Here is a 71,591-nt window from a genome sequence, read left to right as displayed (position 1 = left end):
TGTTGCTCGATCTTTCCTACGCCCCCCACAGGCCCCACACGCAGCGGTCGCGCGCTGTTCACGCCGGCAGCGACCAGGTGTGGTTGGCGCCGGCGTGAACCGGTCGGATTAGGCAGGCCGCTCGGCCCATCTGGGCCGGAGAATCGGCGCTCGACCGGAGCGGCGATTCTCCGAGCCGCCTGTTGCAAAACGCGACACGTCGCTTTGGGTGGGGTGGGAGAATCGCGTGCGGGTGCCAGGGCGGCGTGGCGTGAATCGCCCGGCACTCCCACGATTCTCCCACCCGGCGTGGGGGTCGGAGAATCACACCCATATTATTCTCAGGGGGCTTGACAGGGTAGATGCTGAGAGATTGTTTCCCCTTTTGGGAGAGTCTAGGGCCAGAGGACATAATCTCAGGGTAAGGGGTCACCCATTTAAGACAGGGATGAGGAGGAATTTCTTCTCTTCAGGGGTAGTGAATCTGTCGAATTCTTTACCGCAGAGAGCAGTAGAGATTGGGCCATTGCGTATGTTCAAGGTTGAAATAGACAGATTTTCTTGTTTAAAGTATCCAATTCTTTTTTTTTCTTCCAATTAAGGGGCAATTTAGCATGGCCAATTCACCTACCCAGCACATCTTTGGGTTGTGGGGGTGAGACCCACGCAAACACGGGGAGAACATGTAACCTCCACACGAACAGTGACCGGGGCCTGGACCGAACCAGGGTCCTCAGCACTGTGAGGCAGCAGTGCTAACCACTGCACCGCCGTGCCGCCCGAAATAGACAGATTTTTAATCAGTACAGGAATCAAGGGTTATGAGGTTAAGCGGGAAAGTGGAGTTGAGGACCAGTCATGATCTCATCGAATGTTGGAGCAGACTTGATGGGCTGAATGGTCTACTTCTGCTTCTAGTTCTTATGGTCCCGCCCTTTGGACCTTGGATAATAGTGTAAAATATGCAATATCAGTTCGTCTACTCATACACTTCTGATTTCTGTTTCTCTCAACTCATCTCATCAATCGTACCTTCATACTGTCCTTAATACATTTTATTGCTCTAACAGGCATTTGCAGCGAAGCTGAAACCTTGACATTTACTGCACAGCAACAAGAGGCTTGCATTACATAAACAGTCCCCATTCTCCACTGCTGAAGGCAAATTGAAAATCTACTTGCATTCATCTCTCTAATCTATAGACACAAAAAAGCCGAGTGTATTTTTACCACAACTTAGCTTCACATGATCCTATGTGAGTCACTAAGCCTACATTTTTAATCTTAAATCGGTTCTACTTTGTACTGTAATGAGGTTTTAGTGCTGTGAGCAACTCCAAGATGGTCAAACAGCAGTTGGATGAGATTTGGGTGATTTTCTGTTTAACACGTCAGCTGTTATGCAGAATTGTGCAAACGCGGGCTTTAGGCACAAGAGAATCAGGCTTACATGTAACAACTCTAGAGCCAACCAACTTACTGACAATTATTTCTAGACTCACATATAATTGAGCAAAGTGTCAAAGCATTTTTCATGTCTGCAGAACATTAGTCATATAGCACAGAAAAGACCCTTTGGCCCACCATTCAGGGGCTGGTTTAGCACAGGCTAAATCGCTGGCTTTTATAGCAGACCAAGCAGGCCAGCAGCACGGTTCAATTCCCGTTCCAGCCGCCCCGAACAGGTGCCGGAATGTGGCGACTAGGGGCTTTTCACAGTAACTTCATTTGAAGCCTACTTCTGACAATAAGCGATTTTCATTTCATTTTCATGTCTGCGCCAATTAAAAAGAACCACCTAATCCCATTTTCCAGCACATGGCCCATAGCCTTAGGATCGCAAGTGCACATCGAAATACTTATTCAATGTTATGAGGGTCTCTGCCTCCACCGTCCTTTCAGGCAGCGAGTTCCAAACTCCCACCACCCTCTGGGTAAAAAGGTTTTCCCTCACATCCCATCGAAACCTCCTGCCCTTTACTTTAAATCTGTGCCCCGTGGTCATTGATCCCTCCACCAAGGGGAAAGGTTTCTTCCTGTCAACTCTATCTATGCCTCTCATAATTTTATACAACTAACATTATGTTGGGTTGACCTATAGTTATATTATCCTGAGCTCTGAGTTAGAAGGGTATGGATTCATAGACCCATTCCAGATACTGGGAGCAGATGTAATCCAGTCTGGTACTATAGTGCGAAACCAAAGCGGCACTTCACTTTTGGAGGTTCTGCTCTTAGATGAGGCACTTAACTTCCTCTGCAGGGGCACATGAAAGATTATTTAGTCTCTCTGGAGAAGAGCAGATGAGTTCACCTGGTATCCTCAACAATATTCTTCCCTCAACTTGTAGTATCAAGACGAGGTTTACTGGTCCTTCACGTCAATAGGGCAGCACAGTGGCACAGTGGTTAGCACCGCTGCCTCACAGGGCCAGGGACCCACATTCAATTCCGGCTTTGGGTGACTGAAAAATGAAATGAAATGAAAATCGCTTATTGTCACGAGTAGGCTTCAATGAAGTTACTGTGAAAAGCCTCTAGTCGCCACATTCCGGCGCATGTACGGGGAGGCTGGTACGGGGATTGAACCGTGCTGCTGGCCTGCCTGGGTCTGCTTTAAAAGCCAGCGATTTAGCCCAGTGTGCTAAACCAGCCCCATGTGTCTCCATGGGGTTCCATGAGTTGCTCCAGTTTCCTCCCACGGTCCAAAAATGTGGAAGTTAGGGAAATTGGCTATGCTAAATTGTTCCTTAGTTTTGCAATATGACAAGATAAAAAGGGTTATATTGCACCTTTCATAAGCTAAGACCGTCCTAAAATACAGCCAATAGAATACTTTTGAACAGTAGTCAGGGTTCCAATGTAGGAAACACAGCAGCCAATGTCCAGAGGGCAAGATCCTATGAAATGCAATTAGATAATGATCAGATAATGTTTTTGTGATGTATGTTGAGGGATAAATATTGGTCAAGAGGTCAAAATTATTTTGTTGCTCTACCTCAAAATAGAACATAGAACATAGAAAATACAGCACAGAACAGGCCCTTCAGCTCACGATGCTGGGCCGAACTTTTGTCCTAGATTAAGAACAAATTAATCTACACCCCATCATTCTACCGTAATCCATGTACCCATCCAATAGCCGCTTGAAGGTCTCTAATGTTTCCGACTCAACTACTTCCACAGGAAGTGCATTTCATGCCCCCACTACTCTCTGGGTAAAGAATCTACCTCTGACATCCCCCCTATATCTTCCACCATTCACCTTAAATTTATGTCCCCTTGTAATGGTTTGTTCTACCCGGCGAAAAAGTCTCTGACTGTCTACTCTATCTATTCCCCTGATAAAAATTAAAAACCTCTATGAAGTCTCCCCTCATTCTTCTCCGTTCTAATGAGAAAAGGCCTCGCACCCTCAACCTTTCCCCATAAGACCTACTCTCCATTCCAGGCAACATCCTGGTAAATTTCCTTTGCACCTTTTCCAAAGCTTCCACATCCTTCCTAAAATGAGGCTACCAGAACTGCGCACAAATAGTGACAAGGAAACTTTTATATCAACCTTTTTACATCTAGGCAGAGCCACGGTTTACGGTCTCAACTAAAGGGCCATACCTTTGACAGTGCGGCACTCCCTCCACGCTGCACTGAAAGTCAGTCTCGATGTTGTTCCTAAGCCGCTAGGATGGAACCGGAACTCACAACTTGACGGAGAATTTTAAGATTATGAATGGATTTGATAGGATTTGTCAAGGAGACTAAAACTGGATGACAGAAATGTAAGATAGTTCCCTCATAAATCCTATCCAGAATCACAGAGAAACGTCTTTACCCACAGTGTATGGAACTTGCTACCATAAGGAATAGTTGAAACAAATATCAGTTAAGCGGAAGCTAGATAAGTGAATGAGAAAGAAAAGGATAGAAAGTTATGTTGACGGGATTGGATGAAGAAGGGATGGAGGTACCCTTGTGTGAAGCATAGATCTGATGGACTGAATGGCCAGCCTGTGTGTTGAATATTCTATGTATGTGTGGGTGGCTTCTGAGGCATGTGACCAACTGAGTCTCACCCAACACCTGTGTGTAACATGATTGCAGCATTGCAAAGTTTCCTCCTGCAACAACTGAGATTTTGTTGGCTCACGAACTGCAGACTCAGCTTTTCAAATCATAGAAAGATACTGGAGGTGGAGATGGGACAGACTGCTGGAACATTCCAGTTTGAGAGAATCAAGAGCCCTGAAATCATTGCATGGCTGCCACCACAGGAAACTGCTCCATTGATTGACACATAGATGAATGCAACACTGACAGGGCTGACACTTTAATTTACTGGTTCTTTCTTTCGCCAACCTTAATAGCATTTGACAGCTGACCCTCTCCTCCTGTACCACAAGCTGACACTTTCAGCAACAACACCAATCGCTCCAGTTCTCTCGACTTCAGCAAATGCCTGCCAGAGAACCTTTTGCAGCAAGATCATTTCTAACCTCACTCACCCCACATCAAGCTAATGCACTGGGAATGGGTGGGGAGGGAGCCATTGGAAACTGACAGGACGGCGATGGTAGGTCAGCTGGATACTGCCATAAAGAATAGGAGAGCCTGAATTTTGGATGTAGCATTTGGTAGTCAAAACTACACCGAGTAGCAAATAACTGCAAAGGAGGACATCACTTCCAGATATTTCAAGTGTTGTGTGCAGGTTTTCAACACGGGATCTTGCAAAGCATTTACAGCACAGAAACAGGCCTTTCAGCCCAAATGACCAAAACCAGTGTCTGTGCCCCACATGAGCCTTCTCCATCTTCTTCTAACTTCATCAGTATATTCTTCTAACATTTTCTCCTTTTTACACTTATCAGACTTTCTCTTGACTGCATCTATGCTGCTCGCCTCAGCTGCACTGCCTATCTGATGAGAGGCCCACTATGAGCATTGGTACTAAGAATTTATTTTCTTGATTCATTAGCATGATTTCTGCTGATGTACGCAAATATAAAGCATACTTTCTGCTACAATATCCCAGTTTCCCTTTGAGCAACTGGCCTATGTTTTGGCAATCAACTCACTTGGAGGCCTCCTGTCCCACCTTTACTCGAAAATTTGATTGTCATGCAGCAGTTCAGCAATAGTTATTTGACATCTCCCACACAGAAACATTTAAAATACAATACTGTACAGTATGGATAGCCACATAATCAAGGGAAACACTCAGTCAGATTAAAATTACAAACGACAATCTCAGTGCGACAGACCTGAGGTTTTGGCAGTGACAGGTCAATTGGGGTTCTCTAAATTGGATGCCTTCCACATAGCTGCAGCTTACTCTGTTAATGGCTGGTGTCATATCATGCAAATTCTAAGCATTCTGTGAAGCAGACTTGTACAGCAATATTTACATTCAAACAGTATTCTATGATCTTGGGTTGAAATGTCCAAAAGCACTTCGCACAGTAAAGTTACTTTGGAAATATTGTATCCAACCAATGATTAAATGGCTGTTGCAATTTTTAAAGATTGCACTTGGATTTGGGTCTCCGCACACTGATTTAATCGCTGGACTGCCTTCCTCCATTCAACTCCAGATGGCTTAAAAGAGAAAGAAAACTAGTGATTGTTTTTGCGTCTGTACAACTGCGGAATGTGGTCTTGTGGCACGGTGGCTAGGGTCCCTGTCTCTGAGCCAGAAGCTCTGGGTTCCAGTTCCACTAGAGGACTTGATGGTCAAAGAAAGTGCATTCATAACATGGCCAAACAGGTTAAGTATCAACTTGCAAATACACACCTATGGCAGGCAGTAATAGCTGCTCAGCTATTTGATGGAAAGAAAATTTAGAGCCTCCACCATTACTATCCATAACTCAAGGCTACAACAGGCATGTAAAAGTATATGTTGCCACAGCAACTCAGACTCCTTGGCAGCTGGATGTCAGCGTGGATCAGATGGTGACAATAGCACAAGTTTTAATTCCCCATTCTGGCTGGCGTGGATTCGGGACCTGCCTCCTCGTGTAACATATTGGACATCCCAGCGCTATGGATCAAGTATGCCTTCAGGCAGCATATGATCGCAGTTTCTTGCATGCAGATTGGTCTATTTTAACCATGTAATTTTATTGATGACCGGCAGATTTCACTAACAGAACACAGGAGCAGCCATCCCACATTTAACACATAAAGCACTTGGCTCATCAGCACAATGTCAACTACTGCAACATGACAATCAAGTTTTCGAGTAAAGCTGGGACAGGAGGCCTCCAAGTGAGTCAGCCTGGAATGCTTCCTGTATCCGTGCCTTTTCTGGACTGGCCCCAAGATTCTTCTTGTTCCCCATTGGCAGATCCACACCCTCCATCCCACTATCCTCCTCAGCTGGAAGAATCCCTGTCAGAAAACAGCCAGGATACTTACAAATATGTGGGAATTGCCTGTGAAACCTGGACTGATAATAAATGTGAATCCAAACCTGACCTGGCAACATGAATCAAGGACCCCAATGCGCTTGTACGAATATGAGGAATTGGCAATTGTTTAGTGCCATTGCTCTTATCCTACATGGCACTAACCTCCTCATCCCAGGCCCGTGAGCAATTTCATGTAGGTCCACCAGTTTTACTTATTTATTATAGTTAAAACCTTACGTCGAGAAGACACAGCCAGAGTGAGGCACATCCAGAGTGGGAAGTTGGAACTTGGTAATTTGGTGCAGTGAGGTAATTCGGTGCAGAGTGGGAGAAGGTGCTTTTTCTCTACTGTTTTGTTCTCTCTCTTTCTTCTGGCCTGTAACTTTTAATCTGCAGGGAGAGAACCAGATAGCATCTGAGACCCTGGGTGAGTTCTCCCAGTGAACCAGAGAAGACACAGCCAGAGTGAGGCACAACCAAGTTTGGGAATTTGAAGCTAGGTGAGAATTCGAAGCTGGGTGGGGAGGAGGTGCTTTTAACCCTGGTAAGTGGCTGGTAAGTAGTTTTTCTTTTCATTGTCTAATTTATTTCTTTTTCTTTTGTTTTTTGAAATTGTAGTTGTATACGTTTACCTAAGGTTTAAGACATGGCAGGAGATCCCAGACCCGTGTCATGCTCGTGTGCGATGTGGGAGCTCAGGGACAGTCCACTGTCCCTGGCTCTTCCACGTGCAAGAAGTGTGTTCAGTTGCAGCTCCTGTTAGACCGCTTGACAGCTCTGGAGCTGCGGATGGACACACTTTGGAGCATCCGCGATGCTGAGGAGGTCGTGGATAGCACGTTTAGCGAGTTGGTCACACCCCAGGTGAAAGTTACTGAGGGAGATAGAAAATGGGTGACCAAAAGACAGAGCAAGAGTAGGAAGGCAGTGCAGGAGTCCCCTGCGGTCATCTCCCTGCAAAACAGATATAACGCTATGGATACTGTTGAGGGAGATGGCTCACCAGGGGAAGGCAGCAGCAACAAGGTTCATGGCAGGAAGAAAAATGGCAGAGCTACAGTGATAGGGGACTCAATCATAAGGGGAATAGACAGGCGGTTCTGTGGACGCAATCGAGACTCCAGGATGGTTTGTTGCCTCCCTGGTGCAAGGGTCAAGGATGTCTCAGAGCGACTGCAGGACATTCTGGGGGGGGAGCAGCCAGCTGTCGTGGTGCACATAGGCACCAACGATATAGGTAAAAAACGGAATGAGTTCCTGCAAGCTGAATTCAGGGAGTTAGGAGTTAAACTAAAAAGTAGGACCTCAAAGGTTGATAATTTGAGGTTATCCATTTTAGTAGGAATAACAGCAAACGGGATTATTATTTAAATGATAAAATATTAAAGCATGCTGCTGTGCAGAGAGACCTGGGTGTGCTAGTGCATGAGTCACAGAAAGTTGGTTTACAGGTGCAACAGGTGATTAAGGCGGCAAATGGAATTTTGTCCTTCATTGCTAGAGGGATAGAGTTTAAGACTAGGGAGGTTATGTTGCAATTGTATACGGTGTTAGTGAGGCCACACCTGGAGTATTGTGTTCAGTTTTGGTCTCCTTACTTGAGAAAGGACATACTGGCACTGGAGGGTGTGCAGAGGAGATTCACTAGGTTAATCCCAGAGCTGAAGGGGTTGGATTATGAGGAGAGGTTGAGTAGACTGGGACTGTACTCGTTGGAATTTAGAAGGATGAGGGGGGATCTTATAGAAACATTTAAAATTATGAAGGGAATAGATAGGATAGATGCGGGCAGGTTGTTTCCACTGGCGGGTGAAAGCAGAACTAGGGGACATAGCCTCAAAATAAGGGGAAGTAGATTTAGGACTGAGTTTAGGAGGAACTTCTTCACCCAAAGGGTTGTGAATCTATGGAATTCCTTGCCCAGTGAAGCAGTTGAGGCGTCTTCATTACATGTTTTTAAGGTAAAGATAGATAGTTTTTTGAAGAAAAAAGGGATTAAGGGTTATGGTGTTCGGGCCGGAAAGTGGAGCTGAGTCCACAAAAGATCAGCCATGATCTCATTGCATGGCGGAGCAGGCTCGAGGGGCCAGATGGCCTACTCCTGCTCCTAGTTCTTATGTTCTTATGTTGCCCCAAATGAGAGTACGTCTAAGAAAAATGTTCAGCAGAAAAATGGTAATACTCCTTTCTTGCCAGTTTTATTTTACACACTGCCAGAAACAAGTAGCTGAAATGACACCATATTTGTGAATTATTTATTTAACTGTAATAAAAAGAATGCATGAGCCATTTTACATGTGTAAGGCACCAAGCTGTTAAATTTAAGCAGAAGAAAATCATACGGATGAATTTAATCTCCTCAAGGCTCCAAATGTTTTCCTAACATTTTTTAAACCCTGTAGGAAACCAGGTTGCACAGAGGCACCTGCCATCTATTTACTTTTTCTCAGAAGCTCGAAGCACATCAGGGAAAATCTGAGTGAAAAAAAAAAACAAATTGTGTTTAAAGGCTCCAAGTCCTTGTTGTGATCCTTGATATGTGCTGTCAGCAGGTAAAATGGTGTTGGGATATGCTTAGCCAAGCTGAAGGCATGGAAGAGGTAGTACTGTCCCCATTGTAGGAGGATTGAAAGATACGTATTGCAAAGAAATTGTGACCCATTAAAAGTAATGTAAACAGGCATTATGTTAGAAATGACTGTAGATGTTGGCATCACAATTTGTGATTAAAAAATGACAAGATAAACCATAATTGTAAGAGATTGAACATAGAAGATAAATGTAATATTTTCCAAAATTAATTACATTAGGGATACAATTAATTTATATATATATATATATTTAGATATTACTGCAATTAAATGTGTGAAAATATTGGGAAGACGTCCTGCAATTTGGAAGGTTTCAGATAGGGTTGCCAAATGTGATAAATGTTTTCCTGCAGGTTTCATTTCATGACTTGCTGCTATGCTCCGGTCATTCGTCAGCTAACACACATCATTCTATGAAACACTGGGAGGGGAGTCATGGTATCTGTAGGCAGCTTGAAACTCAAAGACAAAGAAGACTGGGAGACCTCAAGTCCAGCAATATTAGTGGACTATTGATAAGCTTAGGCAGGCGGAGGGAGGCCCCTAACAGCAAGGCTTTTGGCCTCTTTTGGTCCACATCCCATCCCACCATGCCTGCCCAGCAGTTTTTGTTTTTCATCAGCTCTGAAATGGCTATTCAGTTCAAGGGTAATTAGGGATGGGAAATAAATGCTAGCGATGCCCGCATCCCATGAAAGAATAAAGAAAACCGAGGCCATGAGTCCATCCACTGCATTCCTGCCATTTAAATTATTTCTTGGTTTCCATTTTTGGCTGATTACAGCAAGCACCTTGGGATGTTTTTCTACAATAAAGATGCTATATAAATTCAAGCTGTTGCCCTTAAGTATTTAGTGCACTAAAAGTATATGTACAATTGAACAGTAATGAAAAACATCTCCATACAAAAGAAATTAAAGATCAAAGAAAAGTACAGTACAGGAACAGGCCCTCCGGCCCTCAAAGCCTGTGCCGATCATGATGTGCTAACTGAAAAAAAAACGTTCTGCCCTTACTTTGGTCCGTATCCTTCTATTTCCTCCCTATTCATGTACCCATCCAGATACCTCTTAAATGTTGATAATGTGCCTGCATCTATCACATCCTCTGGCAGCGCGTTCCAGGCACCCACCACTCTGCATGAAAAACATACCCCACACATCTCCCTTAAACTTTCCACCTCTCACATTGAACCTGTGCCCCCTTGTAATTGTCACTTCCACCCTTGGAAAAAGCCTCTGACTATTCACCCTGTCTATGCCTCTCATAATTTTGGAGACCTGTATCGGGTCTCCCCTCAGCCTCCGTCTTTCTAGTGAACACAATCCTAGTTTATTCATAGCCAACACCCTCGAGACCAGGCAACATCCTGGTGAACCTTCTTTGCACTCTCTCCTAAGCTTCCACGTCCTTCTGATGTGATGACCAGAACTGCACGCAATTCTCCAAATCAGCCTAACCAAGGTTTTATATACCTGCAACATCATTTCCCAACTCCTGTGCTCAATACCCCGGCTGATGAAGGCAAGCATGCCATATGCCTTCTTAATCACCTTGGCCACCTATGTTGCCACTTTTAGGGAACTCTGGACCTTAACTGTAGAGGACTTATAACTGTTCAAAAATTCAGACGTTATGCAGCTGCCAGGATTCACGATAATTTTGTTAATTTATTCCCACGATTAGTACTCATTTATGAGATTTGTAATTAGCTTTGTAGTCAAAATGAAGAAGAGTGACTTGTGATTGGCACAAATAACAGCTAATTTGGAGGAACCAATAATTAACTTCCTATTCCAGTTAGTTTGAATAATTTGGGGGAAAAAATAAATTGAAACATTCTGACTGTCCACCGAGGAAAAGGAATCCATGCTCAATAATCAATTTTGGTTTTGCTTTCAAATTATCAACAAAAACCACAAGTGCTGCCTGAACCACGAGTTAATAATTGAGCAATTTTAAACTAGAAAAGGAGCTATCAATATTCTCAATGTGCAACTTATCGGAGATAAAGCTTTTGAGAATGCAATATTCAGGTTGTTTTGAAAAGAGCACAAAACACTCATAACTATTCATGGGCTCCATTTTTAACTGACACAAACCAATTGACGCAAGCTGGGAAAATCTGCCGACGGCAAATTGTAGTACTCATAAATCTCAACCACTTCAGAAGAAAAGAAAATCCAACTGAAGGTTTAGTCTTTTGAGACAGACCAGGACCACACAAGAACCTCAGTGAAGATATTAAAGAGCAGAAGATTTTTGAATCAGTAAATGTAAGCATAGTAGTGCAAAGCAAAAAAGGCTTGCAATTCAAATGGTTTACCCCCACCACCGCCTTCTTTTAATTATAGTACCCCTTAACTGCTCGTGCAGAATAGGTTATTTTCTTTTAACCTTTAATGGCTTTTCAGTGGTAGATTTTGCAGCTGATTTCCATAACTTTATAAAAATTCATATCCAGGATGTGTGGCTAGGCCATTTATTGCCCAACCCTAGTTGCCTTTGAGAAGGTGGTGGTGTGCTGCCTTCTTGAATTCTGCAGTCCCTCAGGTGTAGATACACCCATAGTGTTAGGAAGAGCGTTCCAGGATTTTGCCCCAGCGATGGTGAAGGAATGTCAAGTCAGGATGGTGAATGACTTGGAGGGGAACATCCAAGTGGTGTTTCCAGGTATCTGCTGCCCTTGTCCTTCTAGATGGTAGTGGTTGTGGGTTTAGAGGGTGCTGCCTAAGGAGCCTTGGTGAGTTCCTGCAGTGCATCTTTTTGCCACTGTTTGTCCCTCGTGGTGGTGGTGGTGGGGAAGTGAATGTTTGTGGAAGGGCTATTAATCAAGCAGGCTGCTTTGTCCTTGATACATACATTCCCTCAATTTGTTATTTCCAATCTGCCATATTCTAATATGACTGGTAGTGTTGGTGGATTCAGTCCAATAATGCTCCAAGACCTTAATGAAAGTAAGAGTGTGGTAGTGGGCGAAATGGACCAGAACCTTGAAGCATTGAGAGGTTGATATCAGTGCAACAGAACTGATGCTTTTATATCTATGATGCTTTCATTAAAATATTCTTGCTGGTCCAAGTTGCTGTAGCTATTTCTGACAGTTGAATGGCATACCTACTGTGCTCAGGGTTGGCAGAAACAGGTCAGTTCGGAAACTTTGCTTGGCTCGATTGTTACCACTCTACTTGGATGAGAGGCTATCTATAACAGATTATTCATGGTATCAAAAATGAATCGAACCATTCCATATTAATTCTGCCACCCGTTGTAATTTGCAGTACAGCTGAGAGAAATAGATTTTAAAAGACTTTCCTTTCATTATATCTTGAAAGGATTTGGATGGTGTATCTGCAGCTGACTTTCTCTGGGTTTGCAGTCAGTCTGGAATCAGCAGAGGTACTGGACTCTGTGGTAGTGTTTCACCATGTAATAACCAAATATCCTCTATCAAAAATCCAGTTTATATTGAAAGTTGTAGATGCAGTGTCTCCTTATTTTGAGATGGAGAAGTTAAGCAAATTATTGTAATCATTTGTACTAAATACGGCTCATTTATTTGTTTAACATTAAGTAATTAACCTATTGGTTGGGAGCCAGAATTTCAATCTGATGGAGTAAACACATTTCCCCCGTCATGAAGTGGGTGGTACATTCCAGTAAGCAAGAATTCTCAATTAAACTTTGAGGTCTCTGTAAATCTACACATATATGTTGGGCAGAGAAATGCATGCTTTGATTTCCATTGATCTCAGGGTATGCTTATTGTCGTGGGCAGTGATATGAATTCCAAACAATAATTTTCTTAAAACTCAATGGGATCTGGAAGCATTGGGTGAACCCTAGAGAAAAGTAACCCAACCTGCAACCTCTAGCCTAAAATCCATTTTTAAATTCATGATTTTCCAAAGATATAAGGCGGGATGCTCCGGTTTGCCGGCGCCCGGGGGTTGCCGGACGGCGTGGGGCTGCCCCACAAATGGGAAATGCCATTGACCGGCCGGCGTAATGGAGAATCCCGCCAGCGGGTCGGGGCCGAAATGTGGCGCGGCGGAGCGGAGAATTCATCCACAATATTTAAGCAATCCGTCGGTCTTAAAAATCAGCTTCGGGTTTGAAACTAGTCTCAAGGCCCAGGATTTTGCTGGTTGGGAACAGACAAATCTAGGTCAGGGATGGGCACTATCGGACTATCAGTTTGAGTGTCAGCTTTGTACAGGCAAACAAGAGAGGGAACAGCATCTTCGAGTTGGGATTCCTTCAACCCTCACACCCTCCAATTGTCTGCCTTCCTTCCCATTGTGTTGATTCCTTACCGGGTCCAATTCAACAGTCAGGAGCAAATCTTCCCCAAATGGCTACATACCAAGTTTGATCATGTGTTTGAACTGATTCCCATGTGCATACTTTCCAACAAGAGGCCACAACATAGTTAATGCACAGTAGGACTCCAAGTTGATTTTCCCCTTCCCAACCAAGGGTACCAAGGCCAATTAAAACATCCCAATGACAATAATGGAGTACAAACCAGGTTTTCAACATAGGACATTCCAATTAGAGTTTTGATCTTAATTGGAAGATAGCAGAAGATTCAGGAAATGTCCAAAATGTGATCTGAGAGACGTGGGAGAAACTTCATCACATAATTTAATTTTCACAATGATTCCATTTTAACAAAATGAACTTTTACGGGTACATTGCCGCAGTATCAAAGATGAAGCGATTAACTTGCTGCAAGTATTTTGGTTTGAGGTAGTCCTTCAGTTCACTCTTAGTTACCCATACATAGTCTCCTTTCCTTCTTGCCTCCAGGTCTCCATTCACCAGCCAGGCTTTAAAGAAAAACACTTTGGCCCCCACGTTGTCGGAAGTCCTCATGGCCTTAGGATACTTGTATTTATAGAAACCAGCTGGAGCATTGCCCAGAAAAGCAGTTTGCAATTCATTTCCTATAAAATTTAAAAGGTGGGGAAAAAATAATTAAAAAGCGACATTCCAAAAAGCGACCATTATTGTGAAAAAGCAAATATAAATATATCAGGAATAAATATAATTAAAGGAGAAAAGACATTTGGGGCGGGATTCTCCCCTACCCGGCGTGACAGGGGGTCCCGGCGTAGGGGAGTGGCACCAACCACTCCGGGGTCGGGCCTCCCCAAAGGTGAGGAATTCTCCGCACCTTTGGGGGCTAGCCCCGCGCCGGAGCGGTTGGCACCAGAAGACTGGCGCAAAGAACCGGCACCAGCGGCAGCGGGGCTGGCCGAAAGGCTTTCGCCGGTCGACGCATGCGCCGGTGGTGACGTCAGCGGCCAACTGCCGCTGACGTCACCACCGGCGCATGCACAATGTGGGTTTCTCTTCCGCTTCCGCCATGGCGGAGGCCGTGGCGGCCGCGGAGGAGAAAGAGTGCACCCAGGGCACTGGCCCGGAGTGTGCGCGGGGGGCCCCGATGGCAGGCCTGGCCACCGTGGGGGCACCCCCCGGGGTGCGATTGCCCCGCGCCCCCCCAGGACCCCGGGGGCCCCGATGCGCCGCCGATCCCGCCGCCACCAGAGGTGGCTCAAACCTCGGCGGCGGGAGAGGCCTCCCAGCGGCGGGTCTTCGGCCCATCGTGGGCCGGAGAATCGCCGCTGGGGCCTTGCCGATCGGAGTGGCGTGATTCCTGCCGCCGCCACTTCCCGGGTGGGGGAGAATCTCTGCCACGGCGGGGGCCGGATGTTCAGCGGCCCCAGGCGATTCTCCGACCCTGCTGGGGGTTGGAGAATTTCGCCCATGATTAGCAAAGGAAACAGAAGCGACATGCCAATCCCTTTTTAAACAAAATAAAAACAGCGAGTTGTTGTGAATACACTGCTCGAGTGGATGGCAGAAGCAGATTCAACAGTAACTTTCAAAAGAAAATCGGATAAATGTTGGAGGAGTAAAAATAAATTACAGGGCTTTGGGGGAGGGATCCGGGAATAGGATTAATTGGATAGCTCTGCTAAAGCGTTGGCCCAGGCACGGTGGACTGCATGGCCTCTTTCTGTGCTGTCTCATACTGTGATTCTAATTGAACAGAATATTTCCGATAAAAAACTACTACAAAAGCTGCTACCAGATAGTGCAGACAGGGCGCGCTCTGCAGTCTGCCTCATGGTTTCTCCTGGTTTCCATTCACTCTGTGGCAGCAACCAGATATCCTCATCTCCCACTTTTTCTTTCACCAGTAATGTCAGCTTCTCGTCCAATCGCCTGTTCAATGTCGACCTATCGTCCTTCTTGTCAGCTTCTAAGAGAGAGTCGCAGAAAATCACATTTTGAATAATTGTCCAGACGACCACCGACGCAGTTTCAGAAACAATTCAGCAACTTCATCTCTGTATTTGTTTTCTAATCGAGGAATGGTGCATTTGCATTAAATAAATCACAAATAGTTTAATTTTCCTCCTGAGAACTGATATTCTTTTATCATTATTGAACTTCCAAGTCCATCATTTAAAACTAAACATCAAGTTTTTCCACTTCAGCGAGGAGGTTTATTTTACCAAACACTGTTGGAAAATGAATGCTTCTCCTCCTCCAATTTTTGCCCATTCTTTCAGAGGGTGCTGGCTGTCGCTGAGGTATTTTCACAAGCACTGGAAACCCTCCATTCCTTTGCCCAAGTGGTTATTCTTTCTGTAAATATCTAACCAATGAGTGTCAAGATAAGTCAATTGTTGAGTACATTGCAGTAAAGTCTAATCTGCCAACATCCACTTGTGTACGACTGTGGATCAGGAGCGGGATCCCACGGAATCACTTTCTCTCTCTTGACTTAGGGACACAGACGTCAAATAGTTAACTTAGCTCAAGGGGCTGACATAACTGGAACTTTTCTGGTCTCTATGGCTCAGTTCCAAACTGAAGTTTTTATGCTCACTGAGCTCTTGGGGAACTCACAATATTCAGTTTTTAAAAGATGCATCAATGAGACACAGCGGAGCCTTGTTTTCCTGTCTGCTGCCCTTCTTCTGCTCCTGGTATGCTGTCGTATGCTCTTCCACCTCCTATCGTTTTGTTCAGAATTCCACCATAAACCTCAAGGTTTGCTTCTTGCATAAATTCCAACAATCAAACTATTGGGAAAGTGCAAGCTAATACACTGAGGACGAAAACTGTGAAAGGATGGGACTCTATTTACAGATGTAACAGACATTTTAGATTTTCAATAATTATTAGAAAGGCTGCTTTTGAAGCTGTACATAAGATCGGAACCCTTTGAGTGTCCCTGCCGTCACTGTTCTCTCTAATAAATGAAACCCTTGCTTCAATGTATTATTCACAACATTTGAATGAAAAAATAAAATTAGAAGCCTTTGTGGCTGTCACAGGCAGTTTTAAAAGCCAAATAGGTCTTTACAATTTGTCCACTGAGTTTACAAATACACAATGATGGACAGTACAATTCTCGCGAACAGATTCCACCACGCTGACAACAGAGGCTGGTTGAAAACAAAACTTCAACCCCGTGTTTCAGAAAGGCCTTTTAAAAAGCTTTTAATACAGGAGGCACGGTGTAGAGTGGTTGGCACTGCTACCTCACAGCGCCAGGGATCAAGGTTCGATTTCGGCCTCGGGTGACTGTCTGTGTGGAGTTTGCATTTTCTCCCAGTGTCTGCGTGGTCTTCCTCCGGGTGCTCCGGTTTCCTCCCACAGTCCAAAGATGTGCAAGTTAGGTGGATTGGCCAATCGAATTGCCCCTTAGTGTCCAAAGGTATGCAGGTTAGGTGGGGTTACGAGGATAGGGCGGGGAGTGGGCCTAGGTAGAGTGCCCTTTTAGAGGGACGGTGCAGATTTGATGGGTCAAATGGCCTCCTTCTGCTCCGTGGGGATTCCGTGATTTCTATGATGTGTAACCGGGCAGCACGGTAGCATTGTGGATAGCACAATTGCTTCACAGCTCCAGGGTCCCAGGTTCGATTCCGGCTTGGGTCACTGTCTGTGCGGAGTCTGCACATCCTCCCCGTGTGTGCGTGGGTTTCCTCTGGGTGCTCCGGTTTCCTCCCACAGTCCAAAGATGTGCAGGTTAGGTGGATTGGCCATGCTAAGTTGCCCTTAGTGATCAAAATTGCCCTTAGTGTTGGGTGGGGTTACTGGGTTATGGGGATGGGGTGGAGGTGTTGACCTTGGGTAGGGTACTCTTTCCAAGAGCCGGTGCAGACTCGATGGGCCGAATGGCCTCCTTCTGCACTGTAAATTCTATGAACTTGACCAGAAACCGAGTGCTGAGACATATACAAATACCGAATGCTGAAAGTTCCTTCAATTCAAAACTGCATTCCAGCAGGAATTTTATGGTGAAATTCAACAATATTGCAGCCTTCTCCCCAAGGCAATAAATGTTAAAGATCAGTGAGACTGCAATTTAAAGTTTGCCATACTCAGCAAGATGCGAATGTACATCAGGAGTCTTATTCAACTGCATTCTCTAATACAAGCAGGCTGCCTGACAATCTTTTACGTTTAATTACGGAAACATGGCAAAGGTTCACGGCCTTGCTGCAGCACACGATACAGCAGCCAAGTAGCACCGCGGGCCACATTAATTTATTCCAGGAAAATCACAAGGGTTAAAATTGCAATGGAGACAAGCGAGTTTGGTGCTACAAAACGGCCCATCAAAATGGCAATTCCTGGAGATGAAATCAATTTGTGATGACAAATGAATACACAGATTATTCTAATTAACTAATTAATTAAGAAATGTCTAAACGTCCAAACCCTTCCAACATGTGAATGTTGAAAAGTCCAAGAATAAATTCCGATTTACTAGATGTTTTCTATCATCCCTCACATTCCGCCCCGACCATCCAAGGGTGAAAAGAGCAGACACGGAGAGGAATGAACAAAAAGTGATTGGATGACACCAAGCTCAAGTTGTAAAAGTCAGGATTATATGGAGGACGGAAAGACTAGAGGGAAGAGTACTTACTACAGGTTTGAAGGCTCTGGAAAAATGAGTTGAAGTAAGAAATGGGTGATCATGTAACAATCAGGAAAAAAAAAACTGTAGCATCTGATTCAAATGCAATTCATTTTCAAAGAAAAACATTGGATGGAATATGCTGCATCCCTGGCAGGAAATGTGGTGTGCAATGAGCACAAAGCGCTCGGAGCACTTTCGGATTGAATACTGATGAACAGAAAAAGACACTTACCTTGTTCTCTATCAGCAGCTCTAAACTGTCGGAGTTTCTGTTCCCACATGTCTTCCAGATCTTGGGCAGTCACAATGTCTTGGCCAACATCCTCTTCCTCCTCCGAATCATAATCCTCTGCCTGCCTCCAACGAATTTTTTCCTCATCTTCAAAGACTTGGAGCTCGTGATCAGAGTAGAGGCTTTTCTCCAGCTCTACCTACAAAACATTAAGGGAAGTCACCGGTATTTCAGGAACTCAGCCGGGGCTGAACATTAAGACTTTTCTAAAACGTGGCACACACGTTTCACAACAAGCAGGATAAAACTTAGACATAGTTAGAATGATTCAGGGCGCACTCACGGCATTTGGACCTGAAAAAAAATGTTTGTCATCAACATCACTACAAAGCTAGTGATCTTCCTAGTTCAAATGTTAAGAGTAGGACTCATGCTGCTACAACTTGGGAGTCAAAATTTACGTTACCTGCCCTTGGTAATTTAATCAGTCATTTTTTAAAAATCCTGTTTTCTCTATTTCTGTTGAGACTGAATCAATGGTGGTCCTCTCGTACCTCATCTGTGCAGTCATTCTTCAAGTGTGCATCTAGTCATGCAATGTCAGAAAGCTTTTTGACTGTGGAAGCCATCACGGCCAAGTTTGATATTTTCCGCTTATAGGCACTTTCACTATTAATTATAATATGACAAAGACCAATATCATACAATTAGGATTCCTAACCACCCCCCCTCCCAAAACTCTCTCTGGTTCATGGGTACTGAGGCCAATAACAGCACCACCGTACAGCAAATCATTCAATACAAAGATGAAACCTGATAGGCAGGTAGTATTGTACCACACCGGGAATAACGTTTTAAAAAACAAGTATACTTTGCCCTCACGGTGACGATTCAGTATAAGACAAGCAAACAATTTTTCTATTCTGTTGGTGATGTGGTGGTTATTTAACTCCACACTAGAGGTTGGTATTCAGGGCCATGAATAATTTTCACAAAAGGGTAAACTGTACTAGCACAGGTAAACTAATTATTATTGTCGATGCTTAAACTGTATCCGCCAGGGATTTATACCTTTCCCATACTGACTGAGGTTATTCATGAAGGCTTCGCCTTCTCAACCTTGCGAATCACAGAATAATACAGCACAGAAGAACCCTTTCAGTCCATCGAATCTGCACTGACGCATGAAAAACACCTGACCTGCCTACCTAATACCATTTACCAGCAGTTGGCCCATAGCCTTGAATGTTAAGACGTGCCAAGTGCTTATCCAGGTACTTTTCAAGGATGTGAGGCAACCTGCCTCTACCATTCCCCCAAGCAGTACTTTCCAGACCGTCACCACCCTCTGAGTAAAAAAGCTTATCCTTAAATCCTCCTAAATCTCCTGCCCCTGATGTTGAATTTGTGCCCCCTTGTAACTGACACTTCAACGATGCGGAACAGCGGCTCCCTGTCCATCCTCCTCATAATCTTGTACAGCTCGATCAGATTGCCCCTCAATCTGCTCTGCTCCAATGAAAACAACCCAAGCCTTTCTACCCTCTCTTCATAACTTAAATGTTCTATCCAAACCAACATCCTGGTGAATTGCCTCAGCACCCCCTCTAGTGCAATTACATCAATCCTGTAACTTGGCAACCAGAATTGCACACAGTACTCTGGCTGTGGCCTCAACACAGTTCTATACAACACCAACATGACCTCCCTGCTTTTGTAATCTATGCCTCGACTGATAAAGGCAAGTGTCCCATATGCCTTTTTCACCAGCCTATTAACCTGCTCTTCTGCCTTCAGAGATCTATGGACAAACACACCAAGGCCCCTTTGTTCCTCGGAACTTCCCAGTGTCATGCCATTCATTGAATACTTCCTTGTCACATTCCTCCTCCCAATGTGTATCACCTCACTTCTAAGGGTTAAATTCCATCAGACACTTTTCTGTCCATGACTATCCTGTCTATATCTTCCAGTAACCCAAGACACTCAACCTTAACCATCCGGCCATCTCTGTGTCATCTGTAAACTTATTTATCCTATCCCCAACATAGTCATCCATGTCATTTAGATAAATGGCAAACATTAGGGGACCCAGCACAGATCTCTGTGGTACGCCACTGGACACTGGCTTCCAGTCACTAAAGCAGTTGTCAGTCATCACCCTGTCTCCTACAGCTAAGCCAATTTTGAATCCACCTTATCAAGTTACCCTGTTTCCCATGTGCATTTGCCTTCTTTATAAGTCTCCCGTGTGGGACCTGGCCGAAGGCTTTGTTGAAATCCATGTAAACTACATCTACTGAACTACCCTCATCTACACACCTGGTCATATGCTCAAAAAATTAAATCAGATTTGTTGGGCATGCCATGACCTCCCTCTCACAAAGCCATACTGACTTTTCCTGATCAAACCTTGCCTCTCCAAGTGGAGATAGATTCTCGCCTTCGGAATTTTCTCCAATAGTTTCCCAATTCTGGACGTGAGATTCACTCATCTGTGGTTCCTTGGCTTATGTCTACAACCTTTCTTAAATATGGTGGCACAGTAGCACAGTGGTTAGCACTGTTGCTACACAGAGCCACGGTTCCAGGTTCGATTCCCGGCTTGGGTCACTGTCTGTGCGGAGTCTGCACGTTCTCCACATGTCTGCGTGGGTTTCCTCCAGGTGCTCCGATTTCCTCCGAGTCCCGAAAGACGTGCTGTTAGATGAATTGGATATTCTGAATTCTCCCTCAGTGTACCCGAACAGGCACCTGAGTGTGGCGACGAGGGGATTTTCAGTGACTTCATTGTAGTGTTAATGTAAGCCTACTTGTGACAATAATAAAGATTATTATTATTAGTGGGACCACATTAGCTGTTCTCCAGTCCTCTGGCACCTCCACCGAAGCCAGAGAGCAATTAAAAATTTGGGTCACAGTCCCTGCAATCTCCTGCTTCGTTTCCCACAGCATCCTGGGACACAACTCATCCGGACCCGGAGATTTGTCCACTTTTAAGCCTACCAACACCTCCAATACCTTGACACTTCCCAAGATAATTTACTCAAGGACCTCAGAGTCTCTCTCCCCGAGTTCTATATCTACCTCCTCATTTTCTTGGATGAAGACAGAAATGAAGTATTTGTTCAACACCCGACCAATATCATCTGGCTGCACCCACAGATTCCCCCATTGGTTCCTCGTCTGAGGTATGGTGATCCTCAAGTTAAATCCCCACCAGTCAGCTCTCCCCCTCAAAAGGGAATGTGTCATCTGGGACTATGGTGACTTTACTTACTTTATACCCTTGTGAACAAATTATATTGTTACAAAGAAGTATTCCACAGTCACGTTATCAATACATATTGAAAATAATATGTCCCTCAACCAACGTCACAAAAACAGATCTGCTCATAATCACAGTGCTCAACACAATAGAACATAGAATTTACAGTGCAGAAGGAGCCCATTCAGCCCATCGAGTCTGCCCCTGGAAAGAGCACCCCACTTATGCTCCACACCTACACCCTATCCCTGTAAACCCACCTAACCTTTTTGGACACTAAGAGCAATTTAGCATGGCCAATCCACCTAACCTGCACATCTTTGGACTGTGGGAGGAAACTTGAGCACCTGGCGGACACCCACGCAGACACGGGGAGAATGTTATCCAGTTCTTGAAAGTGCAAAATAAATAATGCCCATGACTTGTAGAACCCCTCCGAGCTTCCCCTCAGTTCAAATTTAACCTTCTCAAGGGTCAAGTATTCCAACAGGTCCCCCGGCCATGCCAGGGCATAGGGTGGAGAGGCTGCTCTCCATCTCAGCAGGATCCACCTTCGGGCGATCTACGAGGCGAAGGCTACGATATCTGCCTCCGCACCCGTTTCCAACCCTGGCTGGTGCGACACCCCGAATAGGGCCTCCCGGTGACCCGGGTCCAGTTTCACGTGCACCACCTTCGAAATTACCCTAAAAACCTCCTTCCAGTACTCCTCTCGCTTTGGACAGGACCCCCCCCCCCCCCCCCCCCCCCCCCGCAGCGCTCACACACATCTTCTACTGCTTCAAAGAATCGGCTCATCCTCGCCCTCGTGAGGTGTGCTCTGTATACCACCGTCAGCTGTATCAGCCCCAATCTCGCACATGAGGTGGAGACATTTACTCTCCGGAGCACCTCACTCCAGATCACCTCCTCTATAACCTCTCCCACTCTTCCTCCCACTTTGCTCTGATCCCTTCCAGTGGTGCCTTATCCTCTTCCAAAATAGCTCCGTACACCGCTGACACTACCCACTTCTCCAGTCCCCTTGTCATCAGCACCTCCTCCAGCAATGTGGAGGCCGGTTCCTCCAGGAAGCTCTGTATCTCCTTCCTGGCAAAATCCTGAACCTGCATGTATCTGAACATTTGTCCCTGCTCCAGCCCATACTTTTCTTCCAGCTCCCTCAATCCTGCAAACCGACCCCGAAGAAACAAATCTTTTAGCGTCTTAATCCCCTTCTCTTCCCATTTCCAAAAACTTCCATCCCACTTCTCTGGCTCAAATCTGTGGTCCCCCCGAATCGGCATTTCCCTTGACCCTGCCCCCAACCCAAAGTGTTGGTGAAACTGCCTCCAGATTTTCAATGAAGCTATTACTACCGGACTCCCTGAGTATTTCCCCGGAGCTATCGGGAGCGGCACTGTTGCTAGTGCTTTCAGTCCCGATCCCCTGCACAAACTCTCCTCCATTCTGACCCACTGGGAATCAACGCCTCTGACCCAGATCCGCACCTTCTCCACATTCGCCGCCCAGTAGTAGTACATCAGGCTCTGGAGACCCAAACCCCCTGCCTGCCTTCCCCTCTGTAGCAGCACCTTCCTCACTCTGGCCACCTTCCCTCCCCATATGAACGAGGTAATCCTTCCCTCAATCTCCCTGAAAAAAGACTTTGGGAGGAAATTCGGTAGGCATTGAAAAATAAACAGAAATCGCGGCAACACATTCATTTTAACCGCCTGTACCCAACCCGCCAGTGACAGAGGGAGACCATCCCACCTTACCAGATCGGCTTTCACTCTCCCCACCAAACTAGTGATGTTGTACCTGCGAAGCCTCCCCCACTCCCGGGCAACCTGCACCCCCAGATACCTAAAGTGAGTCCCTGCCCTACGGAATGGCAGCCCCCGCACCCGAGACATCACAAAATACTCACTCTTGTCCAGGTTCAGCTTGTACCGCGAGAAAGACCCAAATACTCGCAGTAGCTCCAATATTCCTCCTATCAACGCACTCGGTTCTGACACATACAGCAGCAAGTCATCGGCATATAAGAACACCCTATGCTCTACCACCCCCCCCCGCACTATTCCTTTTCATGCTTCCGAACTTCTTAATGCGATGGCCAACGGCTCAATTGCAAGTGCAAACAGCAGGGGGGGACATCGGACATCCCTGCCTCGTCCCACGGTAGAGTGAAAAGTATCTCGAGCTGAAATTGTTTGTGCAGACACTTGCCTTCGGTTCCTTATATAATAGCTTTACCCAGTTCACAAATCTTGGTCCAATCCCAAACCGCTCCAGAACTGCCATCAGGTACCCCCATTCTACCCGGTCAAACACCTTCTCGGAGTTCAATGCCACAACCACCTCTGTTTCCTTCCCTTCCGCCGGTGCCATAACGACGTTCAAAACCCTCATAATGTTCAAAAACAGCTGCCTCCCTTTCACAAACCCCGTCTGATCCTCATCTATCACCTTTGGGAGGCACTCCTCCAGCCTACCCGCCAGTACCTTCCCCAATACTTTTGCGTCCACATTCAGAAGTGATATGGGCCTATACGACCCACACTCCGTCGTATCCTTATCTTTTTTTAGCAACAGTGAAATTGATGCCTGCCCCAAGGTTTGTGGTAACACCCCCTTCCCTATCGCCTCTTCAAACATCCCCACCATCAGGGGTGCCAACTTATCCTTGAATTTTTTTATAATATTCCACCGGAAACCCATCCGGCCCTGCTACCTTCCCTGACTGCATCCTCCCAATCGCATCCTTTATCTCCTGCTCCACTATTGCTCCTTCTAAAGGAGCCCTGTCCCTCTCCCCTAAACTCAGGTACTCCAACCCATCGAGAAATGCCTGCATCTCACGGTCTCCCCTGGGTGGCTCTGACCTGTACAACCTCTCATAAAACTCCTCAAAAACCTTGTTAATCAGCTCCGGAGCTGATCCCTCACCTGAAGAATTTCCCTTGCCGCTGCCTCCCTCTGGAGCTGACCTGCTTACACCTTATCGCCATGTTCATAAACTGCACCCCTTGCTCGTCTCAGTTGGCGCACCGCCTTCCTGGTGGACAGTCGGTCAAAGCTCGCCTGTAGTCCCTTCCTCTTTTCCAGCTTTGCTGGGTCCCCTTCTTCTGCATAACCCCTATCTACTTCCAATATCTCATCTAATACCCTCTGCCGCTCCAACCTCTCCTCTTTGTCCACCCTGGCCTTAAATTAAATTACTTCACCCCTCACCAGCGCCTTTAGAGCCTCCCAGACAACTGTCTTCGACACCTCACCCGTACAGTTGAAACCTACATATTCCTTAATTACCGTTTCAATTTTCTCACAGAACACTTGGTTCCCCAAAAGCCCCACATCCAGTTTCCACCCCGGCCTCTGCACTACCCCCTTCTCCAGTGCCATATCCACCCAATGCGGAGCATGATCTGACAGTGCAATTGCAGAGTATTCCGACCCCTTGACCCCAGCCAGCAACGCCTTTCCCACAACAAAAAAGTCGATCCGCGATATACCTTATGGACTGCTGAGAAAAACGAGGTCCCAAGTGATTTATACCCAACTACGTTCTTTTGAAGTAAGTCACTGGTGTATAATATAAAATATGAATGTGTGCACAGCAATCTACCACAAAAAGCACCGAGGAGAACTTTTTTGTCATTCAAAGGACTGCCGTGGGATCTTTTACAACTACCTGAGAGGACATAAGGTTTAACATTTAATCTGAAAGAGGACACCTCGATTGCACGGCTGGAATGCTTGCCCAGATTATTCCTCAAATTATTAGCATAAATTCTTACACAGGATGTGTGGCCAGGATTTTTTGCCCTTGTCTAATTGCCCTGGAGAAGTTAGCGGTGAACCACATTCTTGAAAAAAAGACTTGTATCTCTATCATGCTTTGCATGACCCACCAGATGTCTCAGCCAATTAAGTTCTCTTTGAAGTACTTTGCAGAGTGGAAATTGTGGCAGCTAATCGACATATAGTGAATTCCTGTAAACAGCAAAGCAATATTGACCAGGTGACATTTGGCTGACATAAAAATATTGATCAGGACCCCAAGGATAACTCCCCATTGTTTTAGTAATTCATACAATTTGGGTGTCATTGGTTAGACTGGGATTTATTGCCCATCCCTAATCACCCTTGAGAAGGTGGTGGCGAGCTGCCTTCTTGAACCCCTGCAGTCCCGGTGTAGGTACACCAATGATGCTGTTAGGGAGGAAGTTCCAGGATTTTGACCCGCTGACAGTGAACATAGAACATAGAACAGTACAGCACAGAACAGGCCCTTCGGCCCTCGATGTTGTGCCGAGCAATGATCACCTTACTGAAGCCAACGTATCCACCCTATACCAGTAACCCCCCCCCCCAATTAACCTTTTTTTTTTAGGACACTAAGGGCAATTTAGCATGGCCAATCCACCTAACCCGCACATCTTTGGACTGTGGGAGGAAACCGGAGCACCCGGGGGAAACCCACGCACACATGGGGAGGACGTGCAGACTCCGCACATATCGGTGATTTCCAAGTCAGGATAGTGAGTGACTCGGGAGGAGAATTTGCAAGCAGGGATGTGCCCATGTGTCTACTGTGCTTGTCCTTCTAGATTTCAATTTATTGTCACGTGATAAGTATTATTTTGCGTACAGTCCAGGCAGATCGTACCATACATGAAAAACATAAGACTTACGATAAATACAGTGTAAATACATGGACATAGACATCGGGTGAAGCATACAGAGTATAGTGTCACAACAGTAGATAAGATGCGTAGAGAGATCAGTTCAGTCTACAAGAGGATAATTCAGGAGTCTGGTAGCGATCGTAGGTTTGGAAGGTGCTGGCTAAGGCGAGTTCCTGCAGAGCATCGTGTAGATGATACACACTGCTGTCACTGTGCATTAGTGCTGGAGGGAATGCATTTTTGTGGATGGGGTGCTATTCAAGCAGGCTGTTTTGTCCTGGATGGTGTCAAGCTTCTGGAATGTTGTGGAGCTGTACTCATCCAGACAAGTGGAAAGTATTCTATCACACGCCTGACTTGTGCCTTGGTAGACAGGTTTTTGGGAATTAGGCGGTGAGTTACCCGGTGCAGAATTCCTAGCCTGACCTCATCTCGTAGCTGCAGTGTTTATAAAGCTGGTCCGGTTCAGTTTCGGGTCAAATGATAACCCCCAGAACGTTGATAGTGGGGGATTCAACGATGGTAATGATATTGAAGTCAAGAGGTGATAGTTAGATTCTCTCTTGTCATTGCCTGGCATGGATTATACTGCTCCTCTGCAAACTAGTGCCACAGGAACATTTACATGAGTTTAGTGTCCCATCTGAGCACAGCACTCCTTCGGGACTGCACCAGAGTGGGAATTGAACTCACAACCTGTTGACATTTGAAAGATGCGCAGGTTAGGTGGATTGGTCAGGATAAATTGCCCTATGTGATGGGGTTACAGGGCAGATCTAGGTAAGGTGGTCTTTTGAAGTGTCGCCGCAGACTTGATGCATCAAATGGCCTCTTTCTGCACTGTAGATTCTGGGTGGGATTTTGTGATCCTGAGGCTAAGTGTTGACGACGTTGGAAACGCCATCGCATTTCTCGGCGGCGTCAACACAGCCTCAGGAACAGCAATTCTGGCCCCTATATGGGGCCAGCACAGCACTGGAGCGGCCCACGCTGCTCCAGCTGCTGATCCTCGCGTGACCTGGGCGCCTCAGGGTCGGTGCATACGCAGTGGCACCGGCGTCAATGCGCGCATGCGCAGTGGCTCCCTTCTCCGCGCCGGCCCTGATGCAACATAGAACATACAGTGCAGAAGGAGGCCATTTGGTCCATCGCGTCTGCACTGACCCACATTAAGCCCTCACTTCCACCCTATCACCTTAAACCAATAACGCCTCCTACCTTTTTTTGGACACGAAGGGCAATTCAGCATAGCCAATCCACCTAATCTGCACGTCCTTGAACTGAGAGGAAACTGGAGCACCCGGAGGAAACCCACGCAGACACGGGGAGAACATGCAGACTCCTCACAGACAGTGACGCAGCGGGGAATCAAACCTGGGACCTTGGCGCTGTAAAGACACAGTGCTATCCACTTGTGCTTCCCTAACGTGATGTAGGGCTACAGCGGCCGGCGCGGAAGGAGGCCCCCAGCCAGAGAGGCCGGTCCGCCTATCGCAGGCCAGGCCACATCGGAGCACCCCCATCCTCCTGGGGGTCGGGTCAGGTTGGATCCCCCCCACAGGCCACCCCGGACCCTTCCACGCAGAGGTCCGACCGGCTGAGAGCAGGTGTGAATGGCGCCAGCAGGACTCCGGGATTTTTTACGACGGCCGCTCAGCCTATCCTGGGCCGAGAATCAGAGGGGGGGTCGGGCGCGTAGAGCGCCCCCGACCAGCGACTCGCCAACCACGCCGGCTCTGCGGATTCACACCGGTCGCGGGGATTCTCCGGCCCAGCCCCGATCCCGCCTCCTATGTAATATGTACATGACTCAGAAGCGAGCACTACCAACTGAGGCACGACTGACCCCAAATGGTAAATCACAAATGTACTCATGGAAAGTCTGTCTCAAATAAAAGCAAATTATTGTGGATGCTGGAATCTGAAACAGAAAATACTGGGCAATTTCAGCAGGTCTGGAGAGAAAAGGGAGCTAACGTTTCGGACAGAACGTAGAACATACATAGCAGGCCATTCGCCCCATCGAGTCTGCACTTAAGCCCTCACTTCGATCCTATCCCTGTAACCCAACAACCCTCCTAATCTTTTTGGTCACTAAGGGCAATTTATCATGGTCAATCCACCTAGCCTGCACGTCTTTGGACCAAAGCCAGATGACTCTGGATGATTCTTTAACTCAGATCTGCTGACATTCTCCAAAGTTTGCCTTGTGCTAACTTTCAATGGGCAAAGATACAGGTAACTAAATATTTGAGGGTGCAACCTCTGCAGCCCCTGATCTAAGGATGGAATATTTGAATGCCTGCTCCGCCAGCTTGAGTGAGGAGCTCGCGCGCACCCCGCATGCGCGTCCCTGTGCACTGCGTGCGCGCTCCCCCACCTGTTCCAGCAGCTGCGCGAACGCGCTTTCCATCGGGTTCTTCTCCCGGGACAGGATGGCCGCACGCTGCAGGCACACCGCGCCGCAACGTTGCCAACCCGGCAGCCTCGGGGTCTGACCTGGATCGCCCGCCACCCTCGCCGCGGAATGGAGCTCCGAGCCTGGCCGCACCGTCCCCTGCCGGCCGCCAGCCCCCAAAGCCCGGCCGCCGAGCGCGGGAAGGCGGCGCAACGCCGCCGCCGCCATCTTGCACTGGGCGCCGCCACCAAAGGTGGGCGGGGAGGGAGAACCAAGTGCAGGCACCGGCACCGCCGCAATCAACACCTGCCGCAGTGCCATCATCATCTCACACAGGCACAAACTCTAAATAATTACCACTGGGCAACCTCAGCACGGAATACCTGAGAACTGTGGCATAATCCATTGGCAATTCTTATCGCGTCCCCTAAAAATAAATAGTAAAGTCGAACCCTGGTCCTGGACGGTACCAAAATATGGGGGGGGATGATTGTTTGCGCTCACGTCAACTATTTCAGGATAATTGCAGGCATATGAACCGGAATTGGTGTAAAAGAGATCTGAATTATATAAATATTTTCCTCCGTCACAGTTTATGTTTTTAAAGAATAAATAAATACATGTCCTGATGTGGCAGACCCCCCCCCCCCCCCCCCCCCACGAGGTGTTGACGGGAGCAGGGTCTGGTGGGCCTAGCCTGAGGAAAGTGGGCCTGCAGCCCGACCGGATAGTGCGCGCACCCCTGTATTAACGATGTTGGGGGCACGGAGTGTGTTGAGGTGGCTGGGCCGGGGGCTGCTGCAGGCTCCGGGCGGCTGGTGAGTGGAGGCGCCTCACTCTGTGCGGGCGGCTGCTAGGCCGCGTTTCCATGGGGACCGCAGCCTCCCCATTGAGTTCCACTTGGTCAAGAGGAAGGTCGCCTGCCCTCAATCCCAAATCAGCTCCTTTCGCCATGAGACTTAGGGGCAGAATTGGGCCACTCAGCCTATCGAGTCCGCCCCGCCATTCAATCATGGCTGATATTTTTCTCATCCCGAACCTCCTGCCTTCTCAAAAACCTATGTATATCTTAAAGACACTCAGTGATTTGGCCTCCACAGCCTTCTGCGGCAAAGAGTTCCACAGATTCACCACCCTCGGGCTGAATTTGTGCCTCCTCATCTCTGTTTTAAAGTCTGAGATGGTGTCCTCTAGTTCTAGTTTTTCCTATAAGTGGAAACATCCCATCCACGTCCACTCTATCCAGGCCACCCAATATCCTGTAAGTTTCAATAAGATCCCCCCTCATCCTTCTGAACTCCTACGAGTACAGACCCAGAGTCCTCAACCGTTTCTCATACGGCAAGGCTCTTTATTCCTCCAGGGATCATTCTTGTAAATATCCTCTGGACTCTTTCCAAGGCCTGCACATCCTTCCTTAGATACAGGGCCCAAAACAGCTCACAATGCTCCAAACAGGGTCTGACCAGAGCCTTATACAGCTGTTGCTCTATTTATTTATCTCGGTGAATCACAAGCCTTTCCCTTGTATCGATCAAATGACCACACAACCACTTAGTTAGTTCAAAAGATGGTTTATTTACATACACAAGAGCTATCTCAAATTGCAAACACAATATCTACTACGAGTTAAACTACACCTCTCAGCTACGATAACCTATACATAACTTCAGGGCGACCGGCCCTGTGCAAATGGATAAAGGCCTTTATCTGGATTTCACTTGGCTTGTTCAATGAAAGCGTTTCTGCTGGGCTTGTCCGTCAGATAGCAATCGTTGGTCTTGAACTTAACTGGCTGTTCCTGCTGCAATTGGGTGGCACAGACCAGATCCAAGAGAGACAGAACACATGGCTGCGCTCTCTTTGGGACGGTCCTTAACCTTGGACCCAATAATTCGACAGAACTCTGATCACTCTCTTTGATTTCAGCGGGTCCTTAGCGGTCATTGACCTTGGCAGTTGTGCTTTCTGAGTAAGGGGAGGGGTGCCGATCAGTCTGTGGCTGTACCGGTTGCTTAATTGGAGTTCTATTGTCCTGGGAAAATTGGTCATTGAAACGTAAACGAGTGGGGGTTTTGGTCAGGTCTGGTTACCTGTGTTTTAGATACACATAGGCTGTGTATCTGTCTGAGTCCTGGGTTGGCCATAATTTCCATGGTCCTTTGCAGGTGGCCATGTTAGATGGCTACACAGCCTCAGAAGTACATCCCTGCTCTTGTATTCTCGCACTCTTGACACGAATGCAAACATTGCATTTGCATCCACTTAGCGGGCCTAGCACCCTAATCTCTGGCCCCAGGTGATTCTCCGACCCTGCGGAGGGTCGGAGAATTTCGTCCTTGGTCTCTGAAGCTCTTGCCTTTCTCCAGCTTATCTCTGACCAATCCTTTGGCCAACCCCTCTAATCTTCTGGCTCAAATTTCCTTATTCTTAATTCAAAAAAATGCAAACTATTGCAAGTAGTTATTAAATGACCGATTAATTTGGTTTTGATGATGTTTGAGAAGGAATGCTGGCCAAAACATGGAGACCCTCCCTTTTCTGCTAATAATTGAGCTACAACATCGTTAATACACGTTTTTAATTATTTCATGGTCGGGGGCATCATTCACTAGGCTAGCATTTGTTGTCCATCTCTAATTGACCCTAAGATGGTGGTGGTGAGCCGTCTTCTTAAACCACTGCCATTCAGGTGTTGTAGGTAAACCCATAGCGGTTGGTGTTAGGAAGGGAATCCCAGGAATTTGCTACAGTGACAGTGAAGGGACGGTGATATAGTTCCAAGTCAGGATAATAATCTTTATTAGCGCCACAAGTAGGCTTGCATTAACATTGCAATTAAGTTACTGTGAAAATCCCATAGTCGCTACACTACGACGCCTGTTCAAGTAAAGAGAGAATTCAGAATGTCCAATTCACCTAACAAGCACATCTTTCGAGACTTGTGGGAGGAAACCGCAGCACCCCGGAGGAAACCCATGCAGACATGGGGAGAACGTGCAGACCGCGCACAGACAGTGACCCAAGTGGGAATCGAACCTGTAACTTGGAGAGGAATTTGCAGGCATTGGTGTTGAAGAAACCAGTCTTATCCAAGATCTTTCCAAAAAGGCAGCACCTTTGATAATGCAGCAGTTTTCAGGACCGATATAAAGAAGGACAATGTTTGACCGACATGTCTTTAAGCAAAGTAGTAGGTTTGAATCCTGGAGTCTGGTAGAGTAGGAGCATAGAGATGGGGTAAAGCTTCACCCTGAAAATGCGATGGTGTGATTTCTGAATAATGCAGGAATTTAAGTAAATTCAATCTATTTTCTTTGCTTAAATCTTTACTGTGTGGAGTTTCATTTATATTCATGCTAACTTGTCTTATGTTTCCTTCTCCCAGTTCTCATTTTAGTTCCGTGGAGACCCAGTGCCGTCTGGTACACACAGGTTCACAGAAGCTACAAGAGGTAGCAGAGGAGAGCAACTCTACAGAGCTAACACATACCAGGCATTCAGAAGATTTCAGGTAATTCACTTCCTTTATCAGCTGCACTGTTTTAAACTTGATATTTGGGGAACCAAATGTCTAATTTTGAACCTGACAGTTCAATTTCAAGATGGCCATCCAGAAATTCTGATGTTTGAAAAATAAACTGCAATATCCTGTTTTCTCAGACAGGTGGGTGAATTCTCCATCCTGGGACACCTGAAGTACATTTTCCGATGGGAGGGAGAATTGTAAAATCGGCGTCGGGCATCGGTGGGTGCCGATTTGTTTCCGATGCTCTGACCCATCACAGGATCGAGTTCCATGCCTGTGTTCCAGCGGTAGGATGTAAATGACCCATTTGCATCCATTTAGCGGGCCCAGCACCCGAATCTCTGGCCCCAGGTGATTCTCCAGTCGACAGGGCCACAAATCAGGTGGAAGGGGTTTAAAACAGGTCTCACTAAACGTGAGCATTTCATGGTGGGCTCGCAGTTGGCCAAGGGGATAACTCCCCTTGTCCCTTTCGTTAGTGGGTCTCCGTGGTGGGTCCCTTTAGTCAGAGGGTCTTTGTAGGGGGGCTGGGGGGTGGGGGGGGGGGGTCCTCTAATTAGGGGGTCTCTGTGGGTGGTCCCTCTAGTTACTTGGCCCCTAGTGGGGGGGAATCTCCCTATTCAGAGGGTCTGGGGGGGTAGTCACTCTTCAGGTGGGGGTCTCTGGCGGAGGCGAGGGGGCATTTCCCTATTCAGGGGGAACCTGGGGGGGTCTCCCTACATTAAGGGAGTCCTGGGGGAGGGGGGTGGTCCGGTCACCCCTGTACTTGGGGCAGGGGGGAGTCACTCAGGCAATCTGGGGGTAGGGGACTGCTGTGCGGGGTTGGCCAGCCATAGGACTTCGCTATCGGGCTGCCCACTCAAAATTACAGGAATGCTGCACACTTAAGGATGCAGAATTGCTTCCTGATTTACGCTCCCAGGGGATTGTAAATTGGTTGCAATTTTCCTCCAGCGGGAGAACAGAGTCTCCCATAGGGAGAATCTCACCCGGGGTCTTGATAAAGGCCGCAAGCAAAATGTCCTGGCTTTTCAGATGGTATCAGATCCTGTTTGCGTGTTAGAAATTGGACTGGTTCACGCAGTCTTTTCAAAATGCTCAGTCTGGCTTTGAACTGCTCTTAAAGTGCTCATGTGTTCCTGTCTGGAATTGTACAGAGCTTTTTCAGATCCCCTCCATTCAATGCTGTACAATTGTAGATCTGTAGCAGGCAGCACAACAGTTGCTTTCCAGACCCGAGAGCAGAAAAATTAGCCAGGCTCACTTTGTATCACCCCTTTTTTGAATGTGACATTGAGTGAGAAAAGGATTGGACTCTACTCTGATTGCTCCCTTGTTCAAATGGCTTGCGGATATTCACTTTCTAAAGAAGAAAGAGTTGGTCTTTATATTCTGTGCTGAGAGTATACCAAATTGCTTTATAGCTGACACATTACTTTTGAACTGTCATCACTGTTTCGTGGGCAATCACAGCAATCAAAATTGTACACAGCAAGATCTTCCAAACAGAACAGGATAATGACCAGTTAATCTGCTTGGGTGACATTTGGTAAGGGGGAAATGTTTCCCACGGAACAGAGAGAACTCCCTGCACATCTGTTGAAATGTGCCGTAAAATCTTTAATATTTGCCTGAACAGGCAGTTCAGCCTGATTTAAAGTTTCCTCCAGAAGACAGTACCTCTAATAATTCAGCTTCTCCATAAGTACAGCTTATATGGTTAAGTTCAGCTGTGGGATTCTGATTCAGAGATGAGTGTGCCAGGAATTGGGAGTAATCCATTTGGCCCCTTGAGCGTTCTCTGCCATTCAATTTAATCATGGCTAATTTGTTTCACAGCTCCGTTTACTTACCATTTAAGTAAATGTGCTTTCATTTAGCCAAGCTGCTAGAATGGAGAATGATCAGCTACATTAGGAATCAGAAGGTTACCTGTGAAACACTACTCCAGCAGGAATCAATTCCTTAAGATGAGGATATTTGGGAAGAACAGAATAAGGAATTTGCTGTTACATCTTGTAAGCATAGAGCAGAACCATTCTGTGCTGATGGGACAATTTAGCTCAAATTGGTATTGTGTGACTCACTCTCACCTTTTCCACCTGGCTTTATGGTGAGTGTCATAGAACTCTCATTCACTTCATGCTTACAGATTCTTCACAGCATGTCAGCTACTGGAAAGATCAGAAGATTCAAATAACTGCAATTAAACAGGCAAAACTTGGTCATAGTCAAAAATGGGGTGGCATGGTGGCACACTGCTGCCTTTCAACTCTAAGGACCTGGGTTCAATTCCAGCCTTGGGTGACTGTCTGTGTGGAGTTTGCACATTCTCCCTGTGTCTGCATGGGTTTTCTCCAATTTTCACCCACAGTCCAGATATGTGCTTTAGGTGGATTGGCCATGCTAAATTTCCCCTTAGTATCCAAAGATGTGGAAGTTAGGTGTATAGGCCTGGGTGGGGTGCTCTTTCGGAGGGTCGGTGCAAACCTGATGGGCCGAATGGCCTCCTTCTGCGCTGTAAGAATTCTATGGTACTGAATGTTGAAGTTTCTCAGGCCAACGGGTTTCACCATGAAGGACAAGGAAAGATGCTGATCCTCAGTGGTCTTTGTAAGTAGAGCAGATCACTCAACACTGCATTTCATAGAACTGGATATTGATAAAAGTAATGACATTGCTTGTAGGGGGTCGGGATTGAAGGCATTAGCAACAGCGCCGGTCCCGACGGCCCCGGGGAAATATTCAGGGAGTCCGGTAGTAATAGCTTTGTTGAGAATTTGGAGGTAGTCTCGCCAGCATGAAAGGATTTAGGACACTAAATGATTTGTTTCTTTGGGGGTCGGTTTGCAGGATTAAAGGAACTGGGAGCGAAGTATGGGCTGGAGCAGGGGGAAATATTTCGATACTTGCAGGTTTGAGACTTTGCCAGAAAGGAGATACAGAGCTTCCCAGCAGAGCCGGCCTCCACATTGATGGAGGAGGTGCAGATTCAGGTGGACTGGAAAAGGGGGTAGTGTCGATGGTTTAAGGGGCTATTTTGGAAGAGGAAAATGCGCCACTGGATGGGATCAAGGCAAAGTGGGAGTGTTATGGGCAGCATGGTAGCATTGTGGATAGCACAATCGCTTCACAGCTCCAGGGTCCCAGGTTCGATTCCGGCTTGGGTCACTGTCTGTGCGGAGTCTGCACATCCTCCCTGTGTGTGCGTGGGTTTCCTCCGGGTCCTCCGGTTTCCTCCCACAGTCCAAAGATGTGCGGGTTAGGTGGTTTGGCCATGATAAATTGCCCTTCATGTCCAAAATTGCCCTTAGTGTTAGGTGGGGTTACTGAGTTATGGGGATAAGGTGGAGGTGTTGACCTTGGGTAGGGGGTAGGGTGCTCTTTCCAAGAGCCGGTGCAGACTCGATGGGCCAAATGGCCTCCTTCTGCACTGTAAATTCTATGTAAGAGGTGGGAGAGGGTATGGAGGAGGGATTCTGGTGTGATGTGCTCCGGAGGGTGAACACCTCCACCTTGTGCGCGAGGTTGGGGCTGATACAGCTGAAGGTGGTATATAGAGCACACCTCAAAAGGGCGAGGATGAACTGGCTCTTTGAGGGGGTAGAAGATGTGTGTGAACGTAGCGGGGTGGAGGGGGAGGGGGCGTGAATCACGTTCATATGTTTTGGTCCTGTCCGAAGCTGGAGGATTACTGGAAGGAGGTTTTTAAGGTAATCTCTAAAGTGGTGCATGTGAAACTGGACCCCAGCCCTTGGGAGGCCATATTCGGGGTGTTGGACCAGCCGGGGTTGGAAACGGGTGCGGAGGCAGATGTTGTAGCCTTCGCCTCGTTGATTGCCCGAAGGCTGATCTGTTGGGATGGAGATCAACCTCTCCATCCTGTGCCCTGGCGTGGAGGGAGGACCTGCTGGAATTCTTGACTCTTGAGAAGGTCAAATTTGAACTGAGGGGAAGGATGGAGGGGTTCTACAATTCATGGCTGTTATTCATTATGCACTTTCGAGAATTGGATTACGTTGAACATTGGTGGGGGGGGTGTTGGGAGGATTGGGGGAGAGGGGCTGCGTGTGTTAATGGTGACTATGGGCGATTTCTGATTCCTTTTTGTCATTTGTTTATGTTAACATGCGGGCTAATGTTTGGGGGTTTGGTGGGAGGATGGGATTGTTGTCATTGATATGGGGATTGACATTGCATTCGTTACTGATTATTGTTTATTGTTGGTGGGTGTAAATTTGGGAGAAAATGTGAAAAAGGAGGAGAATAAAAATATTTTTTTAAAAAGTGATTTTAAATGCAGGTTTTATTATTAGTGTGGAATTATTATTTTATTATTATTCGTGGTTGCCCACAGTATCCTACCTCCAATGCCGGGACAAGAGAGTCATTTGCGCTGGGGAAACAAAAAGTATGAAGATCTACATATAGTGCACATCAAGGCAACATATAATAAGTAAGTAACTGGTGCAGTAATGTACAATGACAAATACAGTATTAGCTAATCTGAGGCAAATAACGGTTAGGGCACTATAATTGGAATCACTTTTCCAAATGAAGAAACAGGAGAAAGTTAGTTAACTGCTGATCCATTGCTTCCTGCTGTAATATACGAGACTTAGGAGCGAGAGTAGACCATTCGGCCCCTCAGGTTTGCTCTGCTGGTCAATAAGATCATAGCTGATCTGATTGTGGCTTCAACTCCACTTTCCTGTCTGACCACCATAACCCTGAACTCCCTCGTTGAACAGAAATCAATCTAACTCAGCCTTGTGTATATTCAATGACCTGGCCTTCCCACTCCTCTCGGGCAGAGAATTCCCCGGTTTAATGACCCCTTAAGAGAAGAAATCTCTCCTTATCTCCGTCTTAAATGGGAAACCACCAATTTTTAAACAATATCTCGTAGTTTTAGACACCCCACAAGAGGAAACATCCTCACAGCATCCACCTGTCAAGTCCTCTCAGAATCCTATATGTTTCAAAAAGATCACCTCTCATTCTTCTAAAGCCCAATGACTCCAAGCCCAACGTGCTCTAGTTTTTCTCATAAGATAACCTCATCAGCTAAAATACATATGTGAATGTCTATTGTGGACAAGATTGGGCTTGGTTTTGATTGATCGTGTTATCAAATGGCTTTGGGACACTGTGTCCATGTAAAACAGAAATGGCCACTTGCTCGAGCACCAGTCAGTGCCTTCAGGAGGGATGAGGTCCCAAAGGCAGAATACAGGGAGCTAGGAAGGAAGTTAAGACATCGGACCTCAAAGGTAGTGATCTCAGGATTACTACCGGTGCCACGTGCTAGTCAGAGAAGAAATGACAAGATATATAGGATGAATACGTGGCTGAAGAGATGGTGTCAGGGGGGAGGGTTTCAGATTCCTGGGGCATTAGGACCGGTTCTGGGGGAGGTGGGACCTGTACAAACTGGACGGGTTACACCTGAGCAGGACTGTAACTGATGTCCTAAGGGGGCTATTTGCTAGAGCGGTTGTGGAGGGTTTAAACTAAAATGCCAGGGGGGTGGGAACCTACGCAAGGAGTCAGAGAAAGAGGGAGCAAGGACAAAAGCAAAAGGTAGAAAAGTGAAGAAGAAAAGTGATAGGTGGAGAAACCAAGGAGAAAATTCAAACAGGGCAGTAGAGAATAATATTGTGAGCAAGGTAAGCATTGTGAAAAAAACAAACTTAAAGGCTCTGTGCCTTTATGCACGGAGCATTTGCAATAAAGTGGATGAACTAATTGTGCAGATAGATATAAATGGGTATGATATCATTGGGATTACGGAGACATGGCTGCAGGGTGAACAGGCATGGGAACTGAATTCCCAGGGTTCTCAGTATTTAGGAAGGACAGGCATAAAAGAAAAGGTGATGATGTGGCACTGCTGGTTAAAGAGGAAATTAACACAATAGTGAGAAAGGATATTAGCTCTGACAATGTGGAATCTGTATGGGTAGAGTTGAGAAATACCAAGGGACAAAAAACAGTGGGTGTCATATATAGACCCCCAAACTGCACTGGTGAGGTTGGGAATGGCATTAAACAAGAAATGAATGATGCATGTAATAAGGGAATATCGGTGATCATGGGTGATTTTAATCTTTACATAGATTGGGCAAATGAAATTATCCACAATGCCGTAGAGGAGGAATTCCTGGAGTGTATACGGGATGGTTTTCTTGACCAATATGTGGAGGAACCAACAAGAGAGCAGGCCACCTTAGGCTGGGTACTGTGTAATGAGAAGGGAATTATTGCCAATCTGGCTGTACGTGACTTCTTGGGGATGAGCGACCATAACATGATAGAACTTTTTATCAAGGTGGAGAGTGAAGTAGTTGATTCGGAGACTAGGGTGCTGAATCTTAATAAAGGGAACTATGAGGCTATGAGGCGTGAGTTTGTCTTGATAGATTGGGGAGAGTTACTTAAAGGGATAACAGTGGATAGACAATGGTAAACATTCAAGGAACACATGGAGGAACTACAGCAACTGTTCATTCCTGTCTGGCACAAAAGCAAAGGGGGTAAGTGGGCCAATCCATGGCTTACAAAGGAAATTAGAAATAGTATCCAATCCAAGGAAGAAGCATACAGATTGGCCAAGAAAAATAATAGGTCTGTGGATTGGGAGCAGTTTAGAATTCAGAAAAGGGCGAAGGGATTGATTAAGAAGGGGAAAGTACAGTACGAAAGGAAGCTTGCAGGGAACATAAAGACTGACACTAAGAGTTTCTGCAGATCTGTGAAGAGAAAGAGATTGGTAAAGAGAAAAGTAGGCCCATTGCAGACAGAATCAGCGGGATGCGTAATAAGGGACAAAGAAATGGCTGAGCAATTAAATACATACTTTGGTTCTGTCTTCACAAATGATACAAATCAGATCCCAGAAATGTTGGAGAATGAAAGGTTTAGTGAGAGGGAAGAACTGAGGGAGATCAACATTAGTAGAGAAATGGTGCTGGGAAATTGATGGGATTGAAGGTGGATAAATCCCCAGGGCCTGAGAATCTGCATCCCAGAGTGCTTAAGGAGGTGGCTCTGGAAATAGTTGATGCATTGGTGGTCATCTTCCAGGATTCTATAGACTCTGGAACTGTCCCTGCAAATTGGAGGGTAACTCGCGTCACTCCGATATTCAAAAAGGGAGGTAGAGAGAAAGCAGGGAATTATAGACCAGTAAGCCGAACATCGGGGAAATGCTTGAATCCATTATCAAGGACTTTATAGCAGAACATTTAATTTAGAAAGCAGTGGCAGGATCAGTCAGAGTCAGCATGGATTTATGAAGGGAAAATCATGCTTGACAAATCTGTTGGAATTCTTTGAAGAGATAACCAGTACAGTTGACAAGGGGGAACCAGTCGATCTGGTATATTTGGACTTTCAGAAGGCGTTTGACAAAGTCCAGCATAAGAGATTATTTTGCAAAATTAAAGCGCATGGGATTGGGGGAAATGTATTGAGGTGGATAGAAAACTAGTTGACAGAGAGGAAACAAAGAGTAGAGATTAATGGGTCCTTTTAAAAATGGCAGGCAGTAACCAGTGGGGTACCACAGGGATCGGTGCTGGGACCCCAGCTATTCACAATATATTTATATTTTTTTAAACAAACAATTTTATTGAGTTATTTTTTGGCATTGTGAACAGTTACAGATTACAGAAATATGCAAACAACAACGGAAACCAACACTTCGACCAAACCACAGTGCACATAACCGCTCCTCTCCTATAAACACTACCCGCCTATTTATCCCTCTGACTGTAACCCCCCCGCCGACGTTCAATCTCCCGCGAAGAAGTCGATGTATGGTTGCTACCTTTGGGTGAACCCCAGTACAGATCCCCTCAAGGTGAACTTGATTTTTTCTCTACCCAGAAAACTCGACATGTCCGAAAGCCATAGTTCGGTCTTCGGGGTTTTGAGTCCCTCCATGCTAACGGTATTCGTCGCCGGGCTATCAGGGAAGCAAAGGCCAGAACATCGGCCTCTTTCTCCTCCTGGACTCCCGGGTCTTCCGAAACCCCGAAAATTGCCACCTCTGGACTCATCACCACCCTTGTTTTCAGTACCCGGGACATGACACCCGCAAATCCCTCCCAGTAACCCCTAAGCTTAGGGCATGCCCAAAACATGTGTACGTGTTCGCTGATCCTCCCGCGCATCTAGCGCACTTGTCCTCTACCCCAATGAATTTGCTCATCCGAGCCACCGTCATGTGGGCCCGGTGAATGACCTTAAATTGAATCAGGCTGAGCCTGGCAAAGTTGCGGTTGAGTTTACCCTACTCAGGGCTTCCGCCCATACCCCGTCCTCCATCTCCCCGTCGAGTTCCTCCTCCCATTTGAGTTTCAGTTCCTCCGTCTGGGATTATTCCCCTTCATGAGCACCTTGTAGATATCCGAGACTCTACCCTCTCCTCCTTCTCCTCTAGAGAATATTCTGTCCTGGATCCCTATTGGCGGGAGGCGTGGGAAGGATGGGACCTGTCTGCGTATAAGTCCCGTACCTGTAAATAACTAAAGTCATTTCCCCATACCAGCCCAAATTTCTCCTCCAACGCCCTCAAGCTTGCAAAGCTCCCCTCCAGGAAGATATCACCCACCCTTCTCACCCCCGCCCGCCGCCATGTTCGAAACCCTCCATCCATGTTCCCGGGAGCGAATCGATGGTTATCACATATTGGAGCCCAGACCGATGCACCCACCTTCCCTACATGTTTCCTCCACTGGCCCCATATCCGCAGGGCCGCCCCCACTACCGGGCTGGTGGAGTACCTGGCCGGCGAAAGCGGTAGGGGAGGCGTGACCAGGGCTGCCAAGCTGGTGCCCCTGCACGAAGCCGCCTCCACCCGCTCCCAAATAGACCCTGTACCCATCATCCATTTCCCTATCATGGCTATGTTAGCCGCCCAGTAATAGTTGATCAGATTCGGCAACGCCAGTCCCCCCTCGCTGCGGTTCCTTTCCAGCATCGCCTTCCTTACTCGTGGGGATTTTCCCGCGCAGTCAAAGCTCATAATGATTTTGCTGGTCCTTTTGAAGAAGGACCGTGGGATAAAGATCGGGAGGCACTGAAAAATGAACAGGAATCTTGGGAGGATTGTCATCTTTACCGTCTGCACCGACCCCGCAAGTGATAGCGTGAGTGCATCCTATCTCCGAAACTCCCTCTTCATTTGTTCCACCACTCTCATCAAATTTAACTTATGCAACCTGCCCCAGTCTCGTACCACCTGTACTCTCAAGTATCGGAAACTTTCCCCAACCAGCTTAAATGGCAGCTCCTTCAGCCTATTCTCCTGGCCCCTTGCCTGCACTACAAACATGTCACTCTTGGACATATTTAATTTGTACCCTGAGAACCGGCCAAACTTTCTCAGTGTTTCCAGTATATTGTTCATCCCGGCCAGTGGGTCTGACACGTACAGGAGCAGGTCGTCCGCATAGAGACCTTGTGCTCACCACCCCAGTCATTCCCTTCCACCCCTTTGCAGCTCTCAGAGCAATCGCCAACGGTTCTATGGCCAGCGCGAACAGCAACGGGGCGAGTAGGCATCCCTGTCTGGTCCCGCGATGTAATCTGAAATTGTCTGACGTCGTCCTGTTCGTCCTTACGCTAGCTTTTGGGGCCTGGTACAATAGTCTGACCCAATTAACCAGTCCCTCCCCGAACCCAAACCGTCCGAGTACCTCCCACAAATAGTCCCACTCCACGCGGTCAAAGGCCTTCTCAGCGTCCATTGCCACCACTATCTCTACCTCCTTGCCCGTCGGGGGCATCATAATCAAATTAAGCAATCTTCTCAAGTTGGCTGCCAGCTGTCTGCCTTTAACAAATACTGTTTGGTCGTCCCCAATCACCTCCGGTACACAGTCCTCAATTCTAATCGCCAGGACCTTGGCGTCCACATTAATCAGGGAGATTGGCCTGTATGATCCGCAGGATTCCAGATCCTTGTCCCGCTTTAATATCAGCGTGATGGTGGCCTGCGACATCGTCGGAGGTAGGGTCCCTCTGTCCCTCACCTCATTAAAAACCCTGATCAGCACCGGCCCCACTATCTCCGAGAACTTTTTGTAGAACTCTACCGGGTATCCATCCGGTCCCGGGGCTTTACCTGACTGCATGGCCTTTAGGCCCCCCAGTACCTCCTCCACTCTAATCGGGGCCCCCAGCCCGTCCACTAGTCCCCTGCCCACTTTTGGGAAGGTTAGTCCATCCAGGAACCGCCTCATCTTCTCCGGCTCCTCCGGGGGTTCTGAAGTGTAGAGCTTACTATAAAAGTACCGAAACACCTTATTCAGTCCTGGTGGGTCCCCCACTCTGCTCCCCTTCCCGACCACCACCCTACTTACTTCCCTGGCCGCCTCCGTCCTCCTGAGTTGCTGCGCTAGCAATCTGCTAGCCTTCTCCCCATGCTCATACACCACTCCCCTTGCCTTCCTAAGTTGTTCCACGGCTCTACTCGTGGATAGCACTCCCAGTTCCTCCTGCAGTCTCCGTCTCTCCCTGAGTAGGTCCTCCCCCGGGGACCCCGCATGCTCCTCGTCTATCCGTTGGATCTCCTTAACCAATCTATCCATTTCTGCTCTGTCCGTCCTATCCCTGTGAGCCCGAATTGAGATCAGCTCCCCCCTCGCTACTGCCTTCAGCGCCTCCCACAGGGTCACTGCTGAAACCTCCCCCGTATCGTTCACCTGCAGGTAATTTTGCATATACTTCCGCAGTCTCTCACATATCCCCTCCTCCGCCAGCAATCCTACATCTAACCTCCATTGCGGCGTTGATAATTCTCCCTGCAGACCTGCAGGTCCACCCAATGTGGGGCATGGTCCGAAATAGTGATCGCCGTGTATTCCGTATTTTTTACCTCCCTTATACAGTCCCTGCTCATGATAAAGAAATCGATCCTAGAGTATACTCTGTGGACATGTGAGTAAAACGAATATCCCCTTCCTGTAGGCTCTCCATGGGTCTACTGCCCCCATTTGCTTCATGAACCCTTTCAGCTCCCTTGCCATTGCTGGGAGCCTACCCGTTCTGGGACATGACCGGCCTAGACCCGGGTCGAGGACCGTATTGAAGTCCGTCTCCCCCCCCACTCTCCAATAATCAACTTGCGTGAGTCTAGGTCTGGGATTTTCCCCAACACTCTTTTAATAAAGTCAGCGTCGTCCCAATTCGGAGCATATATATTCACCAGCACCACTCTCCTCCCCTCCAGCTTGCCCCTTGCCATAAGGAATCTGCCCCCGCCGTCTGCGACTACGCCCTCCGCCTCAAATTGAACCCGCTTATTGATCATAATTGCTACCCTCCTGGACTTAGAGTCCAAGCCTGAGTGGAAAACCTGGCTGATCCAGCTCTTCCTTAGTCTAATCTGGTCAGACACTTTCAAATGTGTCTCCTGCAGCATAATTACGTCCGCCTGTAGAGCCCACAAGTGCACGATCACACGTGCCCGTTTGACTGGCCCGTTTAGTCCTCTGACATTCCTGGTGATCAGCCTGGTTGGGGGGCACACAGCGCCCCACCCCCCACCCCCCACCCCCCCCATCCCCCCTGCGCGCACCGGTCAATCATAACCCTTCTTGGGCCCGCCCCCGGCCCATGTTCGCCTCTTGGCAGTTCACAATATATATTAATGATTTGGATGAGGGAACAAAATGTAACATCTCAAAGTTTTCAGGTGATACCAAATTAAGTGGGAGGGTGAATTGTGACAAGGATGCAGGGACCCTACAGCAAGATCTGGACAGTTTGGGCGAGTGGACAAACCAATGGCAGATGCAGTATAATTTGGATAAGTGTGAGGTTATTCATTTTGGAAGCAAAAACAGGAAGGCAGATTACTACCTGAATGACTGTAAATTGGGAGAGGGGAGTGTGTAGCGGGACCTGGGTGTCCTTGTGCACGATTCGCTGAAGATAAGCATGCAGGTGCAGCAGGTGGTAAAGAAGGCTAATGGTATGTTGGCCTTCATTGCAAGAGGTTTTGAGTATAGAAGCAGGGATATGTTGCTGCAATTGTACAGTGCCTTGGTGAGGCCACATTTGGAGTATTGTGTGTAGTTTTGGTCTCCTTCTCTGAGGAAGGATGTTCTTGCTCACGAGGGAGTGCAGCAAAGGTTTATCAGACTGATTCCAGGGATGGCAGGACTGTCAAATGAGGAGAGATCGACTAGGTTGGGATTGTTCTCGCTGGAGTTCAGAAGAATGAGGGGGGGGATCTCATAGAGACGTATAAAATTCTAACAGGACTAGACAGGGTAGATGCAGGGAAGATGTTACCAATGATAGGTGTGTCCAGAACCAGGGGTCACAGCCTGAGGATTCAGGGTAAACCATTTGGGACAGAGATAAGGAGACACTTCTTCACACACAGAGTGGGGAGCCTGTGGAATTCATTACCACGGGAAGTAGTTGATGCTAAAACTTTGAATATATTCAAGAGGCGGCTGGATATAGCACTTGGAGAGAATGGGATCAAAGGCTATGGGGAGAAAGCAGGATTAGGCTATTGAGTTGGATGATCAGCCATGATCGTGATGAATGGCGGAGCAGGCTCCTCTGCTCCTATCTTCTATGTATCTATGTTTGATAGAGGAAAAATATTTGGCAATAAATTAATCAGAATGGTCAGCTGCAATCTTAAAGTTGGTGATGCTTCAGTGTCAACAGTGTCTTTCACGAGAGTGAAGGTTTCAATTAAATCAATAATTCATTCAAAGTGGTTGATGCAGAAAGCATTACATTTCAGAATTCGATCTATAAAAAATATATAAAGCAACAGCAATACCTGAGGTCTTGAAAAACCTATTAGCTTTTGTTTTTTTAAAATTAAATCAATACATTCAGAATATTGTACGTTAATTTTCTGAAAATACCGATAACTCATTAACCAAAGCAAAACTATGTTACGGTTTGGCGATTATTATTTTATGATCTTAAAGTTAACAATTTTTCTACTTCCCTTTTCTTTTGCCTAGGAATCCAAATCTTCCTCCAGGGTACAATCTGTCCTCACCCTGAACCCACAACTCTCTAGTTTCTCTCCTGTGGCTCGGTGGTAGAAGCCTCATCTCGAAGTCATATGGCTTTGAGTTTAAGTCCACTCCAGGACATCAGTACAAAAATCGAGGCTGACACTCCAGTGCTGTATTGAGAGGGTGCTGCACTCCAGTGTGCCATCTCTCATATGAGATAAGATCCCATCTACACTCTCGGGTGAACATATAAATTCTGTGGCACTATATCGAAGGTCACCAAGGGAGTTATCCTCAGTATCTTAGCCAATATTTACACTTCAATCAACATCACCAAAAAGAGATTGTCTGGTTATTAGTTTATTTCTGTTGGTGGTAGCTTTCAGTACACAAATTGGCTGTGTTTAGTACATTTTAATAGTAACTACACTTCAAAAATATTTCACCGGAGGCAAAGCACTATGAGATGTTTGCTGGCTCTGAAAAATGCTGGATAAACACAAGTCTTTTCCAATCTCCTCTCTGAGTTTGTTTCATCATGTGACTCATCTCCTGCACCTTTAACCCATTCCCTTTGAACTGCTTTTCTTATGGCCTTCTTTTTGTCTGACAGTGAATGGTTTCTTCTCATCAGGTACTGTTCCCCTCCCATTTAAAACCACCTTCATCAGTCTCCGGCTCACAAAACCATTCTTGATCCCTGTGTCCTTTCAGCAATTTTGCTGTCCCATCCTCCACCTCTTTTTGTTCGCCAAACTTCTTGAATGTGCAGTCACCTCCTGAATTTGTGCTCATCTTTCCCATGATGCCCTGTTTGGATCTCTCCAATTAGATTTCTATGTCAGCCTCATCACCAAAGGACTGAGAAACAAAGTCATAAAATACATTCCCTGTGACTGTGATCATAGTTTATTATCCTTTTGCATTTTCCTTCACCACTCCACCAGCTTCGAAAGCCTCCACTCCATTGTCCACTTTGCCTTTGCTTAGTTCTATTACCTTTCTGATTGTATCCAGGACAACTCTGGTAAAGTTTTGTCTTCCCACTCCTACATCATTACCTGGGCAGTCCTAAAGAATTTGTGCTTGGCCCTACCTTTTCCACATCTAATTTGGACAGGTAATTTGGACATTCTGAATTACCCGAACAGGTGCTGGAATGTGGCGACTCGGGGCTTTTCACAGTAGCTTCATTGCAGTGTTATTGTAAGCCTACTTGTGACAATAAAGATTATAATTATTATCTACTTGCCTCCCCATTGGCGCTATCATCCACAGACATAGGATCAGCTTTTACCTGTATGCTGGCAACACTGAACTCTTTTTTTTTTGCCACCTTCTCTCTCAACCTTCCACTGCCTTAGCATTATCCAGTCTTGGATATGCTAGTCTTTCCTAACTAGGTATTGGGAAGACAACAGTCATCATATTGGGTCCCCACCCCAACTTTGTATCTTCTCCACCAATTGGAATTGCTCCCCAACTACTGTATCGGAACCACTACATTGTTCTCAGACAACACCCTGTTTGACCCTAGCTGAGTTTCAAAATCTATATTACCTTCATCTAAAATACTGCCTACTTCCTCCTTCAAAATATTAGCTGCCATTGAAGCCTTCTGTCATTCAATTAGTCACTACTCATAAACTTCGATTTATCCAGAACTTTGCTGGCCATACCTGATCTGGTACCACCCCACTCACCCCACACTCACTCCAATTCTTACTAATCACCAGTGGCTCCAAGTGCCCCAACACCTCAAACTTAAAGTTCCCATGTTCACGTTTAAATTGCTTCATAGCGAGGGAAACCAGGCAACGTGCTTATGACTACCGTCTGGTGGCCCTGACCTCAGTCGTAATGAAGTCCTTCGAGAGGTTGGTCATGAAGCGTATCACCTCCATACTCCCAGAATGCCTTGATCCACTGCAATTCACATACCGCCGCAACCGGTCCTCAGCAGACGCCATCTCCCTGGCCCTACACTCATCCCTAGAGCATCTCGACAAGAAGGACTCTGACATCAGACTCCTATTTATTCACTACAGCTCCGCCTTCAACACCATAATCCCAGCCAGGCTCATATCAAGGCTCCAAAACCTAGGACTTGGCTCCTCACTCTGCAACTGGATCCTCTAACCCACAGACCACAATCAGTAAGAATAAACAACAACACCTCCTCCACAATAGTACTCAATACAGGGACCCCACAATACTGCACGCTTAGCCCCCTACTATACTCCCTGTACACACATGACTGTGTGGCAAAATTTGGTTCCAACTCCATCTACAAGTTTGCTGATGATACGACCATAGTGGGCCGGATCTCGAATAACGACGGGACAGAGAACAGGAGGGAGATAGAGAACCTAGTGGAGTGGTGCAACAACAACAATCTCTCCCTCAATGCCAGCAAAACTAAAGAGCTGGGCATTGACTTCAGAAAGCAAAGTACTGTACACACCCCTGTCAGCATCAACAGGGCCGAGGTGGAGATGGTTAGCAGTTGCAAATTGCTAGGGGTACACATCTCCAAAAATCTGTCCTGGTCCACCCACGTCAATGTTACCACCAAGAAAGCACAACAGCGTCTACACTTCCTCAGGAAACTAAGGAAATTCGGCATGTCCACATTAACGCTTACCAACTTTTACAGATGCACTGTAGAAAGCATCCTATCTGGCTGTATCACAGGCTGGTATGGCAACTGGTCTGCCCAGGACCGCAAGAAATTTCAGAGAGTCGTGAACGCAGCCCAGTCCATCGCACAAACCTGCCTCCCATCCATTGACTCCATCTATACCTCCCGCTGCCTGGGGAAAGCGGGTAGCATTGTCAAAGACCCCTCCCACCCGGCTTACTCACTCTTCCAACTTCTCCCATTGGGCAGGAGATACAAAAGTCTGAGAACACGCACAGAGTCAAAAACAGCTTCTTCCCCACTGTTACCAGACTTCTAAAAGACCCTCTTATGGACTGACCTGATTAACACTACACCCTGTATTCTTCACCCGATTCTGGTGTTATGTATTTAGATTGTGTATCTTGTGTTGCCCTATTCTGTATTTTCTTTTATTTCCTTTTCTTTTCATGTACTTAATGATCTGAGGAGCTGCTCGCAGAAAAATACTTTTCACTGTGCCTTGGTACACGTGACAATCAACAAATCCAATCCAATCCAGCCTCATCCCTCACTAGCTCTAACGTCCTTCAACCCTACAATTCCCTCCCAAAATCTCTATTGTTCTAAATCTTGTGCATCCTGACTTTTCTCAATTTCATTATTAGCAGATGGGGCTACAGCCACATAAACCTAAGAAGCAACGTACATTAATACATTGGGACCTGTTCTCTGTAAACAGTAGGCATATGTTCAAGATTTGCGTCTATTTTGATTGACCCGGAAGCTCAGGATGCCGATTGTTCCCCATTGCTTTCTCATACAATGCCTCAGCCAATCAGTCTACTTTCCAACTAATCAGCACCTTTCCTTCTGTAGAATAAATTGTTGTGATTGTTTGAAATTTGACATTTTTGCATTTGCCCTGATGAGTGCGAGAGGTAAAACTTCGGTAACATGTCTTTCATTTCAGCAATAGACCCAAGTTCTGGAATTCCCTCCCTAAAGGTATCATTGGTATCATAGAATTTATAGTACAGAAGGAGGCCACTTGGCTCATTGAGTCTGCACCGGCCCTTAGAAAGAGCACCCTACTTAAGCCCACGCCTCCACCTTGTCCCCGTAACTACACCTAACCTTTTTGGACACTAAGGACAATTTAGCATGGCCAATCCACCTAACCTGCACATCTTTGGACTGTGGGAGGAAACTGGAGCCCCCGGAGGAAACCCACGCAGACACGGGGAGAACGTGCATTCTCCGCACAGACAGTGACCCAAGCCGCAAATCAAACCTGGGACCCTGGAGCTGTGAGCCTGCATTGCTAACCACTGTGCTACCGTGCGCCCTCTCGTTGTCTTTTCAAATCTCAGTCCTCCTTAAGACCCTTCTTGAAATTAATCTTTTTGAACGAGTTTTGATCATCCCACTTTGTATATCCTTCCTTGTGGTGACAAGCAGATTTTGATTCTGCCTTTTTAAACTGTCTTGGGTAGAGTGATTTTGTTTTTAACTACCGAATGCATTGTATAAATACAGATTTTTGTTGTAGTTTAGAAAAATAATTGGTATATCCTTCCAAGGGGAGGATTGGGTGGAGGAGTGAGTTTGGTGCTGGTTTGACTTCTAAGTTTAAATACAGCACAAACTCTCAAGTTCGAGGTCTCTTCTATTGGCTGAAACAACATCAGAATCGTCTCAATCCATTATCCATGGGTAATGTACCAACAGCACTAAATTATTGCTAATTTAAAAGTAATTAGCAATGTTGCTCAGAGAAGTCCTAGTGTACGGTTTGTGAAAAATGCCAGAAAGTAGTACAGGTTTAGTGTCTCAAAACCAGTAACCCGGGACTGAGAATGCCGGATTTCAGATATTTTTATTTTTTATTTATTTTCCAATTAAGGGGCAATTTAGCTTGGCCTATCCACCTACCCTGCACATCTTTGGGTGGTGGGTGTGAGACACGGGTAGAATGTACAAGCTGGGGCCGGGATTGAACACGGCTCCTCGATGCCATGAGGCAGCAGTGATAACCACTGCACCCCCGTACCGCTCCTCTGATTACAGACCTTACCAGATTTTGGCTCGGGCAGGCCAGAAAGTGAGCAGTTTGGGCCAAGTTGAATCAGCTGGGTTCAAGGTTCGCTTGGGCGCAGGAACACACTGGCGCACAAGTGCCAAAGTGGATAACTAATCCGGTGTCGCATCACACCAATGTAGTACCTAGCTGAATTGTCCAACTAAGTTTTTTTAAATTTTGCTCAATTAAAATTGATGTATGCCACATTCTGAAAATGTCTGGTGTTCTGATGACTGGGTTTGAGGCACTTTACCTGCATGGAATAAGGGGCTCTACTGGGCCTGGACAGAATGAAACAATCATTAGTCTGCTTTTGACTGTACTGCATTTGACTTGGGATTGTTCCAGTTTAAATTATATTTGCAGGAACATTCTTAAATGCAGTGAACACAAATTAAAAGAAATGTGTAACTAACTGAAAGATTTCCAATTATTTTTTCTCCGCCACCCCTTTTCTTTCTGACACTCACAGGCTCTTGTTTTTTCTAAGCACACACATTCAGGTTACTACCCAGGAGGGGCAAAGCATGGTGCGAACTTCATGTGGTACAGAAGGGTTTAAGAATGCCAAGAAGGGGACCCCAATTGCAGCACAGACTGCCGGCATTTCAGCAGCAGTGGTAAAGCAGCTTGATTTTTCCAATGTAAATGCTTAGTTTAAACATGTTCATGCATTGGCTCTCTGTTTCAACACGGACCTAGATTAGGGTTGCATTGCCTTTTTTTTGGCTGCACTAATGCCCATTTTCATGATTCATTAAACTCCTCTTAGGGCCTCCAGTGCACAGTGATTTTAAAACCATCGCCTTTCAGCTGAAGAATCCAACCAAACCAAACTCTGATAGTTTTCTCTCTCTGCTGGCTGTATGGGTTCTACATTAAATGAGTTTGGGCAGCCACAACCTAGTTAATAATAGACATGGTCCCACTGGAGACTAAACTGCCTCCAACTTGACATTCAGCTGATGATTGTAGAGAAGCCAAGAACATGGCCGGTGTGAAAAATGGAAATGTACGCTGGTGTAATAAGGATTGATCTGTGATTTTGGCATTAGAATATCATTGCCATGGGAGACTTTGATCGAGCAGTGTAGAGGGAGCTTTATACTCTGCATCTAAAGGATTCTCTGCCTCACCAGGAAGCATTTTATGTTGATACTGGCTCCATTCCTCAGTGCTAACAGCCTTGCCTTGTTGAGCACATAGATTCACCAGTAGAAATTGCTCTTTCCCTTACCCATTCAGTGTAGCTGTAAATAGTCTCCATCCAGTTTCCTGATTGATGCAGATTGGGTCTCAGTAATAATTGATGGTTTCTGCCAACTTGATCCTTTAACTATACCTTTGATTCTGTCTGTGGGGAACTACCAAGCCATTGATTAGAACATTTGCCTTGGGCTTTTAACCTTGTGCTCCTCAGCCTGTGATTTTCTACTTTGCAGAAATGGAAAGACGTGGTCCTTGTACCAGTATTTTTTCAAAATATTATGTCCCAATTTTGTTTTCCGTGGCCCTGTTTGGTGGGGCTGTGGTCATCAGACTACCCTGAACTCGTTGTAAAGCAAATGTTGATGGGTGTGCAGAATCCACACAGTTAAAAATGGGTGATTTTCAAAATGCATTATGTGGATATTAACTCCATTAACTTTGGAGGGGTTCTGTTGGATGAGTTTTGGGAGGTGCAGCATATCTAGTCTGTTTGGGTTTCGTTGCCCTTGGGTAACTGTATTGTGTTTATAATTCTTGTTTTTTTTTAGATATTTCATTTCTTTTTTACCTCATGATTGCAGTGCGTTGAACTTTAACTCAGTACCTTCAGCTTAAAGGATGGTAATTTTCCTATCGCTCAGTTGAATTGGAGGATGAGGAGGCAAAAATGTGCAAAAGCAGGTCCGCCTGCATATGATGTGATCTGCCTCAAGCAATGGTTAACCGCGATCATAATTACTTGTGGCTTTGCTGAGCACATGTGCCTATGTATCCTGCTCTTCATGGAGATTTGTGTCCTGGATTGTGCCATCTCGTTGTACAAGCAAAAAAAAAAGTAGTCCTGAGATGCTTACAGTTCAAGATGACAGACTTGCACCTAACTTATAGATCAACCTTGCATCAGCAAATTGCATCTTGCATCTTAAATATGTGGTTTATGGACTACACGGAAGTTGCAGAATGGAAACAGTTCACTTGATTTATTCAGTCAGTGTTAATGTTTGTCCTCCACACAAGCAATAATCCTGATCCCTTATGCGTGAGATGCAAGGCTAGAAATTTATGTGAGGACTTGGCTTAATTCAGTTGTAAATGTGGAACAGAATGACAGACAGCTCTTGATAACATGAAGTCTAAGGCTATTTAACCATACATGGGTCTATGTTTTTACCGTGCTAAATTCCATAAGTATGCCCTCATCTTTTGCATCTTGTTCCTGGGTCCTGCCGATATTGTGCTTAGCAGTGAGTATGGTTAACATTGGCTGTCCTCCAGGGAGGATGCCCTGAAGTTTCAAAAAAGACAATCCGCCTTGCACCCATCCAATACAGATATACACCAACTTTGCCAGACACCAAGTTAGGTGGCTCTCTTACAAAGCTCTGGTTTGTCACTCCACAGAGTTTCCTTTTACTTCTATCTTGTTTCTTTCCACTCAGAACCCCACATCTGCCTTGGCAAAGGCTGCTGTATTTAAAATCTGTGTAGTCAAGACTGATATAGTATTTTTCCTTAAGATAGCCACTTAAAATTAACTGTTCACATCCCTTTAAATTTGAGTTGATGGCCAGATTCTGGATCTTCTAGTATGCTATCTCGTTGTACTGGGCCAAATCTGTGAGTTTGCTATGCACAATCGTTCCATGGAATAAAACCCACCTATTGTAGGTGTTCTGCTTGATTTTGAGTGGCTTTGGACCAGCAGCCAAGCAGGAAAATGTCAAACTGAACCATGGTTGTATCAGGGAAGCCACAGTAATAAGTTGCCAGATGGCAAAGAATTAAACTCAAACAAAATGATATTGGACAGGTCATCTCAATCATCTATAAGTAGAGCATTAAACTGAGATTAACTTGAGTGGCTGGTTATCTGTTACGATGGTGACTTAATACCTTGAAATAAAAACATATGAATCTTCAAGATCTCATTACAGGCCTTCTCAGGCAAGTAATTGATTAGATAGAAATATGAGAAGAGCCCACGTGTATATATAATTAGTTTTAAATCCAATTTGAAATGTTTCCAGTCTTTCTCAATCTGATCTGTGTTCTGGGAGGAACATGTGAATTTTTTTTTGAAGTCAGGTGCTCTTATTGCTGGCATTTTAAAAAATGTGCTCAGACAGTGCCTTAAAACAGGGTCTGGATGACACTGGGCTGGATCAGCTGAAAGACCTTTTCTAGTTTCCATGTCCTTCGCTATTTAGTTTTGTGCCTTTTCTGCAATGGTGTCTGTCCCCAATGATGTGTTTGTTCTTCATTAATCCTCACTAACTAATTTTCCAGCAAGACTCACTCACTTTATGGACGTGCTTCACCCAAAAAAATGACTCAGCATCGTTTTGGGCAGGTTTTGTGGGGACTTGTGGCCCGAATCGTGCCTCAGCTGCTCGCTGACAAGGGGGAGCTGCTTTTAAATGTTTCTTCAGTGCTCATTACCAGTCAAGACATGAGGATGGGAAGGAGAATGTGCTGGAACCCATCCCAGTGCCTGCGTCATAAAGACTAAGGCAGTCTCCAGTTCTTCTGAATTCCTAACCCCCCCCCCCCCCGGACACCGGTGCATCTCAAGGGCAGCGGGCGAAACAAGGTGGCACGGCAACGGCTGTGACACCGTAAGTTGTTTGGGGCCCTCCAGTTCCAGGCCCTCCAGAGGACACAACCAAGGGCATCAAATGCCACAGAAAGCAGCAAGCTGCCTGTACCTCTGGATTAGATTGAATTGGATTTATTATCACGTGTACCGAGATACAGTGAAAAATATTTTTCTGCGAGCAGCTCAACAGATCATTAAGTACATGGGAAGAAAAGGGAAGAAAAGAAAATACATAATAGGGCAACACAAGGTACACAATGTAACTACATAAGCACCGCCATCAGATGAAGCATACAGGGGTGTAGTGTTAATGAGGTCAGTCCATAAAACGGTCATTTAGGAGTCTGGCAACAGTGGGGAAGAAGCTGTTTTTGAGTCTGTTCGTGCGTGTTTTCAGACATCTGTATCTCCTGTCCGATGGGAGAAGTTGGAAGAGTGAGTAGGCCGGGTGGGAGGGGTCTTTGATTATGCTGCCGCTTTCTCCAGGCAGCAGGAGGTGTAGATGGAGTCAATGGATGGGAGGCAGGTTCGTGTGATGGACTGGGCGTTGTTCACGACTCTCTGAAGTCTCTTGCGGTCCTGGGCCGAACAGTTGCCATACCAAGCTGTGATGCAGCCAGATAGGATGCTTACTATGGTGCATCTGTAAAAGTTGGTGAGAGTTAATGTGGACATGCCGAATTTCCTTAGTTTCCTGAGGAAGTATAGGCGCTGTTGTGCTTTCTTGGTGGTAGCATCGACGTGGGTGTACCAGGACAGATTTTTGGAGATGTACACCCCTAGGAATTTGAAACTGCTAACCCTCTCCACCTCGGCCCCGTTGATGCTGACAGGGGTGTGTACAGTACGTTGCTTCCTGAAGTCAATGACCAGCTCTTTAGTTTTGCTGGCATTGAGGGAGAGATTGTTGTTGCTGCACCACTCCACTAGGTTCTCTATTTCCCTCCTGTATTCTGACTCATCTTAATTCGAGATCTGGCCCACTATGGTCGTATATTTAGCAAACATGTAGAATCTACACTGTAGATGGAGTTGGAACCAAATTTTGCCACGCAATCGTGTGTGTACAGGGAGTATAGTAGGGTGCTAAGTATGCAGCCTTGCGGGGCCCCGGTATTGAGTACTATTGTGGAGGTGTTGTTGTTGTTTATTCTTACTGATTGTGGTCTGTGGGTTAGAAAGTCGAGGACCCAGTTGCAGATTGAGGAGCCAAGTCCTAGGTTTTGGAGCCTTGATATGAACTTGGCTGGGATTATGGTGTCGAAGGCGGAGCTGTAGTGAATAAATAGGAGTCTGATGTAGGAGTCCTTCTTGTCGAGATGCTCTAGGGATGAGTGCAGGGCCAAAGAAATGGCACCTGCTGTGGACCGGTTGCGGCGGTATGCGAATTGCAGTGGATCAAGGTGTTCTGGGAGCATGGAGGCGATACGCTTCATGACCAGCCTCTCGAAGGACTTCATTACGACTGAAGTCAGGGCCACCGGACGTCATTGAGGCACGTTGCCTGGTTCTTCTTTGGCACATGATGGTGGTCTCCTTGAAGCAGGTGGGGGCGATCCAGGGGCTGGCATCGGTTGTTAGTCTGGGTTGGGAGCCCCGAGGTCCGGGTCGGCTCCAAATCGAGGTCGTGGCTTCACTTCCAGTTTGGGCCCTAACCACTTCCAGGTCGTGGAGGTCAGGTCGGGTCAAAAGGTCTCCACGGGCCTCGGAGGATGTTCAAGCCTGCAAAAAAAGATAAAAGAGAGAGGTTAGTAATAATGTTAGTCTTAAAATTAAATTTTAAAAGATTAGAAGGAGTATAAGTTAAGTAAAAAGTGGATCTGTTGGGGAGAGCTTGCAGAGTGTCGCCTCGCTCCGGCGCCATCTTGGAAATCTAATGTAACTCTGATGTACCGTGAGGACACACCTAAACATAGCACTAGACCACGGAAGATCAAGAAAAGTGAGGAGCAGAGTGGGCACTGGTGAGGTCACTGAAGGGAAATGGAAATTTGTTACGTTAAAATGTTCACCACTAAAAACATTTCACACCGAATACATGTGAAGCCTCTGGCACTTTAGTCTTCACTGCCTCGTTCTCTCCCCCCCCCCCCTCCCCCTCCCCTCCATAATTGCCTGTTATTCCCTCTCCTCCTCTCAACCCCCAGCCCGAGGTCCATCAATCTCCTGCCTTGTATAGGGACCTGCTGACAGGTCCATCACCCATGAGTGATGTTACATAGACCCTTGGAGGGGGAACAGGGTGTGGTGGGGAAGATGGCAGTGTGACTGGGGAGGAGGATTGAGCTGACAGCCTTCTCTCAGGAGAATCTGGAGATGATTAGGGCCTCTCTGGTCCCCCTGGCATGTCAGACCCTTGCCACTGTCTGTCCTCCATTCTCTTGCTCCTCCTCAGGCTTGTCATCCATCCCCTCTTGGTCCGCCGCCTCCTCAGGCGAGGCCGCATGTCCCACCTCCTCTAGCATGTCACCCCGCTGCTGTGCCAGATTGCGGAGGGAACAGCAGACCACCACAAAGCAGCGACCTTCTGGGGGCTGTACTGTAGAGCCCCACCAGAGCGTTCCAGGCATCGGAACCGCATTTTGAGCAGCCCAATGCACTGCTCAATGACAGCGTAGGTGGCAAACTGGGCCTCATTGTATCGGATCTTCGCCTCGGTCTCAGGCCTCCCCACTAGCGTCATCAACCATATCCTCGGCGGGTATCCCTTGTGCCCCCACAGCCAACCCTTCATCCTGAGGTGGTCCTCAAAGACACTGGGAATCTCTGAGTGTCCCAAGATGTAGCACGCTCTCTGGGTAGCAGACACACACGTGCAGAATCCTGAGGCAGTGGTCACACACGATCTGAACATTTAGAGAGTGGCACCCCTTCCTGTTAATATAGGACACTCCCTGATGCGCCGGTGTTCACAGGGCATAATGCATGCATTTGATGGCCCCCTGGACATGAGGCATCCCAGCGATTGTGGTGAATCCTGAAACCCAGTCATCTTGGTGGGCCTGCTTCAGATCAAGGTGATCTGGGCACACAAAGTATCCGTCACTTCCTGGATGCACCTGTGGGTTGAAGATTGCGAAATGCCCCACTGGACCCTGCTCGAGGCCTGGAATGACCTTCACGGCCACTCGGAGTGGGTGTCCTCCACGGGTGCCATGTCTGCAAGGACATGGCACAGGTGCCGCACTGTCTGTGACGCAGTCTTCTGCGGCATATGGTGCCTGTCAGTTCAGGGAAGGACCAATGACTTCTGTACACCTTGCACATCGCTGGCCTCCCCTTCTGGCCCCCTCCTCAGCCTTATGGGTGGCCAGGTTTTTACCCTACACATGTAGCGCCGCCTCCAGCCTGCGATGGCCTTGCTGCCATCTTCAGCGTCTGCCTGCCTTGGCTACAACAAGCACAAAAAGGGCAGCCCCCACAGGATCTAGACCAGCAAACATTTCTGTATCTGGAAAGAATTGGAGAAGGACAGAGACCGACAATCAGTTAGGACTTCCAACTCAGGACCTTCAACCCTCCCCATCCCATATCCCCCAAGCCTCCCCCACCCTTATCATGACTGTTCCGCCTTCCCTCAGAGTGCCATCCAGCAAACCAGTTGTGCTTGAAAACCTCGCTCGGCACTCACACCCGGCCAGATCAGGAATCTCTAGACCCCAGACCTCTGCCAGCCAACATTAGGGAGGTTGTGCTCAGCAGTCCTCTGCTCATCCACACACTTGTACTTTGGCCACAAGACTATCCTCAGTGGTGAGGCCCTGCTCTTTAGTGTTTAATTGTTGGCAGCTGCCTCTATGGTGCTGATGCTCCTGGAGTGCAGGCACACTGTTCTGGTGTCAAAGGTTGCAGGACCTCCAGTCCACTAATCATCCTCTCTAGACAGGGCACCTTTTCCTTCAAGGAGGCACTTGAGAGTTCAGGAGCATGAACTGCTAACACAATTAACAAGGCTAATCACTCTTTTGAAATAGCCTTCAGCTGTGAAGTTAGAGGCTTCTCACAGTCAAAGGGGGTGAAATTAACTTTCATGAGAGAAGCTGCAGCATGGCTCTATCCTGGGAGAGTTTGATAGGACAGACAGGCTGCAGATGTGCTTGCCCTTGTTAAGGGTGTCCACTCATAGATGCAAAGTCCCTCACCCGCTCCCCTGGCCCAGGGGCGACCCCCAAGCTGGACACCGTTCCATTCCCCCCCCCCCCCCCCCGAACACTGGGGCAGCAGCTCTGATGCCATTGGGCTGCATGCAAGTAAATGGAAAGGGCTACTCACCTCCTCACTTCCCCTTGGTAACCATTGCACCAGCTTCCCATTTTTGTAGAGGAGTACTAAAGGAAGCCCATGTGACCTTTCGTTGGGGAGTTGGGTGACTCCTGGGAAGTCACTGCATTCGACTTAAATCTCACTAATGAGATTCATATGAATGCAAATGATTGTTTTGAGCTTCTCGCCATTTTTGGGTGAGATCAGGAACAGGCAAGATGAATTTCAAAATGATTCGCGCCCGGCGTGAATCTCGATTTTGGCATCTCCCGTGATTCACCCGGTGTGCCCGGATCTGTGCTTGGTGCAAAACAGTGGGAAAATCGTATCCTATATTTGTTACAAAAATTACTGCAAATGTCTAACATTTTAGTTATTTACATGTAACTATTTCAATTTTATTTGTCAAAATATTCAGTTTATAAAACCTACACAGCAGTGTCTGCCTTTTAGCACTGTAACCTGTTTCATTAATGCCATAAACAATGAAACTCATTGCGATTTCTGACTAGCTGTTGGTGTAAAGTGGCACGCTAGCACAGTGGTAAGCACTGTTGCTTCACAGCGCCAGGGACCCGGGTTCGATTCCCGGCTTGGGTCACTGTGCACAGTCTGCACATTCTCCCTGTGTCTGCGTGGATTTCCTCCGGGTGCTCTGTTTTCCTCCCAGAAGTCCCGAAAGACGTGCTCGTTAGGTAAATTGAACATTCTGAATTCTCCCTCTGTGTACCCAAAAAGGTGCCGGAGTGTGGCACATTGCAGTGTTAATGTAAGCCTACTTGTGACACTAATAAAGATTATTATTATTAAAGCAAAGATTTTCAAAACATGTTTATTACCAATCTCAGTTCTGTTTTTGTACAGTAATATTAGCATAGATTTTTTGTTTAGTTGTTAGTCACTGTCTTGTTGAAATAGGATAAAGAGAGTCTGTGGTAGTGTTTCAGAATTAGCATGGGGAATCCTGGGGAAATTTGACTAAGTTACACACACGTATGCTTGATGCACACCCACACATATGCGTGCACACTCACGTATATCCATGCACGTGCATGCGCGCACACATTCACATTAAGGAATAATTCCAGCAGGGTGTGCTATTACCATATAAACATGAATTATTCCGCTCCATTCCATGAGTGCGCTGGCTGAAGACAGGTCCTTGTCTCATTGTCTGCTGATGCTTCATACTGAGCTGTTATGTTGGCAGTTCATGTAAGTCATTGCCTTCCGCTCTCAGAAGCAGAGTGAGAAGGCAGTTCCTAAGTTTACCTCAGCCAGGAGAAGAATCAAACGTGTGTTGTTGTCATTCTGAACTACACACGAGCCAACTGTCCTAATCGCCCCTGAAACATGAGTTAACAAAACAAAAATGTACATATTCAACAGTACAAAGTGAAATATTGATTCATATCTCTCTATAGCTCCATGAAGGAACAGGTGTCCTATCTAGAGAGGGTGATTAGTGGACTGGATGTCCTGCAACCTTTGACGTCTGAACAGTGTGCCTGCACTCTAGGAGCATCAGCACCATAGAGGCGGCTGCCAACAAAAGCTTTGGGTCTGTGTTAAGTGTCCTGAGTACAATAGTACATTCACTCTTATAAGTAGTCAGTGCCCCTAATGTTCAGAAGCTTCCCAATACTGTTCATCTAATTTTACTATAGTGTAACAGTGGGACCCACATCAGCCTTCCCCCATCCCCACTCAACCCCTGCTGCCCACATCTGAATAAAATTTGATTTATTGGGAAGAATTCTCCAAAAATGAGGCTATGTCCCCACGCCAGCGTAAAACAGCTGCCGTTACACTCCCCAGTTTCCTGCAAAAAGTAAACGGCTATTCACCTACCTGTGGGGGGCTAGCAGGGACCCAGAGTAATTCACACAGCTTTGGCTGCGGATACGGGCCCCCGCACTTCCAGTTCCAAGTCCGTGCATGTGCACGGAGACAGCCTCGGACCGCGGATCAAGACCAAGGCCCCTCCGATCGGCTGTGCACTGTTGCATTGGAGCGGCCCGGTCGTTGCTCCGGCCGCCCATAAGGACTCCCCCACCGGTGCTTGATCCCCCCCCACACACCAGGGCGGCCGCTGACTGAGTCCGCAGCCGCCGTGCAAGAATCCCAACCGGCCATACCACATTAGTTCCACACCGTCGGGAACTCGGCCGGTCGGGATCCGAGTAACGCTGGGAGGGCCTCTGACAATGGCCCCCCAGCTGCGCGGCGTATTTCGTGGACGAGAGATTCTCCGGTGGCCAGAGAATCGCCAGTGCCGCCGGGCCCGATTCGGTCAGGAACATCGATTCTCCGCCTCTGCGCCGAACCCGATTCTGGCGCAGAGCTGCAGAGAATCCAGCCCCATGTCTTTTTGCCCAGGCCTTTGTGCTTTTCCCATCTTTTTGAAGGTGGACTGACAAAACTAAATGTGAATCATTAAGCAGATTTATTTTAAAGATAGCAAGTGAACAATCATAACACATTCCACTCACATCAATCTCCCTTGCATTCTAATAAAAAAACGCACAACCCGTCCCATTCATTAACTGGTTTAGCAATGTGCAGAAAAAACCTTCTGGAACACAATACTGGAGCCACAAGGTCTTCAGGCTATTAATTACAAACCAAGCCGGGGTTCTGATCTCCAACTTCATCAGCAATTAATGCTTGAATTAATTCAACAGGGTTTCTGTGGCCTTAAGAGGGACACATACTTTGGTCTAATCTTCATGTCATCATCTCATTCAATAACAACACATTCTCTGATTGGCAGTGAACAGCCCTTTGGGTAATTTGCTGGTAATTTAATTTACTGCATGTGCTGTTTTTAAAAATGCTTGCACATTTACTTATTGCAGTATCTCCTGTGTCCTTGGGTCATTTAATGATATGCAAATTTATTCACCATGCAAGTTCGACGACTTGATTTGCTGACATGCAATCATGTTCAGTAAAAGGGAGAATGTTCAAAGTTAAACTGGTCATGACAACTGAACCTCAATAAAGAAAGCACGGGCAAATTAAGAGTTTTGACATTGGCGCACATCACTGAATGAAATGGACTTCACTATCCAAGGTGCTGGTAACACTCAAAACCTGCCCTTAATTTTGTAATCAGGATAATGCCAGAAACCGCACCGAGGTCAACCCACTTGCAACCAAGTGAATATCGCAAAGAATTTCTTACTCTAGCAATACCATGGGATCTTTAACCACCAGATGGGACATTGTGCTACCAACTGAGCAGACAATAACAGAGTGGTTAGTGTTGGAGAGAAAAGCAGGGGGAGATCATTTCGCAAGCTGCTGGTAGTCCAGAAGTGGTTATATCAAAGCAGAGTTGAATAAGGTGGTTCCAATGATGTGGGGGAGCAGCGGGCACAGAGCAGTGTCACTTTCTGAAGCATTATTATTACTTTTAGAAAACAAAATCCTGAGTAACTACTGCTTTTTAAAAAAATTTTGTTGGCAGAAAGCGATTGATCAAGGAATATCCTTTGTGCGTGTGGTCGTGAAGGGTTTGGGACCTGGCAGGCTGGTGAGTTACAAAAACCAGACTACTGAAATGGATCCTGCTGTTCTCTTTGCATCTTTTCATTGCTGTCACCCTTGTGTGTCTTGTACAACAGCTCTGGTGTGAAGGAACGCGTTTCACTAACATATCCCTGAGTTGTGTATATTTGTTCTGTAAGCTGTCGTTATATATTTGAATAATATTTTATCCTGAAATGCTCATTGCACCAATAGACAATAATAATATACAACATTAATTTTGCAAGTCTGTTCCCAGCTGGACAACAAGCAAGATATTTAGAAGCTTGATCTACCCTGGAAAAATAGCTGGTCCTTCAGACTTTGAAACAAAATCTATCTCGGACTAATATGGTTGAGGAACTGATCTTAATTCTTAACATATTAAGTTGTGCATTGCTCTGACAGTCTGCTGGTATATGATTTAAAATCTCGCAATTGCCTTCGGTTTTCTCCAGTTTTTTCCTGAATGCAGTTATTTCCTACTAGATGACATCCTCCAGTGGTCTTTGTCTCGGTGGTCATTCTGCATCCTTTTCACCACAAGCAACATTATAGTCAGGCCTGTTGCAGTTTTTAACTAAGGTTCACACATGCATTTGCTGATCACTGGCAGAAACCTTGGCCTTGATGTCTTCTGCAGGTGAATAGCATCAAATAACAGGACCCAGATTTTCCCCTCTCTCAGCCCGAAAGCACTGGAGAGCATTCAGAAGCGAAGTTTCATTCTCTCACTCGGGTGTTCTGAAGATAATTGTAGATATAACTATTGTTACAGACAGGGGTGAAAGAAATTTCCTTCCCTCAATGTCCATAATTAGTGTTTTTTTTTTAAAAAGGAAGATGTGTGTTTGTCAGCCATGGAAAGGGGGCTCAATTCGAACATTCAGCACTCAGGTTTTGCGGGATTTAAATGAAGAGGATTATTTATTCACGCATTTGCTCCCAAAGTCACTCACCGACACAAATACACTCAGGGGAGAAAATGCAGTTAGAGGATGCAGCACGGTAGCACAATGGGTAGCACTGTTGCTTCGCAGCTCCAGGGTCCCAGGTTCGATTCCCGGCTTGGATCACTGTCTGTGAGGAGTCTGCACGTTCTCCCCGTGTCTGCATGGGTTTCCTCCGGGTGCTTTGGTTTCCTCCCACAAGTCCCGAAAGACGTGCTGTTAGGTGAATTGGACATTCTGAATTTCCCTCCCTGTACCCAAACAGGCGACGGAATGTGGCGAGTCGGGGCTTTTCACAGTAACCTCATTGCAGTGTTAATGTAAGCCTACTTGTGACAATAAAGATTATTAAAAATTAATGCACTCTTACCAATTACAAACAAAGGAACAATTTGTGGGTCACTTGTTCGGTTTATCTTATGACAGAAGTATAAGTTGTAGGCCCAGTGATGAAGGTATTTCACGCCTAAAGGCAGGGGATTCAAACAGCTGGAGTAATCTATCAGGAATGTTGCAGGATTTCCTGGAAGTGATAGATTTTCAGCAAGTCTCAAGAGTTAGATAATTATAGTTTTCTGGCCAAGAGGCTACGTTTCTGTATTGGTGGACTTGTAAAGGAAATTCTCCAAGTTTTAAAAGGGTAAAGATTTTTCTGCCTTATCTTCTGCTGTCTCGGCTGTTGTTCATAGACTGACGTGGCTTCTCCCTGGTTCTTGGGATAGTGAGGTTTGTTATCTGAAGATGGTTTTGATCAGATTTGAAAGCTGTTGCTAAACAGTGGGGAAATGCATTGGTTACTCACATACCTCTGTTGAGCTTGTTTCTGCACAGCTCTCTTTGCTAAGTTTTGATCTTTGAGACATGAAGTCTGGCTTGCGTCTTGGCTATGTTCGCAATGACAATATAATAAGGTAGAACCAGATGCAGGTTACACCAGGTAAGGGTTCCTTCTCTGAAGGATGTAAGTGAACCTGGAGGATAACATCTTATTTCCTGATTTTCTTTTTAAACCAAATTCAATTTCTCAAACTACCCTGATGGGATTTGAACTCGCCAATATTATTAATCCAGTTACTAGTCCAGTAACAATACAACTGACTCGGGCGGCACGGTGGTGTGGTGGTGAGCACTGTTGCCTCATGCCGCGAGGACCCGGTTCCACCCCGGCCCTGGGTCACTGTCTGTGTGGAGTTTGCACATTCTCCCCATGTCTGCGTCGGTCTCACCCCCACAAGCTAAAAAAGATGTGCAGTTTAGGTGGATTGGTCATACTAAATTGTCCCTTAATTGGAAAAAAATAATTGGGTACTCTAAATTTAAAAAACATCAATACCCCAGATCCATCTGGTCACCCAGAAAAGCTGTCAGATTAAAAGCAAAATATACGACTGAGTTACTTGAATCTTTGGTATCATAATTGTTCTACCTTTCCAGTGTAATTAAATGATGATAATGATGAAGACGCAAGGAAAAAAGGGGTGGTAAATTGGACAATTAAAGAAACTGGTTCTTCCAACATTTAGTATTTGTGAAATGAGACCAATACTAAAACAAACATTAGTTGTGCGTCGTGTGAGGAGGGCATTCTCTCTGGACACTATATTCAAACGCGTTTACAATTTCACAAAAATAAAATTATGGAAGTTGAAAAATGCACATGTTGGTCCAGGACGTGATAGAATCATAGCTGCAGTTAACCAGGATCATCGATGTCACCAGGGCGGCTGCTAAAATACATCAAATTAGGGATGGGAAAGTTTAATGTAGGAAAGCATGAAGCAAGCATTTGGCTCAACAAGCCTGTTCCCTTGGCTCCCTGAAGCTTCAAAATGTTTATTAGAGTCCCTGGATCCCCTAAGAGAGTTTCTCAGAACTCTGCACAGAAACAGTTACTCATTATTATGCCCCAGGCTTCCCAGCGATTAATTCTCTGCAAATTAACCTCGAGGGATATTTATTTGGAAAACCAGATCTGATGCTGCATCTACTGATGGTATTAGTCTCTTCACTGCTGTTAGTCTCCATGCTGGGCTTCACTCTCTCCTTCTGGCTTTAATCCTTCAAACGCTCCATTTTCTCTGGCTTGCTTGTATAACTGATTGAGATAATTGCTGGAGTTTGCACTATGCGCATTATAGAAATTTCAGTATGGGGGAGGCTGTTTAGCCCATCATGCCTGTTCCAATGCTAGTTCCACTTTAGGGCTTTGTACTTATAATCACAATTACCTTTTAACGTTTGTCTCCAAGTGTTTATCTAATTCCCTCTGGGGTGTGTTGGCATGAAGACAATTAGACTATGACAGAAGGCAAAATTGAGGAGGTGAACTATTAAGTATACTTACAGCTTGGATAGACTTTCCACAGCTTCGGTTTTCTCTGCATTTTCATTTGTGGTCACAAAAAGAGCAAAAGGCTGGGAGAGGGGGTTGGAGCAGATCCTCCTACATGTATTCCGGGGAATATTAACTCCTATACCTAAAATAAGTCAACACAAGTAAAGTTACTTCAAATGTTCTAGCATGTCATCTACAATTTGGCATTCGGCCCTGACCCGGCCCTTCTTTCCTATAACTGTCTTTCCTAATTCTCAGCTGACCATTGCATAATGCAGATATTAGGATGAGTAATATGGTAGTCATCGTGCTTGTTCTTTGGCCTATGGATTGAGTTTACCCCCAGAACATGATACAAAGTTGAATCTATAATTACGTTCCTGGGCAGATCTGCAGTGCTGGAAGCAATGGTGGTTGGGGAATGGGTGAGGAGGAAACCACATGACATGAGTAAACGTGTAACTATTGGACTATGTCATCTCAGTGGTCTAAATCAGCCATTTTCAAACTTTGTTGCCCGGGACCCTTTTTTTAACCAAACGGCCGACCTCAGCAACCCATGCTGGGCAACCTTCTCTTACCTTTAATGCGACAGAGCGCATGCTTGATCCTCACAATCTCATTCCAATCAGATACATAGGCAAAGACGGCTATGTGCATATCGGGTGCAGAGTTCAGCCGGTTCCTTTGTGCTGTCTTCATTTCTGTGAGGATGGAAAATCCCAACCTCGCACATGTAGGCCATTGTGAAGGGCAAAAGCAACAAAATGCTTGTTTTACTCAGCACTGGATACTCCTCGCAAATGTTACTCCAGAATACTGACAGCCTTATTGGCTTGTGGCGTGTAGCAGTTTGGGGAACACTCAGTAGTTTTGGCTTTCTACTCACACTTGCCAAACTTTCAATGCCTTTTGAAAAGCATCTTTTTCTTCACAGTGTTGAAAGCAATCATCATCCTACCCTTGCAATTTGAGGTTCAGTTCAGTTAGATTTGAAAAGATGTCTGCAAGGTAAGACATTAGTTAGTATCTGAGTTTCAGCAGCAAACAAATCAGCCAGAGGGGATGATTTTACATGGAGAAAAGCATGGATTTGATACCTCAGTTTGTAAACTCTGACAAGCACCTGATCCCTGGACAGCCAATGTATAATTTGTGTTTGGAACAATAATGTCTGTACTCAGCCCCCATATCAGAACACAATGCCTCAAAAACCCTGGTATTGGGCGACGCGGTGGTTGTCACTGCTGCCTCATGACACTGAGGACCCAGGTTCAGTCCCAGCCCTGGGTCATTGTCCATGTGGAGTTTGCACATTCTCCCCGTGTTTGCCCCCAAAGATGTGCAGGGTAGGTGGATTGGCCAGGCTAAATTGCCCCTTAATTGGAAAAAAAAAGAATTGGGTACTCTTTAAAAAAAATATTGTTTTTTGTTTAAAGCACTGTGTTTAATGAAATTCACAACTTTCACAATTCAAGATTGGATGGAATTCCTTTGGATGTCAAAGCCTCACAGTGAATAAAACAATGATTCTAAACAATGTCCTGGCCAGCTGCCTCCTTAATCCTTATTATAACTCCACTGTTTTTCCCAATCATTTTGGCTGCTCCCATCGCTTGCGATTCCTCTGCAATGAACCCAGTTGAGCGTGCACTTTCCAACCACGTAATTATTCAATGCTTCATAAATCTCGATATGGAGATGTCGGCGTTGAACTGGGGTGAGCACAGTAAGAAGTCTTACAACACCAGGTTAAAGTCTAACAGGTTTATTTCAAACACGAGCTTTCGGAGCACTGCTCCTTCCTCAGGTGAATGTGATCATAAATCTCTGCACCCGTCATGTGGATTGGTAATGTCGGGCAGCACAGCAAATCCTCAACATTCATTGTGCCAAACATACTTATGTAAGGTTGCACAATCTGAAACGTCTTTACTTTCATCCTGTTGTATTGAGAACTCCTATGCTGATTTTAAATGAGAAATAAGCTGGGCTTCTAAATTCTTAGCAAATCACAAACTCACCCAGCCACTGTGTTAACACTAACTGGGATGCATTTCACTTTTTCAGCTCACATACATCAAGGACTGGATGAACTATGTCTATTGCTGCATGTCTCTTTAGCCACATGAAATGCTACCATGTAAGAAGCTAATTGTGATTTGTGCTTTGTGATTCAATGTAACATTTCTGCTGAGGACTTCAGCTGACGATTTACGTTCTTGCTGCACCTTTGAGGTTTGTCCTCAAACCTGCCATGCTTAGTCTTCAAATGCCTTTGGAGTTTTGAGGGTTTGAAACTTTCATTTGCCAGTACTTCCCTGCATATAACACGTAGGCTTGGCATCCTGACTTGCATTGGCACAATTAATAAAGCCATCTCTTTAAAAAATCAGCTTTATACTGATTTGTTCCTGATTTCAGCATCTTCTTAATGGGTTGCTCACCAGTGGTCCTGGAGCACACACCAGCACTGTTTTGTCTTGCAGTGGACTCTCCTGCGCACCCCACGCCATCACTGCTTTGTCTTGCTGTGAACTCTCCTGAAGAGCTCTCTCCAGCAGATTTAGTTGTGAGATCCTGGCCTGTTTGTGGCTCTGGCCCTCTCTTCCTTATTACAAAACGATGCATTTTCAATTCTTCTAGCAGCTACAAAATGGAGGAATCTCTGCGTGGTGATTTCGCGCCCAGAACACGAGATGCCGTGTATGGGGCGCTTAACTTCTCTCACTGCCGCTTCCGCTGGGAGGACTGGCCCTGGGACAGCACGTTGACGTCAGGAGGAAGCGGTCCACCCCGAGCTCCAGGCCAGCACACTGCCAGATCCGGCTGAGGGGTCAAGCAGACACAGGATGGCCAGCAATCTCTAAAGTTGGTCAAAGCCAGCATTTCTAAAAGCCAGTTGCGGCCGTTGGACATCCCTCCAGTGATCGGGAATGCCACGACCGATCATGCAGTGGCCCTCCCAACACTCGCCTCCGACCCACCCACATGTTGCAACCCCGAGTTTGAAAAACCCTTGTCTAAATGGAACCAGTGGAGCTCCGTCACTGGGTAAATTTTTACCTTTAATATTATTTGTTTACCCTGTAAATAATTTGCTCTTTGCAGTATTTGAGATAGTTCTGTACTTCACAGATCCTTTTTAACTAATTTACTTGAAGATTTATTTGTTATTTGTAATTTATCTGATTGCTACACTCGCCTGATATTACTCTGGTGTTTTTCAGTATCTGACTGGTGCTGGTGTGCCTCTGATTGATCTTAACTCTTGTCTGATTGTTACTCTTCTAATTGATGTTACTGCGTGTGTGATTTACTCTTATCTGATTGATGGTACTCTCATGGCATTGTCTGATTAGTGTTGCACTATGTCCATTTGTTTACTTCTCCCTGCCTCACTTTCTCGGCTACCCTGAAGGCACTAGCTCTTAACTGGAGTTCAGTTCCAAGACTTCTAATTGACTGTCAGTGCCTCACATAAGTTGTCACATTCTTCAATGCTGTGCCTCGATGTTTGGGTGTGAACCAGCTATACAATTTTGGTAAGCACCACAGCTGATCATGTCCTCTCCCGACACAACCCTAACTGTACTTTTAAGCAGAGGTTACTGGATAGTATTCAGGAGCAGGTACCCTGGTGCTTTTTTGCTCTGTACGGTAAGAGAACAGATATCCATTCAGTGTTCCTACTGCCACCTCAGATGATATCTTGGATTGGAAGTTCTAGGCAGAGCTATTGATGAGATGAACTAATAATAATCTTTATTGTCACAAGTAGGCTTACATTGATACTGCAATGAAGTTACTGTAAAAATCCCCTAGTCGCCACATTCTGGCACCTGTTCGGGTACACAGAGGGAGAATTCAGAATGACCAATTCACCTAACAAGCACGTCTTTCGGGACTTGTGGGAGGAAACCGGAGTACCTGGAGGAAACCCACACAGACACAGGGAAAACGTGCACAATGATCCCCACTGAATTATCAGAAAGCTTTGTTAATTGTTTTGAAAAAATGTTTGAGGATGTGGGTGTAGCACATTCAGTGTTGCTTTTCCTGGTTTAATTCCGCTTCTTTTCCATTGCAGTCTGCCATAAAAGGATTAAGCATGGGTGGCCTCCAGGTGGTTTCAATCACGGACAACACTCCCATTCCTCACAATGGCTGCCGACCACGGAAAGCCCGCAGAATGTGAAGCTGTGCGATGCATAACTGATGAAGAGACATCAAACAGGACTAACCACGTGTTCCAAAACGTCCCCCTGATCACCACATACCAGACCAGCTACGTTTGTTCAGAGTTCAATTTAACCAACTGTTACCAAAGGGCAAATATAGTAATAAAACTGACTGTGCTGGGTAAATGCTGAGGAGCCAGGTTCTAATTTTGTGTGTTTGTATTGATGGCGCTGAAGAGAAAAGTGTTCAGTTCCACAGCACTCACCTATAAGAAGCACAAATGTAATGTGATTAACTGAAAATTGGAGAAATCCAACTTTTAGATTTTTTTTACTTTTACATTTCATATTCTCTTTTTTTTCTGGCCAGGTAATTTCTTCACAGGAAATCTGAATGACAGTGTCCCTTTAAAAAGAATGGTTGCTTTATGAACTTACTGATAATTTTGAAGAGAAATAAATTGAGGCCAAATCAAGTTTCATAGAAATGGATTAAAATCAGGTGCCTCCAGCAGGTCTGGTTTGTTGTTATCCACCCTGTTCGTGTGTCCTGTTCTAATCTGTTAATGTCCACTGTGTTCCCAGTGCGATTCAGATAGAGAGAAGAGCTAATTCAGCTCAGAGCAACATCATTCATATTGATTTCAGGCAGTAGTGTGAATGGCTTATTGTTCATCAAAAACCTTTAATATTAATTTAAGCCCATCTCTGCATTCAGCAGGGGAACTGCTGAAAGCAAAGATTCATTCTATTCCAGCAAATCTGTCACTTACAAGCAAAACCTTCATGAATACATTAAAGACATTAATGAACATTTCCTCCAGTTCCTAAATCACTGTCAGACAACAATTTCAATTGCAGATTAGATTCGGTCCTGTTTCAAATTAAGCAAAGGAGAGTTAGGGCCAAATTTCTGACCTCAAAGTGAGTATTGATTACAGCCACACAGTAATTGGTTGCTGCACTGTGTGCTGTAACCACACACAATTCTGATGAAAGGTCAAAGACCTGTAACATTAACCCTGTTTCAGTCTTCACAGACGCTGCTTGACCTGCTGAATATTTCCAGCCATTCTGTTTTTTTAATCGGCACACTAATTAAACTGCAGAAGCATCCAAGAACAGCTCCATGCTAGTGTTAAATCAGTACCAGAGTGAGAAAAAATGGCAAATATGTTCCAAAACAACTACTTGGTCTCTACACCTAGTATCTGATTGGAATGCCAGTTTAACCATAGAATAAATTATGCTTTTTCTCTACTACGAGACTTTCACTTGAGCATTGCTTCCATAGAATCCCTACAGTGCAGGAGGCTATTTGGCCATTGAGTCTGCACTGACCCTCTGAAAGAGCATCTTCCCCAGCCCTATCCCTGTAATCCCACCTAACCTGCACATCCCTGAACACTAAGGGGGAATTTAGCATAGCCAGTCCACCTAACGTGCACATTTTTGGATTGTGGGAGGAAACCAGAGAAAACTCACGCAAACACGGGAAGAAAGTGCAGACTCCACTCCAAGTCACCAATTGAACCCAGGTCCTTGGTGCTGAGAGGTAGCAGTGCTAGCCCATGTGCCACCCATGAATTTCCTGTACTGAGTTTATTCCCTAGCTTTAAAATAGATTGGATTAATATTCTGTACTGTTGGCTGTAATGGTCTCCATAAAATGATTTGAGTAATGTGAACCAGTATCACGCCAAGCTGCATGGATTTGCAGGAGCCTAGAAGGTAACGTGATGGTTTCATTTCATAGTAAAACTCATGCACTGCTGCGCAAAAAAAATTAAAAGGACGACACACTGAAAAAGCTTGCCACACATAACTAAATTTTCACCAGAACATCAGTGTCAATTCAATAGTTGAGTGGCAGATGGAGTTTAATTTAGATAAATGTCAGGTGATGCATTTTGGTAGATCGAATCGGGTCAGGACCTACTCAGTTAATGGTAGGGAGTTGGGGAGAGTTATAGAATAAAGAGATCTAGGAGTACAGGTTCATAGCTCCTTTAAAGTGGAGTCACATAAGGGCAGCACGGTGGTGCAGTGGTTAGCGTTGCTGCCTCATGGCACCGAGGTTCAATCCCAGCCCTGGGTCACTGTGTGGAGTTTGCACATTCTTCCCATGTTTGTGTGGGTTTGGCCCCCACAACCTAAAGATATGCAGGGTAGGTGGATTCGCCACGCTAAATTGCCCCTTAATTGGAAAAAATGAATTGGGTACTCTAAATTTATAAGAAAAAAAAAGAAAGTGGAGTCACAGGTGGACAGGGCGGTGAAGGAGGCATTCGGCATGCTTGGTTTCATTGGTCAGAACATTGAATTCAGGGGTTGGGATGTCTTGTTGAAGTTGTACAAGACATTAGTACGGCCACACTTTGAATACTGTGTATAGTTTTGGTCTCCCCGTTATAGAAAGGATATTATTAAACTAGAAAGAGTGCAGAAAAGATTTACTAGAATGTTTCCAGGACTTGATGGTTTGAGTTATAAGGAAAGGCTGGATAGACTGGGACTTTTTTCCCTGGAGAGTAGGAGGCTTCGGGGTGACATTACAGAGGTCTATAAAATAACGAGGGGCATAGATATAGGTAGATATATTTTCCCAAAGGTCGAGGAGTCTAAAACTGGAGGGCATAGGTTTAAGGTGAGAGATACGAAAGAGTCCAGAGGGGCAATTATTTCACACAGGGTGGAGTGTCTGGAACGAGCTGCCAGAGGCAGTAGTAGAGGCGGGTACAATTTTGTCATTTAAAAAACATTTAGGCGGTAAGATGGGTATAGAGGGA

At 46.0% G+C, this 71,591-nt stretch overlaps 2 protein-coding genes across 6 annotated transcripts; one reads left to right on the top strand and one right to left on the bottom strand.

Annotated features, from left to right (window-relative positions):
• Positions 1-13,609: 13,609 nt before the first annotated feature.
• On the bottom strand, positions 13,610-28,746 carry mrpl46 (mitochondrial ribosomal protein L46). Of its 2 annotated transcripts, none has more exons than XM_038812916.1 (4): positions 28,487-28,746; positions 18,163-18,361; positions 15,075-15,251; positions 13,610-13,929 (listed from the first exon to the last, which is right to left on the bottom strand). In XM_038812916.1, exons 1-4 carry the CDS (start codon positions 28,730-28,732, stop codon positions 13,667-13,669), a joined length of 885 nt encoding a protein of 294 aa, XP_038668844.1. In that variant the 5' UTR covers positions 28,733-28,746; the 3' UTR covers positions 13,610-13,666. The 2 variants fall into 2 exon arrangements, with proteins under 2 accessions (XP_038668844.1, XP_038668845.1); XM_038812917.1 differs by having other exon boundaries at positions 15,078-15,251.
• A 405-nt stretch (positions 28,747-29,151) lies between these two features.
• Positions 29,152-68,991, top strand: mrps11 (mitochondrial ribosomal protein S11). Of its 4 annotated transcripts, none has more exons than XM_038812919.1 (6): positions 29,152-29,322; positions 31,893-32,018; positions 36,391-36,489; positions 50,228-50,357; positions 61,278-61,343; positions 68,712-68,991. In XM_038812919.1, the coding sequence occupies exons 1-6, from the start codon at positions 29,258-29,260 to the stop codon at positions 68,817-68,819; spliced, it is 594 nt and encodes a 197-aa protein (XP_038668847.1). In that variant the 5' UTR covers positions 29,152-29,257; the 3' UTR covers positions 68,820-68,991. The 4 variants fall into 4 exon arrangements, with proteins under 4 accessions (XP_038668847.1, XP_038668846.1, XP_038668848.1 ...); XM_038812918.1 differs by having other exon boundaries at positions 50,228-50,381; XM_038812920.1 differs by lacking the exon at positions 61,278-61,343.
• Positions 68,992-71,591: the final 2,600 nt, after the last annotated feature.

This window comes from Scyliorhinus canicula, chromosome 12 (assembly GCF_902713615.1).
Source record: "Scyliorhinus canicula chromosome 12, sScyCan1.1, whole genome shotgun sequence".
Classification (NCBI taxonomy): Eukaryota; Metazoa; Chordata; class Chondrichthyes; order Carcharhiniformes; family Scyliorhinidae; genus Scyliorhinus; species Scyliorhinus canicula.
Note: the sequence above shows the minus strand (reverse complement) of the source record. Positions and strands in the feature narration are given on the sequence as shown.

What these genes read in the sequence shown, in the direction of transcription:
- mrpl46 (XM_038812916.1), bottom strand. Translation starts at nt 28,732, where the DNA reads ATGGCGGCGGCGGCGTTGCGCCGCCTTCCCGCGCTCGGCGGCCGGGCT. An exon ending in TCGCGCAGCTGCTGGAACAG is followed by an intron (nt 18,362 to 28,486) that starts GTGGGGGAGCGC and finishes AATGTTTTGTAG; the next exon opens with GTAGAGCTGGAGAAAAGCCT. An exon ending in CCTGTCTGCACTATCTGGTA is followed by an intron (nt 13,930 to 15,074) that starts GCAGCTTTTGTA and finishes TAAATTTTATAG; the next exon opens with GAAATGAATTGCAAACTGCT.
- mrps11 (XM_038812918.1), top strand. Translation starts at nt 29,258, where the DNA reads ATGTTGGGGGCACGGAGTGTGTTGAGGTGGCTGGGCCGGGGGCTGCTG. An exon ending in AGCAGCTTGATTTTTCCAAT is followed by an intron (nt 50,382 to 61,277) that starts GTAAATGCTTAG and finishes TTTTGTTGGCAG; the next exon opens with AAAGCGATTGATCAAGGAAT. An exon ending in GTTTGGGACCTGGCAGGCTG is followed by an intron (nt 61,344 to 68,711) that starts GTGAGTTACAAA and finishes TTTCCATTGCAG; the next exon opens with TCTGCCATAAAAGGATTAAG.